Below are 65,996 nucleotides of genomic sequence, written 5' to 3'. Positions count from 1 at the left end.
TCTAAATTGTAGAGACCCGGATTCAATGGATGGACCACTCGGCGGATAAGGAATTGGCTGGGTGGTCGCACTCAAAGAGTTGTGGTCAACGGCGCAATGTCCAAGTGGAGATCAGTGATGAGTGGCATTCCTCAGGCTCTGGAGCTGTTGCAGCGAGTCCAGAGGAGGGCCACGAAGTTGATCAGAGGGATGGAGCACCTCTCCTATGAGGACACGCTGAGAGAGTTAGGATTGTTCAGCCTGTAGAAGAGAAGGCTCCAGGGAGATCTAATTGCAGCTTTCCAGTACCTGAAGGGGCCTGCAGGAAAGATGGTGAGGGACAGTTTATCAGGGAGTGTAGTGACAGGACAAGGGGTAATGGGTTTAAGCTAAAAGAAGGTAGATTTAGATTAGATGTTAGGAAGAAATTCTTCATTGTGAGGGTGATGAGGCACTGGAACTGATTGCCCAGAGAGGTTGTGGATGCCCCATCCCTGGAAGTGTTTAAGGCCAGGCTGGATGCGGCTTTGGGCAACGTGGTCTAGTGGAGGGTGTCCCTGCCCATGGCAGGGGGGTTGGAACTAGATGATCTTTGAGGTCCCTTCCAACCCAAACCATTCTATGATTCTACAATTCTATAATCAGAATGTTAGTAGCTGCTGGCTGACCAAAACTTTTGCAGAAATGGCTCATGGTATGTTGTTCAAGGATTCGTTGTCTTAGGACACTTGTGTTTTATATATAAAAGTTAAGTTCAGCCTATGGAAGCCACTGTCCTCCTATTAATTAACACAAGATTTCTGCAATATGTCCCTCCTCTGAGATCACTTGACATAAGATGAAACAACCACTAAAGAAATTTTTCTTTCTCCATTAACTGAGAGAGGAGACTTTGATAATAAATTTATACTGCTAAATAAATAAATAGCACCTGGGTGTAGTTCAAGCACTGACCTCTCTGTAATCGACACTGCTTAATTGTAAACTTACTCTCCAACTGTATTTGGACTGCTCCAAAGAGCTGTTTCCAGGAGGTCCCTAGAGAGTGGGCTAGTCCCAAGCACCAGTTGGCCTTGAGGTCACAGATTGGACCCAAGCCCACTTATTTAGCAGCACAAAGTCAAATATTAGCCTTCTGTGCTTTAAATTGAGGCCTTTGTGAATATCATCCCTTCCACTTCTGTTTTCTTGCCAAGTTAAGGTTCCTGAGCTTTCCTGAAGATAGTGTAAAGAAAAGATGCTTGGAGCTGGACAAAACACTTCAAATTCTTTCATTTTCCTACATATTCATAGTTCAGAGTAGGTTGAAGAATAACAGTAAAGTGCTGCAAGAAAAGCTGAAAAAATTGTCCTGGCACAGAGGGTCCTGTCACACCTCTTTACATATCAGTTTAATTCTCCAGGACTGCAATCCCAACATTTTTCACAGCTACCAACTGAGAAGTAACATGCATACTCCTTTTTTTAAAAAATAACTTCCATAAAGCATTCATTTTTGAAAGTCTGGCTCCCTTGTTGGTATGTTTACTAGTATAAATATTCAGGCAGCCTGGTGGCCCAGGGATATCTTTTTCAGCTGGTATGAAAAGACATCCAATGGAAAAAAACAAAACAAAATCCAAACAAAAGAAATCACAGAAAGTCACTGCTGTGTTTTTTTGATTGAAACTCCCCACCAGACACTCTGGTCCTGGGCGATCCCCTAACTGCTGCTGTTCCCCACCCTGTTGCAGTCTTCCTTTTGAAAGGGAAAACGCAGCATAGTTCCAACTCGCACAAGCATATTTTCCAGCGAAAATGACTCTTGTCAGCAGCCAACATTTCTCTTGCTGTTCTGTCCTTAACCCTGCAGCATTGTGTCCTGCTCCTGCCTATGGAGACTGCCACAACCATCTTTCTGTCACAGAACAGCCCCTCGCACCTCTCCACAACCTTCAGAGATGTTCCCCTACAGAAGCCAGACATAATCCATTTTGTAGATGAGTCCTGTCCCCACGGCTCCACAAGACATCCAGCTGCAGGGTGTGCTGTCTGTGCTTCCACCAATGGGTTAGAAGCTTATTCATTGCCAACCATCTCTTCGGCACAAATTGCAGAACTTGTTGTCCTGACTCGTGCCTCTGTACTTGCATAAGGGCAATCAGCCACCGTTTAAATCAATTCTTGATACACCTTTGGGCTTGTGCACAACTGTGTGCAACTTGAAAAACAACTCAGATGAAGGGTCAAAACCAAAACTGTGGCACACCCAAACCCATGGGTTTCCATTGTAAATTTGTAAGTGGATGTTAAACAGATGCCCAAGTGCTGTAACTGCAAATACATCTTTTTAATCATAAACATGTCCTCAGGGTGGGTATAGGCCTGCCCATGTAGAAATGCAAATGCTACTACTGTCACCAAGAAACTTTTGAGAGAATGCTTCATTTTGGAATACCCCTTGTATTACACAGCAACCAGGGGACTAATTTCACAGGACAAGTTGTTCAGCTGGTCTGTAAGCCCTAGGAATGCAACAGCATTTACACTGTGGAGCTGTCAAAAGGAGGAATTCTGTTTAAGAAATATACTGGCCAAAATTTGTGAAGAAACTGGCCTTAAATGGCCAAATGCTTTACCATTGGCCCTAATATACATCAAGAGCACCACGAATAAAAAACACGCACTGTCCCCATATGAAGCTGTAACCCATAAGGTTATTGCATATCCCACCTAAGCCATCACATAGATCCAAGCTACAGATGACTAATGATGTTATGTTGAATTACTGCAAGGCTCTAATGAAATATGTGAGGACTATTCACTCACAGGTAAAAGAAGTCCTTCCAGAACCTGCCTCTGAACGTGACACTCTTCGTAACCTGTAGGCTTGGGTCTACACCACAACAGATGACTCAACATCAACAGAATGGAAACCACAAAGACACTCTGTCCTCCAAGAGCTGAAAGTCTGTATCTTCACATAAACTATTAAAATACCTTTCTTCAGTTGGCCTACCATTATGCTAAAGACTTAGATGTTTCAAAACGTTGGGTGTGTTCCCATATCCCTCGTCACTCTAGTGAAGGTGTCACCATGCTTCCTATAGCATGTAATTCATCAGTAAAAAGACCAGTCTGGAATCCCCAGAAGGCAGAAATTCCTTGTCGAAGATCATCCCCAGTGACAGTAAGTGGGAAGTGATCCAAGTTGATCCAATACAGGTGTGCATGAAGCTCCAACTCCTACCCACCACCTAGGATTAGTTGCCTCAGGGAACACTTGTTACTTGAAAGCAAATGCAACATACTACATGGGACAGAATAATTGTACTAAAATGATTAATTGTCAGAATGATACTAACATTTGATAACTCTCAAAACTGTGAGTTGGCATCATCTTCTATATATACTTCCTTGGGAGCCTATTTCATTCATGGTACATTAGCATACCTGTGGCTCCGACTGGACCGGTTTGGATCATGTTATATCAGGTATATAACCCCAGCTGTTCAATATTTGTTGTCTCTCCCTTCTGAATATTCCCAGAAAAAGCAAGCTATCCCAGAGCCTGAAAAATTTGGGACTATTATGCTTCCCATGTATGATGGCAAGAAGCATATACATGGGAAGCATGTGGCAAGAAACATTAAAGAATTGTTTATTAGCTATTATTTAAAGCAAATTGGTAATAACACTGTGGATTTTTCTTACCAAAAACAACTGAAATGACCACTATCTGGACAGTCACCCTTCAAAACAGGCTAACACTTGACTTTATGCTGGCTCATAAGGGTAAAATATCCACCTTAATTGGAAAATAATGTTCTATCTCTATCCCTGACAATTCTGAAACCATTCATGATTTGAGTGAACACATTAAAAAAGAGGCAGCCAAACAAAACAACCGAATAACTGGAACCCTTTCTTAAATATGCTGTCACAGAGGTGCTACCAACATTGCTCAGTTTTGGTCCGTCTTGGAGCTGGCTGGAACTGGCTCTGTTTGACACAGGGATGGCTTCTGGTATCTTCTCACAGAAGCCACCCCAGCAGCCTCCTGCCCACTACTAAAACCTTGCCACGTAACCCAGTACAACACACCACCAGTGAAACTGGTTTACTTGAAAAGCATGTTGTCAAAATACACAAGAAGTGGGGTGTGTTGGTTTTGCGTAGCAAGGTTTTGGTAGCGGGGGGGCTACAAGGGTGGCTTTTGTGAGAAGCTGCTAGAAGCTTCCCCTGTGTCTGATAGAGCCAATGCCAGCCGGCTCCAAGACAGACCCGCCGCTGGCCAAGGCCAAGCCAATCAGCACCTCTGTGATAACATATTTAAGAAAAACAGTTAGAGAGAGCTTTTGCAGCCGGAGAGAGGAGTGAGAAGATGTAAGAACATCTGCAGACACCAAGGTCAGTGAAGAAGGAAGGGGAGGAGGTGCTCCAGGCACCGGAGCAAGATTCCCCTGCAGCCCGTGGTGAAGACCATGGTGAAGCAGGCTGTCCCCCTGCAGCCCATGGAGGGAGGATGAGGGGGTGTAGAGATTCCACCTGCAGCCCGTGGAGGACCCCATGCTGGAGCAGGTGGAGACACCCGAAGGAGGCTGTGACCCCATGGGAAGCCCGCGCTGGAGCAAGCTCCTGGCAGGACCTGTGGCCCCGTGGAGAGAGGAGCCCACGCCAGAGCAGGTTTGCTGACAGGACTTGTGACCCCGTGGCGGACCCACGCTGGAGCAGTTTGCTCCTGAAGGTCTGCACCCTGTGGAGGAGACTCACGTTGGAGAAGGCCGTGAAGGACTGTCTCCCGTGAGAGGGACCCCACGCTGGAGCGGGGGAACGATGAGTCCTCCCCCTGAGGATGAAGAAGCGGCAGAAACACCGCGTGATGAACTGACCGTAACCCCCACTCCCCGTCCCCCTGTGCCGCTGGGGGGGCGGAGGTTGAAGCCGGGAGTGAAGTTGAGCCCGGGAAGATGGGAGGGGTGGGGGGAGGTGTTTTTAAGATTTGGTTTTATTTCTCATTCCTCTACTCTGTTTTGCTTAGTAATAAATAAGATGAATTCCCTCTCTAAGTTCGGTCTGTTTTGCTCGTGATGATAATTAGAGAATGATCTCTCCCTGTCCTTATCTCGACCCATAAGTTTTCTTTCATTGTACCTTTTCTCCCCTGTCTAATGAAAGAGGGGAGTGATAGAGTGGCTCTGGTGGGCACCTGGCCCTCAGCCAGGGTCAACCCATCACATGGGGTAATACATTCTGCAGTGTTTGCACCTGCGGAATTACTATTTAAGTAATATCTAGAATTCATGTAAAGTGAAATGAAAAGTCATTTATTTCCTAGCTAAAAAAAAAAAAAAATGCAGTCTCAGTCATCCAGAAATACTCACAATTCTGAAGGACAGGTTAAGATGAAGAAAATTTTCTTTCTTGGTCAAAAAGGAGGAGTTACTACTCTTATCCTGTGTGTCTCCAACAGCTACAAATCTTCACTTGTGACAAATACAAATAAATAAGTATCGTCTTGTTACCTTTCATTCCATACATCCAAAAAAATGTTTAATAAAGGCTGCTTTTATTGTTGCAACAACTAACTTGTGTCCAAGACCAATTTCGTTATCCTCTGCTTTGAGTATATGCTGTAGGAAATACTACTTTAAAAGTGTTTATATTCAGGAATTTTAAAAACTGAGGAAAACTGCAGGGCATAGTGGGTATTGCTTCTATATGTTTCTAAAGTGCTTTTAACAAAAAGAAAGATATTGTACCTTGATATACATGAAAATGCTATAGTAGAGTTTCACCCACCTCATCAGGAGAAAAAAAAGGTCTGGTGAAGTTAATGTGAGCTTTATTTTTTTCACTTCTTTTTCCTTCCAACATTCTGTGTGCAACCCAACCCATGGCAGTATTTACCTGTCAAACAGAAAAGGTACAATTGCTTATATTATTTTAAATCATGCTAATTTGAGCCCTTAGTTTCAGATTTTTGGTTTCAAGGAATATTTGAAGTATTTAAAAAGCATGTAGGAAAACCATGAAAATACCAAAATAATGGAAATTGTTCCACTTAATAATCTACTTATATACTTGCATACCTATTAAAGTGTAAAAAGTGACCACAGACATTTAATCTGTTAAATATCTCTAACATTAAATTGACTGTAGCATCCACATACTATAAATAACGACTGTTTTAATCCTTGTGGTTTAACCCGGACGGCAGCTAAAACAACCACACAACAATTCAGTCACTCCTCCTCCCTGCCCTGCTGCAGTAAGATGGAGGACAGAATTGGGAAAAAAAAAGTAAAACTTGTGGGTTGAGATAAAGACAGTTTAATAAGACAGAAAAGGAAGATTAATATTAATATTAATAATAATCATCATCAACAACAACAGCAGCACACTTGCTCACCACCTGCAGATCACCGATGCCAAGCTAGTTCCTGAGCCACAGTCTAAACCCCTGGCCAGTTTCCCCCAAGTCATATACGGAGCATGATGTCTTATGGTATGGAATATCCCTTTGGTCAGTTGGGTTCAGCTGTCCTGGCTGTGTCTCCTCCCAGCTTCTTGTGCACCCCCAGCCTCCTCGCTGGTAGGCCAGTATGAGAAGGTGAAAAGTGCTTGACTTGGTGTAAACATTGCCTAGCAACAACCAAAACATCAGTGTGTTATCAACATTATCCTCATCCTAAATCCAAAACACAGCACTATACCAGCTGGTAGGAAAAAAAAGGACTCTATCCCACCTGAAACCAGGACAGGGAGGGTAAGAATATTGGTACATGTCTTGTTTCAGACCACATGGGAAACTGAAGAGGAATTAAACTCCAATATAATTTTGCTTAGTAAAAATACATACATCTGGTAGAAAGGGAAATGAAAGGAGAAGACTACAAGAGCTTCTAGTTCTTTATTTTGATCAACTATGTAAACAATTTGAAGAATTAAGGAACACCAATCATCACATCAAAGGGCAAAAAAAAGCATTATACACTTGCCACAGCCTTTGGGGTTAACCTTGAGCTAGATGCACAAGTACAAGCCAAGTACAATACAAACTCAACAGAAAAAGCCTGCAGTTTTCTTTGCCTTAAAGAGGGCATGAGTTCCATGGTTCAGTTTCTGACCTTGCTTGCTTACTTCTCAACATGCCATTCATTTCTATGGGTCCTTACAGAGAGGCTTGTGTGGAGTCTCACGTACCAATACAGGACCCTCAGCTGTAAATCTCAGGGGATAAAGGAAAGGGCGCTGAGGTTCCCTAGAAGATACTGCAATTCTTTTTTAGGAACATCTAACAGAAGGAAGTTAACTGCTACTTGAGTAAGTGTCTTCCATCTGAAGTTATCTGCAGCGATTATTTTATGTTCCTAAAAATAGAGTGTCTTCCAAAAGAAAAAAGCTTCTTGTATCCACTTTGGGAAAGACAGAACTCACAGAACCAGCTCTTCCATCAGATGCTATTATTACCTGAGGTGAAAATCTAAAATCACATTTTAACATCTTCCAGATTTTAAAAATTTCTTGTCACTAGTAACTGACAGGTATTGAATAATTAAACGGTCATAAAAAGGAGATTTTTCTCATCACTGTGATGAGATTTTTCTCATCACTGTGATTTTCTCATCAATGTGACTGATTCATGTATTAGCATTAACTCAGCATAAATACCAAAGTAAAGATTACAGAGACTTTTTGATTTGAAACGCTCTTCTAAATTGTTTTCTGCAAAATATCTCCTTTTAATCTCATACAAATATCTCGTATTTTTATCTTGTATTTTTAACACATCCAAGGGAAGATTCCTTAAGGCATTTAATATAATTTGCTCAGATCTCTCTCGGTGAAATATTATTTGATTTTAAGCCTCTGAGGAGGCAAGTATTTTGATCTATCAAATACTGCAGCTCTGCCTTCTGTCTGAATGTGATTCTTCATTCTTTTTCTCAATCTTACTGTCTCCTCTACTTTTTACTTTGTCTTCTGAAGGCACTACTATGTTCAGTAAGAATTTGTTTGCACTTATTATTTTGAAGTTGGGTGTTCCTTCCTGGATAGAAACCTCTTTCTTCCTAGGAAGATTTCACACACATTTCTGTTAAAAAAAAAAAAAAAAGACAAAAAACCACAGAAGAAATTAGTTAGGAAACAGAAAAGCAAATTATGTGAAATAATGTAACTTGCATGCTGTCAAATTATGTATTAATTGAACATAATTCTCAGAAATTCAAATACAATCTATACACTGCTTGTGTGAGCCAGCACAGGCAGGACGCAGGAACAACCACAAACCCACAGATGAAATGCAAAGAGTAAATTTATTTTCATTACCTCGCCAGCCGGGGGATCCCTGGAGCAGCACCTGGGCAGAGGTACGCCAGCAGGGACGCAGGCACCGTGGAGCTTGGTCCTTGCTGGAGGATCACTGAACCTGCTGGTTTTGCCTGTACCCCAAGGATCCGCGCAGGCATAGGTCACCGCTGTGCTTTGCTCTTTCCCACAGCAGGGCAGGAATCTCAAGCATGTTCAATAGCGTGCCTCTCAGTCTGTCACAGGCCTGTGTTATCTAAACACAGATGTTCTACTCCTCCAACACACAAGGCTAAACAACAATTAGTATGATAGATGTGTCTTGCTACACCCCAGCTGCAAGTCACTTGAGCATGTTGAGATTCCTCCTCACCAATCTTCTGTTATTTTCCCACAGTGTTCAACTATTTCTGTAGAATGCCTTCATCATAAAATTTGACACCCCCGCCGAACCTATGAAGCAACATTTCACAGTCCCATGCTTTGTCCTCATCATTTCTCCAAATTCAACTTTTAACCTCTTCATGTTTTCTTAAATAGAAAAAAAAATCCGCATTATTTAGAGTCCCTTGTATTTAAAATTATAGTTGTTTGAATACCAAGAAGAAAACAAATAAACAAACAGCATTGAAGTTTCTTAGTTCCAGAAACGTTTATTGTAGAATCATGTAAAAGTTATTACAGTTCAACCTCTCAGAAGTTTGGGTGGGAAAAACCAGTGAGTATGAATAAGCACTAACTAGCAGCACATAGTTGATGTATTCAGCTGTGCTGTGCTGACCCTTGCCAGCAGCTAAGTACCCACACAGCTGCTCACTTCCCCCCACCAGCAGGATGGGGGAGCTCATAGGAAGAACAAAAGCAAGAGAATTCATGGTTTGAGATAAAAACCAGTTTAAAAGGTGAGGTAAAGAGAAAAAAATAACAAGCACCAGAAAAGGAATCACTTGCCACCTCCCACAAGGAGACTGATGCCCAGCCAGTCTTTGAGCAGCCATCAGCTTGGAAGACAAGTCCCCCACCACCCTTCTTCTTCCTTGACTGGTTTTTATTGCTGAGCACAAGGTTAGATGGTGTGAAATATCCCTTTGGCTAGTTTGGGTCAGCTGTCCTGGTTGTGTCCCCTTCCCATCTCCTGCCCACCCTAGCCTGCTGGTGGGGGCACGGGCGGAGTGGAAAGAAGAGCCTTGAAGCTGTGTAGGCAGGGTCCAGCACAGCCCCAACACCCAGGTGTGAGCTATGCTGTTTTAGCCACAGACCCAGAACACAGCACCATACAGGCTGCAATGAAGAAACTCCATCCCAGCCAGACCAAATACACCAATGTAAGTTTCAATTGATTACTTCTTATGTTGGTATCAGACAATTGTAATTGATGCTTACAAAGCAGGAATGGAACAAAAATAATAATGTAATTAGCCTCAGCCAAGCATTATAGTACCAAAAGATACCGAACGTCTTCTGTATTCTGAAATTGTGGCCTGGTCCTTAAAGCTCAGATTGTGCTTCTGAAAAACAAGATTCCACTTCACTTGTAATCATTTCATTTATGTGGTAAACATGTTACTAATTTGCTGACTCACACTTTGAAAATTTTACTTTTTTAATGTTTTGTGGACCAGAAATGAGGGCACTTAAAGCAAAAACATTACTGAGACCACTAACTCCAGTATTGGTTTTCAGCCCTGGATAGAGAGCTTGAGACACATATCTTGAGAAAATGAGAACATGGTAATTTTTTATACCAGCGATATTTAAAACTTCAACAGAAATAATACTGCTAGGATTAGGATAGCTGCACTAATGGTCATAGTTCACATTTGTAAAATACGCAAATGAATCTTAGTTGCAGTAAACCTGTGTAACCATCCTGTGACCTTTGCTATTTACCTTTAAATACAGAACTTGTTACCAACTGCATGAGCGGAGTCACAGGAAGAGATCTTGAAGATATCTTTTAATTCAGCGAGTCTTAGCTGTTTATGTACACAAATTTCAGTAATTCAAGTACATCTTCACAAACAGGCTATTTCTCCAGTGCTTTTTTGCCCATGTCTAGAGATGTAGATAATATTCAGGGAATATGATAAAGAATAAATCAATTTATGTGCGCCAGTATTAAGATATATGCTTTCCTATATTTTAAATTATTCAATTTGTATTTTACTGAAAACATAATCAGTATTTAACACAAAAATTTGTGCTCCAGCAGCAATATCAGATTTCTTTCAAAGAGCAATGAAGTCAAATGCAGCTAACATAACATCTCTGTACTTAGGATTTTGTCTTAAATTTACAAATTGAAATGAAACCTCATAAAAAAAAAAATCATCTATTATTCATGCCACAAACAAGGAAGTTTTGTAACGTGTTCTCTCTGAATGGCAGCTTCCTCACAGTTTTCAAATGTTTATGGCCTCTTGTTCAAATGTGTAGATACCAAAACCACCAGACCAGATCAAAATATTCTTTTTACACATGCCATTTTCTTCCCTTTACAGACTAGAATTTAACACTATCAATTTGCCTGTTTATTAAGTGATGAATACAGTTGATGAATTCACTTCCTCCTGAAAATTTAGACATGAAATTACTTGCCTGATAACCCTAGACAAGAGAAAAAAGCAGGCAGTATCAGATGACTGAAATAAAAGAAGGGACAAATGATACGCAAAACCACTGGAAGCTTCTCAGGATCTTCTATTTCAGGTGGTTAAGTATCTCAGCTAGAAATTTATAATACAGATCATATAGCATTGTTGAATAAATTCAGCACACTTGTTGGATGAACTGCCGGCAAACATACAGTAACAATTAACAGAGTGGGAATAGCCACATCAGGTTAATTTCCCATAGAACTGGTGCTTCTTCGCCAATACCTTACAGTTCTATGAACATTTTACTTCCCACTCTAAAAGATGCTAATTTGCTACTGGTGTGGGAAAACACTTAGAAATAAAGATAATTGTACAAAGGAAACTGGAATCAAATATATGCAAAGCTCTGAGATACCTGAGTAAGCAAACGACTGCTGGGAGGGCAATTTCTGCAGCTGACATGTAGTGCTATTGAAACTTCTTTGTAACTACAGCAGATCAGATTTCAGACACGGACATAGGCACCTAGCACCATTTAAGAAACCTGCCTGACCTCCAGCTGCTACTTCAGAAAGTCTTCAGTAGGTCCTGTGTCTTATCTGCAGGTCCTTTGTGGATGTTTTTAGTACTGTGGGATATGTAAAGTGGTATAAGCCATCGATAAAGCATGATTTCTAGAGGCAACATCTATTTGAATAGAAGAATTGAAACAATGCATTACTGTAGTATGCTGGATATCTGTTAAAAAAAACTTGCCTCATTCTTCCTTGTAAATATCTTCATAGAATCCACACTGGTTTAAATAGAAGAAATTAGAGAAATTTAGGACATGATATACACATTCCATTACTCTACCCTGATTTTCAATGAAGTCAAGCCATCGGAATGGTATCTATTCTAAGTCATGTTGTTTGTCCAGTTACGTCTAAACAAGAAGATGCAAAGTATTTTGAGCAAAGAAAAGTAATTTGGTTGGCACAACATTTTTGACTTTACAAAGCATATCCATTATCCACTCTCCTATCCTTGTTGGATCTAAAGAAAACCTGGAAAGGCGAAGAAGAAAAATAAATAGTAACATGATTGTATTGGGTTTATGTGGCAAGGTTTTAGTGGTGGTGGGGCTACAGAGGTGGCTTCTGTGAGAAGGTGCTAGGAGCTTCCCCCCATGTCCAATAGAGCCAATGCCAGCTGGCTCCAAGATGGACCCACTCATGGCCAAGGCTGAGCCCATCAGTGACATGGGTAGTGCCTTGGGGATAAGAAGGGGAAAAATTAATTAAATTGATTTCCCCGCGCTGCATTTGTTTTGCCCATGACAGTAATTGGTGAATGATCTCTCCCTGTCCTTATCTTGCCCCGTGAGCCTTTAATTGTATTTTCTCTCCCCTGTCCAGCTGAGGAGGGGAGTGATAGAGCGGCTTTGGGGAGCACCTGGCCTCCAGCCAGGGTCAACCCACTAGACACAATACTGAGTTTTATTTTTGGTACTTAGAATCACAGAGTGGTTTGGGTTGGAAGGGACCTTAAAGACCATCTGGTTCCAACCCCCCTGCCATGGGCAGGGACATCCTCCACTAGACCAGGTTGCTCAAAGCCCCACCCAACCTGGCCACAAACGTGTGCTTTCATAGCGTATTTTTAACTGATTAAAAACCCCTTCATAATTCACTGTCAGGAAAAACACAAAAAGGCAGCAGTTTTTCTTCAGGTTTTAGAACCACGGCAAGTCTGCAATGACATTAAAGATGCATGATCACTGTGAATAAATTCTCAGGGACTTTAAGTTTTAAAAGTCAAGTTTTCTGAGTTTTCCAGGAGACACCAATTTGACTTAGAAAGGTTGAAACACTTTAATTAAAATACGGTTCCTTCTTCTACCTAAGAAAGCCATCACCGCTCGCCTGACACCGCTTCAGTAGGAAGCCAAGTCCCTGAAACAGACAAGGTGGCACCAGAATACTCAAAGAAATGAAACCAAATTATTTAAGGAGTTTATGTAATTGCTTTACCCTCTCCAATGCTTTTCACTCCGGTCACAGAAGTCATTAGGGCCAATCTGAACTCCAAAGCAATTACTGGTTGGGAGAGCTTCCCAGAAACCTCCCTCTTAATAATTTTAACAGCAACTTAGCTACTGGGAGGAAGCTGGTGGGGTAATGTCTACCATGGCGCTGGGCGCTGCCAGGACACCCGCTTCTTTTCCTTCTTTAGAAGCCTGTGCAGCATTTGGGCAGGACACGGGCCCCACCAAAGGAAACAAGTCTGTGTCTCAGAAGAACAAGCCCCCAATATCAGCGCCCCAGAGGGGCCCAGAAGGGCCGTGGTTGGCGCTGCCCCGGGCGGTGCGAAGGGCAGTTGCCATCGATACTTTTGTAGTGGAAAGCAGGGCGGCCCGCCGCCATGCAGCGGCTCAGCATCACTTCACCACACTCCTTCCCTTCAACAAGATGGCGGCCTTCCCACTGACCTCCTCTACCAACATGGCGGGTCGAACCCTCATTGGTGCCCGCCCCCCTCCACCGCCCCTCTATAGGCTGAGCCATCGGCTTTCCCCGCCCACTGCCTTGCGCGGCCTCGCCCCGAGCTGGGAACTACATTACCCAGGATACCCCGCGCTCGGGGAGGCCCCCTTCCCACCTCTTTTCTCTTTTTTCTTATGTAACGCCCCTCCCGAGCGCGGAGGGAGTGGGGTGTGGTCTCGCGAGAGCCTGCGCGGGGCCGGGCAGAGCCGGGCGGGCGGCGGGGAGGGGGCGAGGCGGGGCGGGGCCGCCCTGCGCAGGAAACGAAACAGCTCGAGCGGCCGGGGCGGGCCGCGCTGTGCCTCACCGAGACCGTTGGCTTGGGCCCCATGGCGGCCGCGGAGGCGGTGGCCGCGGCCGCGCCTGTGGAGGCGGCGTTGGATCCTAGCGGGCTCTCTCCGAAGGAAGAAGGGGAGCTGGAAGACAGCGAAATCAGCGACGATGACAACAACGGCTTCGGGCCCTGTGGCGGCGGCGGCGGCTCCGAGCCCGGCGGCGGCCTCGTCAGCAGCAGGCCCTACTCGAGGCGCAGGTCGCCTCCCGGCCTCCGCGGGGGTACCTCCCTCTCCTCCTCCGGTCGGCGCTTCCCCCGCTCGCGGCACCAGCCCCCGCCGGAGATGGGGCACCTGCACGGCCACGGCGGGTATCGGCCCAAGGACTCGTTCCGCTCCCATCCGCCGCCCATGCCGGCGCCGCGGATGCCGTCGGGGTCGCATTCCGAGACGGGCCCCCGGCTCTCCTTCTGGGAGCGCAGCCACAATGCCCTGGACCGATTCCGCTTCCGCGGTTGGCCCTATAGGGGCGGAGGGCGCTGGGGTAGGAGCCGCGGCGGCGGTGATCGGGGAGGCAGCCCTCCGGGGCGGCCGCCCGGAGGGGGAGGCGGTGCCGGATTCAGTAGCAGCCAGGGCTGGAGGGAGCCATCGCCTCGGAAATGTATCCTTGAGACGTGAGAGCGGAGGCGGGGAGGCCGTACTGCCGGGGTGGGCCTGAGTGTGTCAGAGCTGCGTTACGTGGCCGAAAGCCGTGGGAACAGGCGCTTTGCCTTCCCGCCCGGGCACTAGGGCTCCCGTAGGGCTAACGGAGAGGGAGGTTCCCCTGCCAGTTCCAGGGCTTGGCTGGGGCAGCGGGTCCTGCTTCTCAAGGAGAGGCTACTGGGAAGGCGGATTACTGCCATGACCTGGTTTGCAACCTTGCCGATCAGTCCCGTGTAGGGTAAAAGTGTAGCCTGAAACAAAGCCTTAGTTTGTTGGATCCTAGGTGGCTGCTTTTCTAGCCTGAAGTGTGAATATTGTGAAGTGGGGTCAGTCTTTGGTGCGGCAGTTTTAATGTATATAATTAAAAGTGTCACAGTTGTAAAACTAAAACCCTAAGCTTGTTAATTTCCCTTATTGGGCAATGAAGGATCCACTGTTTTTTTCATTTTTGCTTCCAGCCCTTCAGAGGCTGTTGCACACAGCTAATGCAGATGTTAAAGCTAAACCTAAGTTGAACTGGGACTGTACGCAGAGGGTGGTTTATATGGGAGTTTGGGTAACATAGGAAAGCTCTACTTCTCTATAAAGTCATACCCAGCATTCCTGGTAGGATGTTCTCTGCTGCTCTTAGAGTTAAGTGACTTTTAGTAGAGTTCTAATATTTCCTCCTTCTCGGAGTAGGAGCTGTGAAAGTGATGGAAAAAGCTCCTTATATTTTCTAGGTTTGCTATAGAAAAAAACATGAAAGAACTGATGCCGAGTATAAGCCTGGTACTGAAAATTGATGTAACTGAGACAAGTGTGGAAAAACCCTAAAACACTGAGCAAGAGAACTAGTGGTTAAAACCTATTCTCCAGAATCTTTTTTTATTTGTTTTATTGTCCTCCGTACCAATAGTCAAAGGATGTGCATTTGTTTCACTGTGTTGGTTGATCCTAGGAACAGGAAGTTTTCCTGCTTGTGCCAAAATGTAAAACTTTGAAAGCTGCTCATTGGATCCTTGTGTTATTTAACTGCAAGATTATTTATCCATGTAATTTTTTTTTTTTTTAATGTGTAATGGAATATGTAAGCTACTGATAAAGAGATGCTTTTATTTTAGTCTTTTCTGGTAACATCACAGCATTACCGAAGTCTTCATAAGAACTCTTGATTCAAGGATTTTATCTTGAGAGGCAGCGAGTGAAGATGTGATTTGCCCAAGGTTGCACAGTAAGATGGTTCTGTAGTGCTGAAAACGGATTTTAAATCTCTTAATTTGCAGTGTTAGTCTGAGTACCAGAAAATGGTTACTTTATGTGTAATGAGGAATTTGCAGGGCAAACATCGATCATCCTAAACAGACCTTGCCGTGCTTCTTAATATTGAGAGAGTCTCCTTCTTGCTTTTAATTAAAAGAGCATTCAGAAACTGATAATTCTATTTTCAGACCAAAAGCAGAACATGAGGAATTCTTTATTTCCCTAATACTTAAGATGCACTCTTCTGTTTAAACATGGTAGGAAAGGTTTGAATACTATTGCTCTTTATTAAGTGCCATTCAATTGTTTATGGATCATATAGTTAAGAAAGGCCCACAATTTTCTCTCAATGTAAGTTCTTTTCTGTATTTTTCATCTCTTTGCCACCTAAAGGAGTCACTATTATAGTATTCCTAGTGTTGCTAATATTAACGGAGTTGGGGCGTAGTTCGTGGGCATGTGACTTCAGAAGAGACCTTCACATTAGCTCGTACAAGGAGGCTTGTGGCCTGGAGTGGTATTTGGAATTCCCCCAGGAAAATGAAATGTTTAAGTGTCCGCTAAGAGAACGAGATGGGTTTTTTCTTTATCGTTAGAACTAGTACTTTACACAGTGTTGTGTAGAAGTGTATGTATAAATGGAGTAAATGATGTGGCGGAACAGTTCAAGAATTCTTGTTACTTTGGGTATTAGCTTTCAATAGACTTTTCTCTTTTAATACCTAGCAACTTAACATGAAGCTGTTGGATAGTCATTCTGCAGGAATTCTTGCGTAGAGAATTGTGGAACTTTGAGTCTGAAATATAGGACCAAAATGTGACTTTCTGTTTCCATTGAATTCTAAACTCTTTCCTTGTATGTTTTTCTTCACTTTTAAGCCCTCCCAGTTTCTTCAGTTGGTCTCTTTTTTTTTTTTTGGTTGTAGGTTGAAGTTTCTCTTCAATTGATATAACTTTTAATGTATATGTGCCTGTCTGCCTTTCATAGCACTCCATTAAGTCTTGGATTCTGTGTGTAGAACCACATATAAAACCAATTTCTACATATGTGAAAAACAGAATTTCTAACTAATTCTCATTGTGGTAGCTCTAGCAATTTTATTATCCTGAACACAAAAAACATCTCAAAGCTTTGTCTTGTTACCCAACTCCAGAAGCTATAGAGGTATTTCAATATCAAATAATAGTTGATTATTTTTATAAATGATGTTAAATCACTTAGCTTCAGACTTTTCTGTGACTCACAAAATTGCTAATGCGGTTGTCTTTTTGGAAGTCAAAATGTGTTGGAAGTGAATTTGGCAAATACGCTTATTACGTGATTTGATGGTGTACTGCACACAGCTCTTGGTATTTTCAGCGTATTTATAGATTGTTTGATTACCTTCTGGATTTTATTTAGTTTAATAGTTTCTGCTTTTTGTGCTGAAGCTTAAAGCAAGCATTGTATAGCAAAACATTTCCTCATATTACTGAGGTTGATTTTGTAGGATACTTACCAAGATTCTTCATACTTATGTTGGATGTTTTGCTATAGTAGCTTCTAAGTTGTTGATGCAAGTTGTGAGCAGAAGACAAATAAGTTATCTTCCTCTGGATTCAGTGTGTCTGCATTCAAAGGACACCTATTTTAGCTTTCAGTTTTACTCCATTTGTTGTTTTAAGAGATGATGTTGATGAAAAAGCATTTCACATAATTGGGTGTGAGTCAGCTGTTAGCACAGCGGGATTGATAACTGAAAGTCGAATGAGTCAAACCTGACTTGGTGTCCTAAAAGATTTCCCCTCAAGCATGATTGTTTTACAGGATAGTTTAACTTTTCAAGTGTCACGTTAAGGTAAGAGGAAGTGAATCTGTAATTGTGAGAACTTTTATTCTGGATATAGTTGCCAAAGAATATTTCCATTGCCTGCCTTAGACAACATGTTGTCAAGAAAATCTATCCCTTGGGCGTGCCTAGACAGCATTTTCTGAGTAATTAGTAATTCCCAATCTTCTTTGAGCATTTTTGAATGTTTTGATTACAAGTCTTTAGCCACACTTTTTATTTCCTTCAGTTGTTGATTATTGTGTGCCTTACCTCAATTGTTGAGCTACAGCTACTTCAGTGTGTAATTGTGGTGTGGCTAGACTTAGCATTTTATGAAAGGATAAAATGAGTGAGGATGAATTTAACCTGTTTTTTTTCAGAATGTCAGGCAGAGAGTCAATACTTGAGAATTTTGCAAGTCTGACTTACCCTTTGTGATAGGGAACCTTCTCAGCATTACAGCTGTTGTTTCTGGCAGGATGGTGGGAGCAAGGGACAAGACTTCTCAGTAATTCATGAAATTCTTGTCATAAGTAGGATATTTTAAATTGTTGATTTGATAAAATGTTTATTTAAGCTGTCAGTATATAATAATGGATAAATCTTTTGCATGCTATTCATATTTATAAGGGATATTTTTCAAGCTAGCCTTAAGGTAAAATATATGAGAATGTTTGTTTTTCTTCTGTTTGTCATAATTTAGTTTTCAGTGGTAATATCGCCACTGTTTTAAGGGTGTACATGTTCTTGTCTCAGTTTTCTTGACCAGTAATTCAGCCAAAACTTTTGGAAAATCCCCATCTAGAAAGCAGAACTACTCTTCTAAAAACGAAAACTCTGTGGAAGAAAGTTTTGAGGATCTGCTCTTGAAGTATAAGCAGATACAGTTAGAGCTTGAATACATTAATAAAGATGAAAGACTGGCTTTGAGCAACAGGGAAGAAAATGAACACCAAGATGATAAAACAGTGGACACTGAGGACCAAATAACTGTAGAAAATAACAGTATTACAACGGATGCTATAAAAGAAGTATCTCCTGAGGAGAAAAATCCGGTTATAGCCTTTCAGGCATTTGAACTGAAACCTCTCAGGCAAAAACTACCTACACCAGCTGAGAGGAGCAGATTAAAAAAAGGCAAAGAAGGAGCGAAACCGTCATCACAAAAATCTGAAGTCACAGAATCCTGCCAAGGTAAATAATTGTAAAGTTGTTTTAGCTTGTAAAGTTCTTTTTGCTTGCCATTATCTGTCACATTTATTAGGAGTGGGGAAAACTTTACTTTACTTTGAATTTTAATTAAAATGTTAGACTTTTTAAGTTATAGATTTAATGTACTTAATTCCTGTTTTATGTAATTCCTTGAATTACATAAAAATGCTTCCAAGTATGTTTAGTTTGGGGTTTTTTTAACTAAAGTATTTTCTTAGACTAACTGATAGTTTGGCAGAAAGTGCAAGGGCAAGACTTGAAGGTTTTAATTGCTGTTGACAGCAGAAATTACTGGCTTTCACTTAGTCTTCCTTCTTTTTTTTCTCTTGTTCTTTTTTGCAGAAGTGTAAAATGTGGGGGTGTTTTTTAGCTGAAAAGAGAACGTTTAGTGACATCTCTTTCTACATTTCATCTTTGTTATGTGTTTCTTCAGTGTAACAAGCCTGTATGAGATTTTCACCAGAATTATTTTGGTCATAATTAATATTCATGAATCATGAAGAGATCATGGGCCAGAAATAGAAAGGATTTGTAGAAGAAATGTAGCCGAAGGGTATAATAAGTATCTTGTCCAGGTGGTTCTGGACTGTGGGCCAAAGAGCATAATTGCTCAGATGCATGAACCAGTTAGTGAGAAACAAGTTATTGTGTTCAGTTGACTTGGGGTAAAAGTCCTTGAGCTTACTTTTAAGTGTGCAGCAAAATAAGGCAGCTGGCTTAAACTTCCTATTCTGAGGCTTCATCTAGTTCTAATAAGTGTTTGCTGTGGCTGAGGGTGTGCTCATGGATATCACTTGTCATCTTACGTTAGCTAATTTGTTAATGTGTGTAAACTATCAATTTGAGTGGGAAGAGGCAAAGTAGTAAATGGATGGATTAAGAACACAGGTGGGTAATTAGTAGGAACATGAAGAAAGGTAGGACTAGAACAGTGGAAGTGATAATGACTTATACGTAACTTCAGAATGAGAATTTAGAAGATAAAGCCTGTAAAAAAACAGAGAAAACTGATAATAGTCAAACTACCTCATTCTAAGATTCCCCCCCTTGTGTCTTTCCTATTAATAATAATAATAGTAATTAAAAAAAAGTTGTGGTATTCTTTAAGAGGTAGTGTAGTTTTTAATGGGAGACATGAGGAAAAACAACAGGTCTTGACCATAGAAGAAAAGTAAGTAGTCTGCAGGAAGAGAACATAGGAAGGTTATTTAAAAAGCAAAACAGTCTCAAAAAAAAAAATCTTGCTTCAAAACTTGGAAGAACTGAAGATAAGTTCATATGCTAGTGGAAATAGATGCTGTGGAATGCACATTAAGAACATCCTAATCTTTGTACACCACTCAAATGTATGACATAAAAATGATCTGAAAGCTGACGGATTATGTATGAGAGACTGTTTATGACAGTGTAATACGGGCTTCCAAAGTAGAAAACCCCAGCTGATTTCAGTTACTGCAGATTTATGTGTATCAGGTGAATGTATACTATGTGATAATACATATATTAGGAAACAGGAAAAAATTTGTTTTTCCCATAGTGCTTATTTGTAAGTGGTGTACTGGATGTTTCTTCAGACCTGTTCAAATTGAAGAGCTTGGCTTAAAATTCAGGGAAGTTTGTGTGTCTTTGTAGAATGAATTCCCTATGGTTCAACTACTCTGATAAAGGCTTTACAGTATTCCCTGCTTTCCTTCCTTTGTTGCCCATTAGTCTGTTCTGCCTGTGTTGTCCCCTTCTGGTTTGAAAGAGTGTTTTAGTTTGTGTGGTATATCCCTGCATATGTCTGTCTGCATCACAGAAACTACTGTACCAGCTGTGTCTCCCTACTTCCATCCTATGGACTGTGTGGTTAGGATCTTTGCACAGTGTAATAACTTTTTATTTTTCTTTGAGAATACATATGGGTATTACATGTTATTTTTTTCTTGTGTGTGTGCTTTTAGAAAATGCGTGCATGTGCAAGCAGGAAGAGCTTCAACAGTTGCTATGTACCATTTTTGTTTAGATATAAGATCTTGGGATATTTTAAACAGCACCTTTCTGAATGTGACTTTTCATAAAATGCTAGGAAGAGTAAAAGATGTATGGAGTGCAAACTTATTTTCTACCAATCTGAATTGTGGGAATGAATCTCTCTTTGAAGAAAGGCTGATATAGGAAAAGATCTCTAAGCTTCACTCTAAATGCTTATTTCCTTCCTCTGATGCAGATGAACATATACATGTGTAGTTATATATAAATTATATCATTATAATTTTGCTATCAATAACACTATTAGATATAATTAAATTATGTACTTGTATATACAGCATTATGTATATTATATACACATTAATGCATATTTTATACATTATATAATAATTAGATGTATATATGGCTTTTGGTCAGTCTAACAAATTAATGTGCCAACATCTTACTAAGCAGCAGGAAAGCATTATTATTTACTATTCATAGGATAACTCTCCTCTGGTTTCCTTCGGCATGAAATGGAGCAAGTGTGTTCTTCCTGCAGCTTTGGGCCTTTATATTTAATTCTGCAAAAGACTGACCAGTTACTCAAAATAGCTGCCAGTGGAATCCGAGATGCTCAGGACAGCAGCTGATATTAGATGGTAGCATAAAACAGATGGCAAGAAGTTGTCTTTTCCCCTTGTCTCCAAATCTGTTTTTCTCTGCTTCTTGAGGAAGTACGTCAACCTTAAGACAGAGAATTATTAAAAAATGACAAATCTAGTCTTAGGCTTGTGGCATCATAGTGATGTGGATTTTATCAGACATGCCAAGCTTATATTAATATTTGTTAATGTGATCTTATACATAAAATTGCTATTCTGTTTTACACTATGTACCAAGGATACTGATAAAAAATGTTTGGATTAAAGTCTGCACATCATTTTAACGTAGCTCTGTGTTATGAGAAACAGTTCGCTCAAAGGTATGGTATTTTTCTTTCGGAAGGTACAGAAGACAAAGAACCAACATCAGTGCGAAAGCTTAGCAGTTCAGAAGTTCCATCTGAAAAGGTAAGAAAGTATTCCTTTTATGTAGGTTGAGATAAAGGCAGTTCAATATGACAGAAAAGGAAGAGAATAATAACAGTGATAAAAGAATATATAAAGTGGTGCACAGCACAGTTGCTCACTACCTGGAACCGATGCTCAGCTAGTTCCTGAGCTGCACTGCCTCCCGGCCAACTCCCCAAACTTATATACTGAGCATGACATAATGTGGTATGGAATATCTGTTTGGACAGTGTGGGTCAGCTGTCCTGGCTGCGTCCCCTCCCAGCTTCTTGGGCACCCCTGCCCACCCCCCTTAGCTTCTTGTTGGCAGGGCAGTATAAGAAGCTGAAAAATTCTTGACTGCTTGGTAACAACTAAAATATCAGTGTGTTATCAACATTATTCTCATCCTAAATCTGAAACGTGTCACTGTACCAGCTGCTAGGAAGAAAATTAACTCTATCCCAGCTGAAAACAGGACAATGAGGCATAATTGCATTGCGATACTCTAGCTTTTTCCAAATTGCAGTGCAGAAATGTTTCAGTAATAGAAACAGTTCATTCGTAAGGAATACACTTACCAGTATAGCAGGTTTTTCAAGCTTTTAGGACAGACTTCAAGAGACTTTTTTGAAAAAAATTTAGTTATTAAATGATGTTTCTTGATGACTTTTTGTCCTATCCTTTCTTCTTTTTTCTTCTCAAGAAGCTGCTTGATGATGAGGAGGAGATGTCTGAATTGCAACTTAGGCTTCTTGCACTTCAGTCTGCTAGTAAAAAATGGCAGCAAAAGGAACAACAGGTGATGAAGGAAAGCAAAGAAAAGTTAACAAAAACGAGAAGTGTGACACAGAAGGTCAAAGCCAGTACAAAAGCATATTCAACAAAAAAGCCGAGTGCTACAGGTAATAAGTTTAATGTTACTGAACTAGCTATCAATGGTATAGTCTCTGAAATAAAAAAAAAACCCCATAGTATGTTATGTGAAATGTTGGGCAATGACCCTTACACCTTCTAAAACCCCATACATCTACTCAAAACTCTTGAACAATCTAGAATTAGGGGGAGCTATTTAGGTAAGGTGGAGTTAATCACATATTTTTTTATTTAAAGCCAAGCAAGCTTTGAGGAAACAACCGACAAAGACGTCAAAGAAGATGCAGCAGCAAAAGGAACAAGACAGGCGTCAGAAAGAGGAAGACCAGAGGAAACAAGAAGAGGAAGAGGAGAGAAGAAAGAGAGAAGAAGAAATCAGAAAAATTAGGGACCTCTCAAATCAAGAAGAGCAGTACAATCGATTTATGAAGCTAGTTGGAGGAAAGAGGAGATCGAGAAACAGGGTAACAAATTTGTTATATGTATTCAGGTGTTATATTTGGGGCTTATGAGTGATTTCTGTCTTGTCCTTCCTTTCCCCCCTTCTTCCCCTTAAAAAAAAGAAGCTCAAAGTATTTCAGTGTTTACAGTGTTTTAATCCCATGCTAGGCAAGCATTGCCTTTGGGTTTAGTAAGATCAGATATGTATGAGTTGTACATTTGCAAGTCAATGGTGAAGCATTTTCCTCCTAAAGATATTTTGAATGTGATGATCAAAGAGCAGTCTGTAACTTAACACAAACCAATCAACCAAGCTTTTTTGGGCTTTTTTCTCTTGGATTGCAGTGTTGTCTCTATACTTTCAAATTTTTTGTGTCTATACCACTTCAGTGGCCTGCTTCTTTCAAAGTGTCATCTGAGGTTTGGTTTCTCTGTAGTATTTTTTTCATTTGTCAAGGTACAAAATATGGCCAGACACAAAAGATAATTAATTACTTTATCCTGATTACAGGATGACATAATTGTGTCAAATTTATGAACAAATAGAGTTACTGCAGTGGTTGTCATGTTGCACTTGCAGGCTGTCTTCCTTCTTTCATCTTGAGATTAGCAAAAGGCACTTGAATTGCTGTTGTTCTCTCTAAAACATTGGTACGTTACAGAAAAATGACAGTGTTTCTTCAGCTTTAATACTTTCTTTGTGGAAGGAGTACTGCTGCTGCAGCTAGAAGCTTCAAATGTTTGGAGCTACTGATGCTGTAAGGAGAAATGAAAGTGCAACTAAGGGAACTGGGACTCCCTATTTGAGATCATGGTATAGAAGAGTTCCATTTGTAATAATGAGTGGAAAATTTAGGCTGCAAGTGTTTAATGGTAAGCAATAGAAATTCTAAAAGCTGCCAGAATGTCTACTGTATGCCTCTAAGGAGTCATGCTTAGTTGTTCTGTGTATTTCCAGTGTTCACTGAACATTGATTGGCATCCATACAATATTAGACATTCTTTAAACAATCTGATTTATTAGTTGACAGTCTCTGGACGTGTTTCAGTGTGGTATGTGGTCCCTTCTGGGACAATAAAAGGATTTTCCACCTGAGACATCAGTCTTAGAACAATTCAAAGCATGTTTCACCTAAACACACAAACTTTGTCATAGTGAAGGTGATCCTTGTGCAACTTTGTGTTTTGTAACGAGTAGTTCAAGTGCTCTTGGTAGTTGCCATGACAGATTAAGAAGTAATCAAGCATTTAACTTTCTTTCAGTGTTTCAGAAATATATAACCATGGCAATTTACCAGATACATTATGACCTAATAGGTATTTAAAAATTGCTTCTGTGTATCATGACAGTCCTCCACCCCTCCCTCCTCAAAGAGATCAGTTTTAAAACTGCCTGTTAATTTGTCAAGTCACTACCTGCAGTAGATGTGGTTAAAAGGTAATCTTCAGTTTGCTTTTTTGTACAAGCTAAGTAAATTGTATTTATAAAGCAATTAGAAGATGAAATTATAAGGGCCTGTTTCTAAAATTTACTGTTAATTGGTTTGCTCTAAAAGGATAACATAAGACCAGCTAAATAAAATAGACTTTTTTCCTATGTGTTTAGTCTTCGGATATGGACTTGAGATGGTCTTTGGATAAGCAGTCTACAGATAGTGCAGGAGGCATATATCAGTATGATAATTATGATGAAGTCGCTATGGATACAGATAGTGAAACTAACTCTCCAGGTAAGACTTATTTACAGTTTTCTTGTTTTATGCTGACTCTTGGCTCTCCATCTCTGCTGTAGTGGTATTTTGAAGGTCTTCAATGTTACACCGTTGTCATTGCAGTACTGTAGAGTTTATTCTTTCACATTCCCAAGCAACTGTGTAGAAAGTAAGAGCCCCAGGATGTTGACTGGCCAGACAGCAGCTTTGCAAAAAAGGGCCTGGGGGCCCCAATGGACATCAAGTGAAATGCAAGTCAGCTGTGTGGCTTTGGATGGTAAAGGCAAACTGCAGCCTGGGTTGTAGCACTGTGACTACAATGGGTGGGTGTTTGGAGAGGGCGGTTAGGCACTGATGAGACTTCATCAGTTTTCTGTTTTCATGGTAGGAGAGGGATAGTGACCTGCTAGAAGGAATCTAGCAAAGGACCTTTTTTACTAAGGTCTGTTTTTCATAAAGTTCCTTTTTTAAAGAAACTGAGGCCTGTTTTTCATAAAGTTCATTGGGGACCGGAGTGCTTGATTTATGGAAAGAGGCTGGGAGAGCTGAACTTCTGTTGAGAAGGCTAAGAAAGGCTTTTGCTGCTGTCTTGAACTGCCTAGTGGGCACTTACAGGGAGGACAGACCTAAACTCTTCTGTGGAGTTTGCAACAGAAGGACAAGGGGCAACACTTAATTTGTAATAGAATAAATTGTAGTTAGATATAAGGGAAAACTTTCACAGAACATGGTCAAACACTAGATCAGGTTAACTGGAAATGTTGTGGAATCCCCATCCTCTAATATACTTGGAACTTGCAATTTGAGTTGCACAAGGCCCTTAGCAACCTGACTTTGGAAGCAGCTCTGCTTTGAGTACATGCTGGGGCATGTGCCTTCCAGAGGTCTGTTCCAGCTTAAATAATTTATTGACTCTGAATTTGAGGTGCATTTAAGATATTCAGGTTTTCTCGCTTCATCTCCATTTCTGGAGTGTTGAGAAAGCTTCATTAAGCATCCTACTTTATTGGCCATTTTTATTCTCTTGCTTTTCATCTTCCATCTTTTTCTTTTTTCTTCTTTCTTGTAAGCCTATGTGGTGGGTTGACCCTGGCTGAGGGCCAGGTGCCCACCAGAGCTGCTCTATCACTCCCCTCTTTCATTAGACAGGGGAGAAAAAGTACAATGAAAAAAAAAACTTACGGGTCGAGATAAGGACAGGGAGAGATCATTCTCTAATTATCATCACGAGCAAAACAGACCGAACTTAGAGAGGGAATTCATCTTATTTATTACTAAGCAAAACAGAGTAGAGGAATGAGAAATAAAACCAAATCTTAAAAACACCTCCCCCCACCCCTCCCATCTTCCCGGGCTCAACTTCACTCCCGGCTTCAACCTCCGCCCCCCCCAGCGGCACAGGGGGACGGGGAGTGGGGGTTACGGTCAGTTCCTCACGCGGTGTTTCTGCCGCTTCTTCATCCTCAGGGGGAGGACTCATTGTTCCCCCGCTCCAGCGTGGGGTCCCTCTCACGGGAGACAGTCCTTCACGGCCTTCTCCAACGTGAGTCTCCTCCACGGGGTGCAGACCTTCAGGAGCAAACTGCTCCAGCGTGGGTCCCCCACGGGGTCACAAGTCCTGTCAGCAAACCTGCTCTGGCGTGGCCTCCTCTCTCCACGGATCCACAGGTCCTGCCAGGAGCTTGCTCCAGCATGGGCTTCCCACGGGGTCACAGCCTCCTTCAGGTGCCTCCACCTGCTCTGGTGTGGGGTCCTCCATGGGCTGCAGGTGGAATCTCTACACCCCCTCATCCTCCCTCCATGGGCTGCAGGGGGACAGCCTGCTTCACCATGGTCTTCACCACAGGCTGCAGGGGAATCTTGCTCCGGCACCTGGAGCACCTCCTGCCCCTCCTTCTTCACTGACCTTGGTGTCTGCAGAGTTTCTTACATCTTCTTACTCCTCTCTCTGGCTGCAAAAGCTCTCTCTAACTGTTTTTGTCTTTCTTAAATATGTTATCACAGAGGCGCTGATTGGCTTGGCCTTGGCCAGCAGCGGGTCCGTCTTGGAGCCGGCTGGCATTGGCTCTATCAGACACAGGGGAAGCTTCTAACAGCTTCTCACAGAAGCCACCCCTGTAGCCCCCCCCGCTACCAAAACCTTGCCACGCAAAACCAACACAGCCTACCTTATATATTAGTTTGCTAAAATACTGCACCTGCTGTTTTGGACATGTAAGCTACATGAATTTTCTCTTGATGAAGCACCTCAAGCTCTAGTTTTATGTTTCAGAATTCAGTATCGGCTGTGCATTTGGTCTGCTTCTGTCTTAATTCGTATTGTATTTGTGGTAGCCAGTAATCAGGAGTCTCTGAGATACCTAGTTTAAGAAGGTAGATTCTTGCAAGTTAAATCAAACATGAGGGCAGAATCATTACCTTAGTAGTATTGTTTGACTGTACTTGCATTTTGTATGTAAAATAGAAAAAGGGCAGGTAACTGCTCTCTTTATAAACATATATGTAAGAAATAAATGCACTGTACTATGTTTGGTGTTGCCTTTCAAATTGGTGCATAGTAAAAACATTTGTTATCTCCTGCTGCATGAAATCATTTGAAGTATAAGCATGAGTTTGTGTTTAGTAATTACCTGCCAGATTTCTTACACTCAATTTTTTTAATTGCAGCTTCTTCTCCAGTGCAGCCTCCTTTCTTTGAGTGTCCAATAGGATATTTTCCACCTCCGGTCCCACCAATTTCCTTGCCACTGCCACCTCCAATTCCAGTAAGTAACCTTGGAAGGAGTGAGTTTTTGAAAATGTTGATAATTCTCACTTCGTATCTTACTTCTAATGTTAAAGCTAAAGTTAAATTTAGGTTCTGCTTTTGATACAATTCTCTATTTGGTGATTCCCTGGAACTATCTGATAAACTTGTGGTTGCTTTTTTAAAAGTCTCTATTTCAGCTGGTTTTTGGCTGATCCAATTCATGTTTAATTGAGGTTCTTCCTATCAAACTAAAGTTTTCTCTTTTCAGTTAGAGCCATGCTGTTTCATAACAAAGAAAAATTGCCTGAAGCACATAAGGAAAAGTAATCAATTGGAATTCTTAGCACAAGGCAACTTTACCTCTTATCTCTAGGCCATGTATGTAGATAAGCTTATTCTCTGACTTGCTACCTAGAGGGGAAGAAACAACCAAAAATGTAGCTTGTCACAGTCCTTCTTTCAAACTTTGTGTATTTTGACTATATGCTGTCTATCCTCTCACCTGAGAGTCCATGTGGAAATTGAGTGTGGCTTTTTCCCACCATTTCACTGAATGATTGTTACCCTTCTTAATAAAGCAGTAGAAAGTTGTCATTCCCTGCCATGACAGCTTCTGAATTGTTGGCAAAGGGAAATTGTAGTGTTCTTAGCTAAGATAAACTCATAAAACTGTTCAAGAACAGTTTTTTTGGTGTGGGAGGTATTTGTGGTGGTGTTTCTTTGTTGTTGTGTGGTGGGGTTGATTGTTGGGGTTTTTTTTTCCTCCAAGCAATGTGAACCTGTCTGGTCAGCCATATTTTTGTGGCTACACTATGTCTGGTTCTGAATTGTCATTTACGTTTAGTTTGTATGTCTGCACTACTCTACTATCCAAATGGAACCTTGTTTTCATTATCTTCTGTGATTAATTACTACCCATCTAGCACCAGCTTTTGACAGTGATCTAAATCCACTGCAGTTTGAATTAGTTTTAAGCCATGACATAATTTAGGTCTCAACCTCTGCAAAATAGTCATAAAGTAGTAGTAATTTTCACATTTCAATTCCTTTTTTTTCCTTTTTATCTCAGCCTGTACCATCTTTGAACCATCTTTATGTGGAGGGTATTTCTTGTGTTTCTCTTGAGCCACCTCCACCTCTTCCACCTCTTCCCCCTGAAGAGCCTGAACAGCCACCGAAACCTCCATTTGCCGATGAGGAAGAAGAAGAGGAGATGCTCTTAAGAGAAGAATTACTCAAGTCTCTAGCCAACAAACGAGCTTTCAGATCTGAGGTACTCCATTGGTTTTTTTGAATGTAAACCTCTAGATGGCAATCTTGACCAAAACTTAAATGTGACTTGCTAAGTGAAGATTACAGGCTTTTTTTATGCTGCCTTTCTAATGACTTGAAAAAAGAATATTTAAAAAAAATCTGAATTTCCATTACCCTCTATCCCCCAAAAGAAACTGAAGCAAAAGCCACCCCTTTGAATTATAATTTGCAGCTTGTCTTTTATTTCTGAAGAAATTATGAAACTTCAAGGTACTGAAAACTGAGTATGTTCAGGGCAATGGGGATTTTATTTTCTGGAACAAAAAAAAAAAGCTTGTTATTAGGGGTCAGTTAGAAAACAAGACATTAAACTTTGTTTCAGCCTTCTAGGAAAAGGAGTTAGAGGTTAACTTTTTTTTGGTTTTTTGGTGAGAAATGAAGTTTATGGTTTTAGATTGTCTTTGACCTCATTAAAAGGTCACGAATCTTTAGCAGTTGACCTGTTATATTCTTGTGTGCCTCTTTGATATTATTGCAGAATTGCAAGATCTAATACATTTGGATAGTCTGCCTAAATCACAATTCCATGTGCCAAGACACATATTGAACAATCTGATTTATGCTTACGTCTTTTAAAATAGCCGTATGTAGTGTGTATTTTTATGACCGTATTTTTGTTTTATTTTGTTAGGAAACTTCAAGTAACAGTGGTCCACCTTCTCCTCCTGTTCCAGATAATTTGCAATCTGTGCCAAGAAGCAATCTGTCTGCTGTCAGTATTAATACTGTGTCTCAGCCACGGGTACAAAATACAAAGTTTGTTAGAGTACCGAGGCTTCCACGAGCAGTGATCACAGTAAGGAAATATTGGTGCTTTCTATTAATAAGACTGTGAGTTGAAGTTTTCCTCAGTTCAAGTGAACAGTAGACTTAAGGCTTTCTAGTGATACAGCACAGAACAGTGGAGCTTCAATTAAACATTTGAATTATTAGTAACTTCGATAATCCATATGCTCTTCTAGAAAGAATTTGACACTGAAGTAAGAATTTATGGCTTAAGAGAGGGTTAAAACATGCCAGCACTCATCTGAACTAAAAGAGACTGTAGATAATTGAATTAATTTCTTTTCCAGATTAGCACAGACTAAAGGGTTCTGTTCAGTGGTAGCTGAGCCAATCTCATAATCACTGTGCATTGCAAAAAAAGAGGTGGTCTTGTTCTTTCTCCTGCTCCTGGCCAAATGGTGTCTCCCTTCTTTTAAACTGGGGTCTGGAGCATCAGTCCTGTTGCTTAACTTATTTAACATGTTGAACTGGTTAGAAAACCAGCCTTGGGGGGAGGGAAAGTACTTTTCCTTCTAGGGGGAAGTTAAATTTTTTTCAGTGAACAGCGTGTGAGCATCAGAGCTAGCACAGAAGTGGTGGCAGATGGCATGTCTGTGAGTGCGGGTGGAATACAGAGGAGAGAGTATTCTCTTTAGGCAGCCAACAGGCTTCATTACATTAGCTCAAGCCATATTCAGTAACTTGACCTTCGTTTGAATGGTCGTGGGAGGTACGTGCAGCTAACATTTGATTTGTGAAGTCTGCAGTCTCCTTGGATTGTTGGAAATGTGTTATAAGAACATATTTGCCTGTGTTATACCAGACTGGAAGCCCATGTAATCTACTGTTCATGGCAGTGAACCATACATAGTGGATAGTTTGCAATTATTTTAACAACACACCTTACAAAGCTTGGTTCGTTGTAGCTTTTTACTGAGCGGATTCTCTAACGAACAGTATGATTGAATCATAGAATGGTTTGGGTTGGAAGGGACTTTAAAGATCATCTAGTTCCAACCCCCCCTGCTGCAGGCAGGGACACCCTCTGCTAGACCATGTTGCCCAAAGCCCCATCCAGCCTGGCCTTGAACACTGCCAGGGATGGGGCATTCACAACCTCTCTGGGCAACCTGTTCCACTGACTCACCACTCTAACAGTGAAGAATTTCTTTCTCACATCTAGTCTAAATCAACCTTCCTTCAGCTTAAACCCATTACCCCTTGTCCTGTCACTACACTCCCTGATAAACAGTCCCTCACCATCTTTCCTGTAGGCCCCCTCCAGGTACTGGTAAGCCACAATTAGATCTCCCCAGAGCCGCCTTTTCTCCCAGCTGAACAACCCCAACTCTCTCAGCCTGTCCTCACAGGAAAGGTGCTCCATCCCTCTGATCAGCTTCGTGGCCCTCCTCTGGACTCTCTCCAACAGCTCCATGTCTCTCCTGTATTGGGGCCCCCAGAGCTGGACGCAGTACTCCAGGTGGGGTCTCACATGAGTGGAGTAGAGGGGCAGGATCACCTCCCTTGACCTGCTGGTCACACCTCTTTTGATGCAGCCCAGGACATGGTTGCCTTTCTGGGCTGCAGGTGCACACTGCCGGCTCATGTTGAGCTTCTCATCAATCGATACCCCCAAGTCCTTCTCCTCCGGGCTGCTTTCAATCCATTCCTTTGCCTTTCTGTCAGTGAATGCTGCCTCTACTAAACTTAATTTTTTTACTGTATTTGGAGGAATATACAGTATCTTTGAGACTATTATATCGCTATCAATATAGCTGTAGCTGGCCAACAGCTTTCTTGCTCATAAATATGGACTGTATGATCACTTGGCCACCTGATGCCATAATGAAAAAAAAAAGCTTAAGATGATAGAGACCTGAAAGTTCCTTTTTTGGTCATTCTGAGGCCTGCTTTCCTTTCTGAAGGAAAATTGTGCTGTTGAGTTTGAGGTAGATATGGTTATTTGTCTACATCCATCTTCACAATCTACTTTAAATTCTAGATATAGGTAGAAATACTTGTTCAATTTGGGCATGCTTATGTCCTTTCTATAATTATTTCATGTTTACTTACATTTAAGTGTTCTTATGTTTAAATACTAAACCTATTTGGGGAAAAAAATTACCACATATTCTATTGTTCTGAGACTTCATTCACTGCTGTTGCATAAATGAGGGAGAACACATGTTACTAGGCAGCTGTTGGTTTGTTGTAGTAACATAATGTCTCTTATCAGCTGTGCTGTTGAAAGGCATTATGTAAATATTAAAAAACCTGCAACTCAAATTCAGTGCCTGTTGCTAGTGATGGTTATCTTAGTTAAAGCTGACAGATTAATACCTTGCATTTGAATCAGCTAGCTTGGCTAGTGTCTTTTTTGCAAAAATGATTATAGAAACAAAGCATTTTGCATTTGTTATTTTTTTTAAATAGCTTAGGATATAGAATATTTATGTATAAAATAGATGTGTGTGTGTTTGTCATGGTTTAACCCCAGTGGGTAACTAAGCACCACGCAGCTGCTTGCTCACCTCTCCCTGCCCCCTCGCCAAAGGTGATGGGGAGGAGAATGGAAAAAACCCCAAACTCATAGGTTGAGATAAAGACAGTTTAATAGCATAACAAAGGAAGAGAATAATAATAATGCATATAAAACAAGTGATGCACAAATGCAATTGCTCACCACATGTGATATGAAAACAACCTGATGCCCAGTCTGTTTCTGAGCGGCGATTTCACCTCCCAGCTTGCTTCCCCAGTTACATATGGAGCATGACATTCTATGTCTGGCCAAGTCCGGGTCAGCTGTCCTGGCTGTGCTCTCCCAGTTTCTTGTGCACCTGGCAGGGCCTGGGAAGCTAAAAAGTCCTTGACTTGGTGTAAACGCTGCAACTACCCAGCAACAACTAAAATATCAGTGTGTTATCAACATTATTCTCATGCTAAATCCAAAATCCAATACTATACTGGCTGCTAGAAAGAAAATTAACTCTATCTCAGCTGAAACCAGGACAGTTTTAAAGAACTTATTGCCAAATAATTCTCACAGGAGACCAGTCACAAGGTATTTCTGTCCTCTGTAAAAACAATTTGATGTGAAAACAATATCAATTACTCCTCTTAGTTTAAGCTTTTAGAAATAATTTGTATTGAATGCTTATGTTTTTTTAGCTTTTGTAGTATTTGATATTTCTTACTAGAGCCTAAAAAAGTGAAATCTGGAGAATTTAATTTTGAACTAATAGTTTTTTGTGGATATATCCAGAAATTAAAAAAAAAAATCAAAGATATAGAAAATGCAAATTGTTCATTTTTTAAAAATCTGATTTCATAGTGTTGAGGGTGTTGTAGCTTTTGACTGTTTGAATATGCTGTACCATTCTTCAGAAGAGGTTTTAAATTTAAGAACCTTGGGATTTCTTCTGTGGAGTTGAGGACCTCTGCATAGTGAAATAGCTTACACACGTGGTTTGCCTATTCAATGACATCTTGTAACCCTTTTTCAACGTAGTCATGGACACAGAGGGGTCTGTTCACCACAGATGGAAAATGTGTCTTAGAGCATTGTGGGGAGATCCTGCTGGGTCTGTGATTCCCCTGCAGTAGAATCTAATCTTACTGAAGGCACTGTGATGGTAGTTGCCTGGTGTTACTTTACTGATTGTTAAACGTTTTGCTGAACCACATCAAAAAATAACACCTTGGAAGAAACACCTGGAGAAAAGCTGACTTCTACGCTCCCCACTATCAGCTTTTTCCTAGAAGAAAAATGGGGAAGGCAGTTAGAGACAGTTTACCCTGCTGAACTGTTCCAAAAGCATCTTGGTAACTATTGCCTGTTAATACTGAGAGCCAGTGATAGGGAAGGGATGTATTGGGCATCTGAAGATAAGGAAGAGGGTGGGGTACCTTGCCTGATTAATCTAGGTTTCCATGGAGCTACAGCCAGAGAATATTTTTGAGGAGAGGACCAGTGCCTTATTCTGTTTTCTTGTACCAATGTACATTGGAATTTCACCTAGCTGTGCTGTGGTGGTGCAAAAATGATGCAGCATTCAGAAGTAGTAGAGACAGTCCTTATTTTAAGAACTGTCCAGAAAGAGAATATCAAAAAGAAATTACTTGGAAATTGGGTATTTTTTACTTTAAAAAGTATAGGGGTGTCTGTGGGGTGTGTGTTTTAAGACACTTAAAGCTTTGAAGAGGTCCTGTCCTGAGGTAAAGGTTTAAATATATGACTGTAATTGTCAAGACCTACACTGGGAGATGGGAAGAGCAGTCCTGGAAATGTGAACTAAGTTGCTTTTTTTTTCCAGGCTGTAACTCCGGAACATTCGAGGTTAATCTAAATTGTTTGCTTGTTTCTGCATCTTTTTGTGCTGGAATTGGCAGTCATCTGATCTTCAGTGAGCTGTTTCAGTTAGTGATGTTGGCAAAAAGTGATTAATCTTGTTTCATTTGTTCTTTATGTCCCATTGATGTTCTGCTAGTTGAACTGCCTGAGCAGCTCACTGTAAGGTCAGCTAAGTATAACTGTGGCACAAGAGGCATTGCAACTGTGTGGCAGAAAGGTGAAGGAGTTCTGGTATGTCTGCCATAGCATTTCTAATGCAGACTTGATTGATTGATTGTTACCTCTCAGTTACTTAAAATTGCTTGCAAATGGCAGATGATACTTTTCATTACAATTGAAATAATTCATGAAGTATAGGAGTCAAAGGTTTGAGATTTGTATGTGATGACCATGGAGATGTAAATATGCTGCAGATACTTGGGAATAGGTTGAAAATGTTGGAGTACCTTTCATGTTACTGTATCATAAATGAGTACCGTATTTCTGTCTATAGTGGAGATGCACAAATGCTTAGATTTTTTTTCTTGCAATGTGGAATTGATATGCCATGATAACAAAAGGAGTTAACTTCCTCTTTCTCTTCCAGTAAATATATGCTCAGTTTTATCAGTCTCTCTAACTTTTTCTTCTTGCTATAAAACTTTTTTCATTCTCTCCACAGCTTCCAAAACATAAGTCTGTTGTGGTTACATTAAATGACTCTGATGATAGTGAGTCTGATGGAGAGCCATCTAACTCAACTAACAGTGTATTTGGAGGACTAGAATCTATGATAAAAGAAGCAAGGAGAAATGTTGAGGTAAACATCAGCATTTAATAGGTTTATTTTGTGATGATTTTGCTTTGTATATGGAATTTAGAATTTGGTCAAGAAATACTGTATTACATCAGAAACAGGCAAGAGTGAGTGCATTACTCCTGTCTACCATTACATTGTAATTTGGATTGCACAAGCTAATCAAAATGATTTTTTTGGTTAAGATGGCATCTGGAAGATAGAATTTGTGATGTATTTTGGTTCCATTTTTTCAAGTAAAATTCAATGCATATTTAATTACTAGCCAAAAAATCTGGCTTAAAAGATCTTATTAACCTTGAACAGCTTTAAGTTTGTGCTGAAATGCCTCCTAAAAATAGTATGTATTGGTTGTATTTTAAATTAGTGTGACTAGTATTGACTTGAACCTTGTTATAACAGGCCTCAAAAATCAAAGCCCCTCCAAAATCAGAAAAAGAAAATGATCCAATGAGAACTCCAGAGGCTCTACCAGAAGATAAGAAGATAGAATACAGACTCTTAAAAGAAGAGATTGCCAGGTACAACTAAAGTTAACAATTAAAGTAAAATATATATTCTTTGTAGTCCTTTACTAGTCTATTTTTGTAACTAGAAGGAAAATCCTAGTTTGAAAACATTTGTCATTTAGGTTTCCCCCCCCGCTCAATATTTAGTAAGACACCGTAGCAGTCTAAGAGTCCTTGGATTTGAACTGACAGTAGTTGATTGCAGTTGTGGAAAGTTCTTTTTAATTTGAAATGTTGTCCTGCTACTTCTTGGAAGATTTTAAAACTATTGGGAATACACAACAGAATGAATGTTGTAGTTACTGAACATCTTTGCTTTTAACATCTATGTTTTAGTCGTGAGAAGCAGCGTTTAGTTAAATCTGATCCACTGAGGAACAACTCGTCCCCTGCAAATTCTGATGCTGAAGTTGATGGAATTGGGAGAATAGCAGTAGTGACAAAACAAGTTACAGAAGCAGAAGCAAAGCTTAAGAAAAACAAGTAGGTATTTCACTGTTGTAAGTCCTAGCTTGTTTGCTTAGCAAGATGAAAATATAAATAACTTTTTTGAGCACGTAGCATTTGAAGTACAGCAAACAGTTGGTTTTCCATCTTGAACTATTCAGTCTTGGATTCTGTTGCTGTACAGAAGTTGTGTTGTAGTGCCAATGTGGTGTTTGGTAACTTTTAAGTATGATTTGTCATGCGAGCTATTTTCAGCAGTGTTTATGTTCAGTGACTAGAATATCATCTGTGCCACCTCCTAACTGAAATATGAAAAAATGAGTGTGCTTTTCACTACTCAATAAACTTTGAGGGTAGCATTTTTCAATGGGATATGCCTGGTATATATATGATATGAATGAATGAATGTTTCTGCAGAATAGGTATGCTGTTTGAAGCTTTTCCTGTATGCCTTTTCTCTTTTTAGCATACCACTTCCATGTTTCTCAGTCTTCTTCCAAGTCACTGTGGAAAATAAGTGCTTTGCATCCTTCTTCTCAGCTTCTGTTGCCACTTGATTATTTCTGTGTGGTCTTATGAACAAACTGGTTGGTGATCAGACATCAATTGAAGGACGTTCATCCCCCTCCCTTTATTCACACCTATCTATCTTGCTTCATTTAATGTATAGCTTCTTATATTTAACTACTTTGCTATTGTGCCATAATACTACATCTTGTAGTCTGCTCCTGTATGTATGCACCATAAGGAAGAATTGGGCTGTTACTTAACAAAAAGCAAGAATGTGTGTGGTTTGGATGTCTCAATGTTAAAAGCAGTATTAACTTGCTTACCTTCCCCAGTCCTCATAACTAGAATGTTTTCATCTGGTTTATACTGACATGCTGAACTTGGGATACTGAAATCTGTATGAACTACCAGTATTTACTGTCTCATGGATGTTAAGGCTATCTGAAGAAACGTAGAATGTTGTTTGATGAGTGGAAAAAGAGCTGGGTTCTTAAATAACTAGAGTTTCAGAGGAGCAGTGACAGCTCTGAGAAACTTCCTTTTGGAAAAAAATTCATGTGGCTTTTCTACTTTTAGACTTCTGTTGATGAAGGATGAATCTGTCTTGAAACATTTGTTGCAACAAGAGGCCAAGAAGAGAGAGAATGTTCGAATTGCTGAAAATAAAATTAACAAACTGGCTGAACAGCTACAAGCAACAGAGAAGATCTTGAATGCTAATAAAATATTTCTCAAGAAGCTTCAGGAACAAGTAACTTGAATTTTGAAATGTTTCTGTTTCCTAGAGCTGAAATCTTGAAATGAGAAGCCTGATTGTTGGAGGCAGTAGGCTTTCTTTCAATTAATTAATGATTAATTCCCATGTCTTTTCTGATTATATCTTATTACATGGTCATATCTGAAAATTTGCATCTTAATATCTTTTTTTTCTTTTTCAGATTCATAAAGTTCAACAACGAGTTACAGTAAAAAAAGCTCTGGCATTAAAATATGGGGAAGAACTTGCTCGAGCAAAAGCAGTAGCGAGTAAGGAAATTGGGAAACGAAAACTGGAGCAAGATCATCTTGGAGTAAGTCTGCATGCTTTTAAACCATACTGTACTTGAAAAGCAGTAGCAATTTTGATCAGGAAACTTTAGTTCAAATGAGATTTCAGGAGAATAGGAAAACATTTCAAAAGCACTGCAGGAATCTTCCTATTGGTTTCCTGTATTTCTGAGAAATCAACAGAAAAAACATTAATGATTTAAAAAATTGTTCAAAGCCTTACACATCTGTGCCAGGGGAGTGTCATTAATAGATAAATAATAAGAGGAACTATTATATGCCTGTGAAGGAAATACTTTATAGACATCAGTGATCTTGTTAAAACTGCCTAGCAAAGATGCTGAAGAGGGGATCTGATCTTGTTCACTTTTTTCTATATTTCGTTTTCCAAAACATTTCTGTAAACTCTTCTTGTTGTGTTTCCCCCTGCCCCCCACCCCTGCAACACCGCCTGTTTTATAGCTTACCTTTTAAATGTGGCCAGAACTTCTGTTGAAGCCCCATACATGATGTAGGGTAAACTTAATCAAAAAACCTACAAACCAGCCAGGTGAATTGTGGCAAACTCTTTTGTGGTTTTCCTGCTGTTTACTCAAATTTTCCGGCAAGAGTTTAAAATATGTTTTTATAAACTCTGAATTAAATATCCTGCCCATGTTTCATTTACCTCCTGTAAATAGATCAGTGAATGTGAAAATGAAATAAAGGGAATTTTTTCCTTTTCAGCCAAGCAAAATGTTGAAATTGGAGAACTCCCCTGCATCAAGTCCAAAAAAACATTCAGCAGAATTGATTGCACTAGAGAAAAAACGACTACAGCAGCTAGAGTATGAATATGCTCTAAAGATTCAGAAATTGAAAGAGGCCCGTGCACTTCAAACCAAGGAACAATCAAACGTTGCACCTCATGCAGAAGAGGAATCTGAATTTGCATTACCTCAGCCATCGCTTCATGATCTTACGCAGGATAAATTGTCTTTGGACAGTGGAGAAAACTACTTTGATGATGAAGTTCTGTCTAATTCAAACCGAGAACGAAGGAGATCTTTCAGAGAATCTAATTCTTTCACTAAACCAAATCTTAAACACATGGACACACCAAAACAAGAAACTATAAACAAACTTTCTAAAAAGGCATCAGAGGAGCCTGAGCTGTTCCTTGGGTTGAATATTGATGAACTGAAAAAACTTTATGCTAAAGCTGACAGCTTGAAAGAGCTGCTAGTGAAAAGCACTGCCTTTATAGTACCGAAGGAAGATCTGCTGTGTGGTCAGGTAAATGCTTTAAATACGAAGGTTGTCTTTATTAGGTGGTACTGCAATTGCTGTATATCTGTTTATCTGTTTCCTAGGAAATTTCAGTGGATGCAGATCTTGTTACATCGCAAAGTAAACAAACTGAAACAAAACCATTTCCATTTGGACCATATCATAGTCCTCTTCTACTATTCAAATCCTACAGGTATGAAGGCTGTAGCAGTTCTCTGACTTCTGTGTGTATGTGTTCTTGTTCAAGTATTCTTCACTGCTTTTCCTTGATACCCAGATGTGTACAGGAAGACAAGCTGCAGTGAGAAACTTGACTATCCTGAAACAATTTTGTCTAGTTTTGGGAGCCTAATGATTTTAGTTACTTTTTCGGGTATGCAGGAGTCCCTTGCTTTTGTGCAGTATGCTGCTTTTACGTTGTATTGCATCCTGTTCCCTGCAACTGGATTGTTGTTTGGTATAATCAAATTAAAAAAAAATAGTAGTTAAGCATTTGAAAACAGGATTTTACATCCAATATGAAGCAAGCTAAAATCCAGGAAAAATTAACAGAAGTGTGTTTCAATAATGCAGTCTTTAAACTTGGCTAGGATTTGCATTGAGTCAAGATTGAGCCAATCACCTATTTTTGGATTCCTGCTCAGTGGAAAGAGGCATGACTGCAGTGATTCATCTTGATTTAAAGGCACCTGCAAGTGTAATCAATTTGACGCATCTGGCTTTTTGACTAAAGAGAACTTTGTTCCTACACATTAAATTTTAGAAAACAAAAGTCTGGAATTTAAACGAACAGTTGAATCCTACCATGTGCTTCAGGTTTTTTATTTCTATAATCTTAAGTAGCAAAAGATGGAGGAAGTTACGTTTACAGGAGTATTCATTTTAACTTCTTGTAAGTTATGGCTTCAATTCCTTGAGGAGCTAGAAATCCCAAAATTGATATAGTCAAATTTTAGCTAAAAATATTTAAAACAAGAATTAATCTGCTCAGCTCCGACCAGTTTTTGCTTGTTTATATAATCTAAAATCTGATGTGGATTTTCTCACTTTTTTCAGGTTAATCTTTAATGGTTCTCTTTATATTTCTATTTGACACTAAATTTCAGTTTAGTTCTAGAAAAACTGCACTCATGTTGTAGTCAGCATTAGATCCATTTCAGTAGTTTGCTTTCCCTACTGGGTAACTGCTACACTTCCTGCTTTTATATGAATGAATCTCTTCTCTTTTACGTACAGAACATGCTAGAACAGAATCTATTTAGATTGAGAAGTACTGTTTTGTTCCCTCCCTCTCTCCCTGTTTTCACCTTTTTACCTCATAGGTTAGCTAGTGATGCTTGTGGTTAGCAGTAGGGTTTTGGAAATGATATTTAATACAGAAGAAAGTGATTATTTTTTAAAATGTTTTGTTTAGTAAAACAGATATCTTGCCTTGTATGCTTTGTCACAGTAGTTCACTGTTTCATTTTAGGTTTAGTCCGTATTTTCGAACAAAGGAAAAACTGTACCTCAGTTCAGTAACATACAGCAATATGATTGAGCCAAAACAGTGTTTCTGCCGTTTTGATTTAACAGGCACATGTAACGATGATGACTGTCAGTGGTGAGTTAACTTTAACTTTGTTTGAACTAAACCTCTCCTCTAAACCTCCTTTTGGTCTCAAAGACCAAAATAGGCATGTTTTAAAAAAGTTTCATTTCTTTAAAAAGATTTATGATTCTATGCACAGGTTCTAGAAAGCAAAGCTATTTTTAATACCTGATTGCAGATACTCTTGTTGGCAGGAAAAAAACCCACATTTCATCTAAGCCATGAAGAAAGAAGGCTATTTAGATATAAATTTAGAAAAGCAATATAGACTGTTAAAGAATACTTCACTTTTTGTTTGCCTTGTAATTCAGACAGGATTCCTCTTTATAACTTCAGCATAACTTCAGACAATCACGGAATCTCAGGTTGTGGTTGATACTATTAAGCATGCTAGAGATGAATCGTGCTGCTAACCACAATAAAGCATATACCAAATATTATGTGATTATGTAAAAAATAAATAAGCAAAAAACCCCAAAACCAACCAAACAAAAAACAACACCCAAAACCCCACAACTATTGTAGTAGTGGAATTCTAGTTTTCTGGGAAAATACTGGTTAAGTTTGTTTCTTTGAAGCCTGGTGTTAAACTACATTAAAAATAGTTTGTTAAACAATGTTGTACAATATAGTTAAAAAGTTGGTACAAGAGGAAATGGATATGAATTTGTCAGGAATAAACTCAAGTTGGAAATTTTTAATTACTGGAAACATGTAATAGGAGTGGACTTAAGCTCTTTTTTTGCCCTTTTTGGTGGCAGACAGCTTTTTGGATCAGCTTTTAGCTGTTACCATCAAACCATAGTTTGAATCTTTTAAATACAAAGTGATACCTAATTCTTAACTACCTTGTTTGAACTGGAAAGTTCTAAATACTGTGTTTTTGTGTTAGTATGAAGCAAGTGTGTAGAATTTTATTTTAAAGAGTAAGGCTATAGTGAAATAACGAAAACTAGAATTAAGTTACTGATGCAGGATTAAGTTTTGAGAAGACCTAGACACATTTGGCAGAAATTTTGAAGCAGGCTATAGTGTTTTCTGTGTGTATCATTTCCTTATGCCTCACCTTAGTATGTACTAAAACCAACTTTCAAGTTACAAGGCTTATTAAATTGTTGCTGTGATAAATAGATTAATTGCTTGCTTGTTTGTTTTAGGCAGCACATGAAAGACTGCACTCTTAGCCGTAACCAGCTGTTTCAGGATATTCTGTCTTACAATTTAGAACTGATTGGTTGTTCAGAAAAAAGCACTGATGAGGAAATCAACACTGCCACAGGTTTTTAAGAGTCTTTTGTTCGCTTTTGTATGTGAAGATTCATTTCTGAAGGGAATGGCTGTCACTAAAAGCTCTGGGTGCAAGGACTTTTGATGTAAAGCAATGTATAAGATACAGCTATAAGGAAAAAATACATTTCTGTTGTTGTCCAGTTCAGTCTTTTGTAGTGAGTAGTTTACCTTGGTGTCTTTACAGGAAGAAAAAAGTGATTGATCTGTGGAACATTTAAGCAAACCCGAACAAGTAAAAAACTTCTAAAAAAACCCAAATAAAACCAAACTATTGCTGGGATTTAGGGGATTGAGGAGCAATAGGCATGGAATCCTTTCCTCTCCCTTCCTCACTACTTTTTGTAATTACTGGACCAGTCTGTTTCAGTGGAGCTGGAATTTTATAACAATGCTGTTGCCATATAGGCAAATTGCCAAACACAACTTTCTCAGTTTTTCATTTCTTCTAGTATGTTAAATTACCATACCTCTTGGAGCAGTCATGTTTCATGAATTCAGCAGAGGTTGTGCTAAATTGCTGTTAAGTTACCTATCCATTTTTGTTTCTGTGTTTACCTAAGATACAAATATTCTTGTTTCAGAAAAATATGTTGAAAAACTTTTTGGTATAAACAGAGATCGTATGTCAGTGGATCAGATGGCTGTTCTTCTGGCCAGCAATGTCAATGAGAGTAAAAGTCACAGTAAGTAACTTGGTAGATTAAATACAATACAACCTTTTTTAATTATATAAGTACCTGCATGATTTTGTAAACAAAAAATATTTTTTGTTGTTGCTTAGTTTATTTGTTTCAGTATTATAAATTCTACTTAAGGTAAAATAAAGGCAGCAGAGTTTGTTTTAAGGCAACAATATAATAGTTTGAGTCCAATTTGGAAAAGTGACTTATTTTCTAAAAAGAAAAGTAAGTGTTGAAACTTACATACTCACGCAATGTTTTTATATAAATTCTTTTTTAGTAGCGATGTTTTAATCTTGAATACAGAAAAGAATTTCTACTACTTTGCTTGTTTACAGCACCTCCATTTACAACATGGAAAGATAAAAGGAAATGGAGACCAAAGTACTGGAGAAAACCTCTGTTGGATAGTAGCAGCAGTGAAGAGGAACAGTCTGTTGGACCCATTAAATATGGTAATCTGGATGTGTGGCATCCATTAAAAAAGTATGGGGGGGAAATACCTACCAACACCTAATTTTTAAAGTGGTTCTTAAGAAAAACAATGCTTTTGATAGCTCTCTTGACTTGTTATTTCCTGCAAATTTCATTTTGTATAAAGTTTTGGGTAAAATTTGGCCTGAATTTGTTGTATTTAAGGAAAAAAATAATCTAGTATAATGTATGACTTGAAGTTAAGGTGGAATTGCTACTTTCCTGTTCTTAAAAGGAGCATAAGGAACTATTTCTCTAGAATGTTTCAGCTTTGCCCATAGACCATTAGGATTGGTTTTCATTTTTATTTTTCCGTCCCATAACTATAAGTAGTAAAACTTCATGTGTTCAGTTATCTTAAATTTGTACAGAGTTAAAATTTGTTGCTGAGGTCAGGAGTTAAAAAAAGCTGCTGTTAAATGGCATTTGAGACTTGGAATCTTGCTAGAGTGTCACTAACCCAACAGTGTTTCACATGTGACTCGTGCAGGTGGAAGCTTTAGGATTTGTTAGCAAATCCTGTAAAAAGGATTTTTAGAGAGTCCGAATTGAGACAAATATTTTTGTCAGATGTGGCTATTTCCTAATGTTGCCTAATGAACTGCCTTAATTGGTGTCTGATCAAAGCACCCTTTTACTGCTATTTAGTTCTTGCCTTCACATATGAAATATAATCAGTTTTCTTTGTTACTGGCTACCAAAGCCAGGTTGGGTCACTGCTGCACTTGCACTGCTTCCTGTAAGGCTTGTCCTCCATTGGTTCAGATGGTTCCTGCTACAGTAATTCCCATACCATGCAACTGAAATCATGGGTTACAACAATTTAAAGGTATTTCCATTACAGTCTCCACCCCTGGTCCCTTTGGACCAGACCATCAGGTTTAGCATTGCAATGAACTCCTCCCCTTGCCCCTGATCCAGCTGGGGCTTATCCGCAGGCTGCAGTGCCTTAGGGGTGTACCTGCTCCAAGGGGAGCCTCATCTATGAGCCACAGTCTCTCCAGGGGTATACCTGCTGCGGCACAGACTTAACCGCAGGTGCTTTGAGGTGCACCTGTTCTAGCGTGGCCTTCTCCATGGGTGATAATGCCTTCAGAGACATACCTGCTCCGACATGGCGGTACCCATAGCTGCAGTCCCTCCAGGAGTGTACCTGCTCTGTTGTGGGCTCATCCACGGCCACACGCTTTGAGGTGCTCCAGCATGCCCTCACGCGCAGGCACTGATGTTTCAAGGTATACCTGCTGAAGCATGGGCTTGCCCACAGCTGCAGATGCTTTGAGGTGTACCTTCTCCAGTGTGGACTTATCCTTGGGCCACAGTCCCTTCAGAGCTATATCTGCTGTGGCACAGGCATAACCACGGCCACAGATGCTTCGGGGTGTCCTGCTCCCACGTGGACTCATCCACAGGTCACAGTCCCTTTGACTCGAGCTCACACAGGAGTCCCAGCCTGCCCAGTACAGCAGCACAGAAACAGCAGCGATGCCCTGGCCATCTGCCAGCCCAGGCGCATCGCCATCGCTGTTATCAGAATGTTCCCAGGCACAGCATGGTAAGGTGATCAGCAGTACAGCACTACGGCAAGCAACGAAAGCAAAGAGCAGCCCCTAATGAGCTCTAGACTCTACTGTACAGGAAGGCAAACAAGCCCCATGGCAAGCACAGGAGCCTGCCAATTAATAGCCATAACAGCTATAAATTCGGTCTAGCACATTCCAATCAGACCTGTCGTTATCTCAAACTCTTTGAGCCCCACGTTGGGCGCCAAAAAGGACTGTTGTGCTTTAATCCTGGCTGGCAGCTCAGCACCACACAGCTGCCTGCTCAATCCATCCCTGGCAGGATGGGGAAGAGAATCGGAAGAGTGAAAGCGAGGAAACTCGTGGGTTGAGATAACGACAGTTTAATAAGTAAAGGAAAAACCGCTCATGCAAGCAAAGCAAAACAAGGAATTCATTCACCGCTTCCCATCACAGGCAGGTGTTCAGCCATCTCCAGGAAAGCGGGGTTCCATCATGTGTAACAGTTTCTTGGGGAGACAAAGGCTGTCACTCAAAACATGCTCCCTGCCCCCCCCTTCCCTCAGCTGTATATGCTGAGCATGACATCATATGGTATGGAATATCCCCTTGGTCAGTTGGGGTCAACTGTCCCAGCTGTGTCCCCTCCTAACTTCTTGTGCAGTCATAGTCTGCTCACTGGTGGGGTACTTGACTCTGTGTAAGCACTACTCAGCAATAACCAAAATATCTCTCTATTGTCAATGCTGTTTTCAGCATAAATCCAAATCATAGCCCTGTACTACTTACTATGAAGAAAATTAACTCTATCCCAACAAAAACCAGCATGAGACTGCACAGTTTAAAGCATTAGAGGATGTTGAAATAATCATTTTACTCTGGTCAATGGCTATGCTTGAATAAATGCCACCCCTTGTGTGAGTTCTAATCTTACAGGTTGCTTCTGTTTTGAAAAGAAACATATTTTTAATTTTATTATTTGCAGCTCATCCAACAGAGCATAAAAAAAGAGTTCCAGCTCTTGATACCGTAGTGACTCCTGATGATGTCCGTTATTTCACAAGTGAGACTGATGACATTTCCAACTTAGAGGCAAGTGTCCAAGAAAACCCCTGTGATGTACAGCTTTGGATTAAACTTGCATACAAATACTTGAATCAAAATGAAGGGTAAGTCTGCTACATTTTAGGCTTGATTTTGTACTTTACCTGTGCTGCTACGATCAAGTTTCCTTTCTGATGTTAAAGAACTCTCTTTAACAATGCCACAAACTAATAAATTATTTAAAAGTAGGTGTAAAAAATAGATTAGATTTTCTACTATATGCAGCCTAGTATGCAAGTAATAAATTACACTGATGGTTTATCTTTAGGTAGGTTCTGATTCAGAATGGACATTGATGGAAAATAGTGTGGGAGGAATAATTTCTTGTGTTTGAAAAGTGTACAATGTAATGTATTCCCAAGATTACAATGGAATGTTGTACATCCAGTGATAAAGTAGTGCACCAATAAACTCAAATCAGTTTCTCCTCTACAGAGTGAATGGTTAGAAGAATGTGTGAAAAGACTTTAAATCAGAAATCTTTGTTATATAGCATAACTGTTTTTATGGTTTTATCCTTGTAGAAATGGTCCAGTTGAACACTCAGTTTCTTATTTTGTAATTTTTTTAACTTTGAGTTTTATAAGTTTCTCTAGTTTCTGTTTAAATTTATTATGAAGGGAATTCAGTAGCAATTCAGTCATGATGGTTTTATTCTAGAGATTGACTTTTTTAATAGTGAGGTACTGGCTTAAGCAGTGGCAGCAGGGAGGAAGAGGAATGTGGAGAGGAGCAAATCTCTTTTGAAAGCATTGTGTGAACTGGATAGTGGAAAATACAGCAGCAGATCAGTTTAGCTTTATCCATACCTGCCTGAACACTAAAAGGGATAGAACTGGAAGGGCCAACACTCGAAGAAAATACCACCAGTAATTGGCAGGGTGAGAAGAGCACATTTTCTAAAGGAAATCCAAATAAGTGTACTTGGAAAAAGATCAAGAAAAGAAGGGAGAAAACCTAATGAAAGACAGTACATCCTTTTCTTAAAGCAGCTGCCTTCCGCCCTGCCAGAGATACTGAGTGGTTTAGTAGGTGGCTGTGGTGATAGAAGGGGTTGAGAAAGCTTCAGATTTATACATGGCTAACTATGTTAGTTTTATTTTGGGATGTGTGTTCTTCCTCTCATAAATGTCTATGCAAAGTAATCTCTAAAGATGTTTTCAGAATAAATGTGACCTCAGAAGCTTTCTGTGGTTTTATGGAAGTTTGTTTATCAATTAAAGCTCAGCTCTGTGGTTTGCAATATGGTCAGTTATTTGATATAATCTTGTATTACTTTGCTGGTATCATCTCATGATAGTTATATCAAAAAGAAAAATCTTCTTTTTTAATGGTTTAAAGGCAGGGAAAACCTGTATGGCATGCAGAGAAACCTGAACTAAAGGCTTTTATTTGATGACTGTAGAAAGTAAATTAAATATGTAACACAAATATTCTGAGTTACTTTATGAAGCCTTTGAAACTTCTATTTAAGTCTATGATGTAAATGCCTTTATGTGATTACACCTTGACACTTCTGCTTACAGGTGAACCTCACCCTTTCCAATTAAATCAGATTCTTACTTGAATTGGTGCTCTTTTTCTAGATAACATTTTTCCATGCACTATGGTAATTGCACCTAATAATAACCTTTGAAGGATGAAAACTTACTGGAACTTTGAAACTTTCACAGTTCATGTTAAAAAATAAAGATGGCTGACCGTCAGCAGCCACTTTCATATTTGATATTGTGTAAATCATAATACTAACAGTTGATGTGAGTGCTTTTTTCATTTTTACAGCTCATCGTCTGAGTGTTTAGATTCTACTTTAAATGTTTTGGCTCGAGCCCTTGAGAACAACAAAGAAAATCCTGAAATTTGGTGTCATTACCTCAGACTCTTCTCAAAAAGAGGAACCAAGGAGGAGATACAGGAAATGTGTGAAACAGCAGTGGAATATGCTCCTTCTTATCAGATCTGGTGGACAGTAAGTTAAAAGTATATATGAAATTTTCATGTAAGTGTGCATTTTCTACTATAGGAGACCACTATGTATGACAGGGGAAGTGTGAAATGAAAAACACTATAGCTTTTTGAAAACTCAAAAGTTGTTCAGAAAATGAAGTGATTCAAAGTTCTATTAGCAAAATATTTGTAGAAATCATCATTTTTCCTCAGGTAATTCAAAGTTCTATTAGCAAAATATTTGTAGAAATCATCATTTTTCCTCAGGTAATAAGTGTTATTTAAAATCAAGATGTTACTTAAGCTTGCAAAATTATAGTGTAACAAAAAGTAACTTTGACTATTTGATCTGTAATATTTAAACGGGTTTTTTTGAGGTTTAATGTGAAAATTTGGTTTGAGGGAGGGAAATGCAGTTCAAAAGGTGTTGAAAGACATTATCCGAAGTTTGTGTTTCATGTGATTTTAAACTTTAACCTAGAAGCTTTACTAGTATTCTGATTGTTGTTATTATTACTATTAATATGAATTATTTTTCTCTAGTTTTTGAATTTGGAGAATTCCTTTGAGGGAAAAGACTACGTATGTGGGAGGATGCTCCAGTTCCTGATGGAAGCGAGTGGGAGAGAAGGAAATCCAAATCTTGTGTCCTTTCAGCTGCTGGAGACTCTCTTGTACAGGGTTCACTTAAGCCTGTTTACAGGAAGACATCAGAATGCTCTTGTTCTGCTGCAGGTAACTTCAAGGTTACCACCCCAGGAGACTTCTGTTTTGAGATGTGATGCCATTACAAAATTTGGATATACCTGTGGGGTTTTTAGTACCTATTTTGTGTTACTTGTGTAGCTAATAGTCTAGACTACTAAGTCTCAAAATAATTCCCAGGGAATTGCTTTACTTGATTTCTGGTAAGCCGTAGAATGCTTTTCTGCAGTCAAGGGCCTCTGAGTAATGTATTGCCTCAGATACTCAAATGTTTATTGTTACAGAAATTATCAAACCAGTAGTTCTTGGGAAAGAGCATAGTATGATGTTACTTAACAGTACTGCCCTGCTCTGAAATTTGAAAACTGTTAAATCAGGCTTTATTGATTCCGTCGACTCCAAAGTCATGGAGTTCTCAGGCTTTTGTTGTGACTGTAGAAAGAATTTAGGTTACTGTTACAGGTCTGTAGACAATAGAAGTGGTGGATGAGGGTGAGAAATCGAGTGCTGACATCAGCTCCTACTAAAAGTGGGAGCTACTGTAGTTTCAATTGCAAGTTTTTTCATTCCTACCAGCAGGTGGCACCTGTTGCTTGCTACACCCTGAAACATTTTTCTCAGTTGTGTGCTTTAGGGCTGTAATGCTTTTTATTAGCTCCAGTTTAAATAAAAAAGTGTAATGCTCTGTTGACTTCCTCCAAAAGCTATTCTTAACACAGCAGTACTGATAAATGGAACTCTGAATGCTTGACTGAACAAACAAAAAGAACAGAGGGAGAAAAAACTCAGTTTGTGTCAAATTGATGTGGAAATCCAGTATATATGGGAGAATAACATTGGCTGGTTTCCCTTACCTTTCTCCAGAGCATCATCACAAAATCAGACTTTTCTGGGTTTTTTATATTTGTCTGAAATGTGTAGTTGAAAAGAATGTCTTGGGGAGAGATTTAACCATATTTAAGAGAAGATAATTTCTAAGTAAATGCTACTTCAGAGTAAGTAGCAATGTGTCTCTCTGAAAACTTGAAAGCAAATTTTCTGAAGTAAATATTTTGAAGGGTGAATAAATGTTTTTGAAACTTCAGTTTGCACCTACTACAGGACAAATGTCCTGCTGAATTTTGGCCTAAATTTGCAAGTACTTTTGTTCCCTTGAAAGTACATTCTTTGATAGTGCTGCATTTATCCAGAAAAATGCTGGCACATCACTAGCCATGAAATTCTGTTCTGGTTTATGAGCAGTTGTGTTTAGACTTTGTCTAATTGTATGCTATAATGATTTTTATTTGGTATCTGCCAATTTAAGTGGGCTGTTCTAGTTTTGCGTATGACTGGTAGGAAAATTTGAAGCAATATCTTTATTCTCAGTAACATTTCCAACACTTTTTTAAACAATATGTCTAGAGATGGTGGTGCTCTCAGTAAACTTGAATAGCTGTAACTTGGTAGCTGGATAACTAGAACTCAATAAAAAACAAAACCCAACAACAAAAAAACCCCCAACCCATAAAACCCAGTAGGATGTAGCAAACTGAATCCAACTTGTAGATGAGTTGTCTCTAAAGCCTAATGTAGTATTTTTGTGCAACTAGAAGTAATTGTCCAAGAATTAAGTAGAAAAGTGGAACACATGTTGGGGGACACTATCAAAGTCTATCTCCATTCACCTTTCAAAATAACAATCTTCTACAGTTTTTCTAAACCTGTTACTAGAAATTATGCATGGAATTTGAATACTGTCACACTTTTACGTAAGCCAAATATAATCATGATTGATGTAAAAATTAGTTCCTGTCTTTTCTATGGAAAAGACTTGAGAATATTAAAACTTATTCTTCCTATTTCCTTTTCTCATTCTTAAGTCTGAAAGATTTTAATGGTTGAAACATTATATTTCTTCTAACCTTTACAGAATGCTTTAAAAACTGCAAATGAAAAGGTAATATCAGAACACCTTACTGTAAGTGACCGTTGCTTGGCTTGGCTGGCTTACATACATCTAACTGAATTCGGCATTCTCCCAGTCAAGTTCTATGATCCAGCTAATGTCAGTCCTTCAAGGATCATGAACAAAGAGCCATTTTTGATACCATGGCAAACGGTTCAAGATGTGAAGACTGATCCTGATATGCTATTAGCTATGTTTGAAGGTAAGATTAAAGAGGTAAACTACTTAATACATTACTCAGGTGTTGTAAGTCAAGAAATATTATCCAACTTTTGGATTTTCAAGGCAGTGCAATATTGCTGATGACTATGTTAAGCCATTGGGATTAATCCAGTGAATATTTCATCTGAATTTGAACAGAGCAGTGAGGAAAGTCTGTGTTCTCAGATACTCAACACACACACACTGAGGTTTTTCATCTATGGTTCAAAGCCATAGTTTTTTCTCTGAAATATGATATTCTATCAAGATAAAGACTGGTGGCTTGTGACAGTATGACACTGCTAGTTTTCTTGGGCTTCTGCAGGCGTAAAGCCAAATTTCTGTTGGAGTTCTCTCTTAACCCTCTGTCCCTGCAATGGGATGTGTTTATTGGAAAATTACTTTCCTGGAAGATTAGTGTGTTGCCTTAGAGGCAGAGCAATGCATGTGTTTGTCTTCATTCAAAGTTTAAGTAAACTGATTAATTTTTTTAAAATATGTAAAATGAAGATACTAGAAGAAATTGAATTCTTGTGCTGCCAGAGGTAGACTTTATAATAGCATTGTATAAATGTCAGTACTTTGCATGTTAGCTAGCACTAACGTTGAATTGCCACTGAGAATATATCTGTGCTGCAAGTAGTAATGCAGTATGGAAGTAATCAAAGACAGATTGAGTAGCCCAATTGTGGGAGTGAAGGCAGTCTAGCCATGATAATGGGGTGTTCATTGTTGGGTAACTTTTTATTATGCTAAGAAGAAAAATAATATCTTGTATTAGCTTTTGTCTCAATAGCTTTCAGCTATGCTGGAAATCCTGGAATGTAGTTTTAAATATAATAATAACTGTTATCTGTAGTGTGGCTTGAATGTTTAATGGGTAGGATGTTTCCTGTTTTTTAAACAAATGAGGGATGGAACTTCTGAAAGACTTTTGTCTTTGCGGTGATAAGTGTTAAGAAAGCTTTTCCAAAGATGGTCATCTTCCTTTTTTTAATAATTTGCAAAAGCAGCACACTCAGAAATATCTTTCCACACTTAAGTATTTTTAGTATGTTAAATGAGACTTTTTATTATGTTAAGGCTTCAAATAACTTTGACATTGCTTGAGGTTTAAAGACTTGATTTTATACTTCTGTTTTGAAGATGCAGTCAAAGCATGTACCGATGAAAGCCTTGAGGCTGACAAAAGAATAGCTATCTGCTTTCCTCTCTATAGAAACATGATAGCTTTGCTGAAACTTCTTGAAAGGTAAGTTGTTTCAAGACATTTTTAATTGGAGTACTCAACTCTGTTCTTTTGAAAACTTACCTTTACTTTTCTTAAAGGTGGGAGTCTGCTGCAGAACTCTGTAGATCTTTATTGGAGCTCTGCCCTGACAACTGCCACCTCTTGGAGAGTTTGGCCACCTTGTATTTGCAGATGGATCAGAGTGACAATGCCTACAAAGTGTGGATTGGAGCTTTTGAGAGGAATCCTCAGAATGCAGAAATCTTTTATCAGTTGTGTAAATTCCTTGTTTCACAGGTAATAGTCCACGACTAATTTTGTTGGTCTGCAGGCTTTATAGAGTTTGGGTTTTGTGTGATGTTTCAAACACTTACCACAGTAAGTGATCCTCATGATATTTTTTGTAACATCTAGTACTGCTTTATATAGATGGGAAAAATAAATTGGCAAGATTAGTGATGTGGTCAAAGGTAGTCAAAGAAATTACATAAAATCATAAACGTATAGTTCAGATTGTTCTAATCCAGTGTTAATATCCTTAGGCAAGAAAATAGACATTAACAGTAAACCCTGGAATGTTTTCAGCTTTTTTCTGCTACTTGCTGACTGACCCAGTGAGACGTCCTTCTTGAGAAAATTTAGACAACGGAGCATTGCAGAGATAGACACACCACTTGCTAGTTATTGTGCTTAAATTGTTCTTGTCACTTTCAGATTGATGTCTGATTTTCATATTTTTCTTTTTAAAAAATAAAACACCAAAACAGGAAAGGTCAAGCAGTATTCTTCCACTGTTGCAAGATTTTGTGGCAGCTTTCTTTGAGAATATGTGCCAAGAGCATGGTCCTATGGATCTCTTAAGGTACATTTAGAATATTTTTTCTATTTAAACTTTGGTAATACTGGTATTTTCTTGAAAAAACAAGACAGCCCAGAACTTTTGAACTCATCTATTTTTAGCTTGGAGTGTTTTGCTAAATCTTCAGTGGATTATAATTTGGTGGTTTATAAAGGCTTATACTTGTTGTTTGTGCATGTACACTAAATTGTAAAACCATGAGCACTTAAAAATGAAACAGCCAGCAAGTTTAACATCTGGATTTGGGGAATGAAAATCAAATCACATGTATGCCAAAATTGGTGTGGATTTTGTTGGTTTTCTGGTTTTTTTCAAAGCTAGGAGCCTAAAATTGCATACCTAAAGTACTACATTTAAGCACTTGCAAAAGCCCTAAATCTAGAGGTCCAGCATGCTATTAATCAGCAGATTATTATTGGTGAAAAGGCTCAGGTTTCTATCTAGCCTGCTGATTTTTCCACTTGAATTTTAGCACCTAATTGAGAGACTTACTGAAGTTTTGAAATATATGAGTTCCCTATAGTCTTAGAATCATAGAGTGGTTTGGGTTGGAAGGGACCTCAAAGACCATCTAGTTCCAGCTCCCCTGCCATGGGCAGGGACACCCTCCACTAGACCAGGTTGCCCCCATCCAACCTGGCCTTTGCCCCCCTCCCTGGAAGTGTTCTCCACAGCTCTTCTGGGCAGCCTGTTCCAGTGTCTCACCATCCTCACAGAGAAGAATTTCTTCTTGATATCTAACTTAATAACCCTCCTTCAGTTTAACACTATTACTCCTTGTCCTATCACTATGCCCTTGTAAACAGTCCCTGTCCAGCTTTTGTGTAGGCCCCATTTAGGTACTGGAAGGCTGCTGTAAGGTCTCCCCAGAGCCTTCTCTTCTCCAGGCTGAACAACTTCAACTCTCTGAGCCTGTCTGCATAGGAGAGGTGCTCCAGCCCTCTGATCATCTTCATGGCCCTCCTCTAGGCTCACTCCAACAAAAATAGATGTCTCTGAAGGCCTTCAAAGGAAGACTTTCTGTCCTGATGCTTGTGCAGATGAGACTTTTTGAAATGTTTTTATCTCCAAGTTAGGTGTTATGTTTTATTGCTGTTTACATTAAATGTAGTACTGGCAATGTAGCTTAGCTGACTGTATAGACTGTGCCTTACTCGATGTATTTTATGTGGGGAGGGGGAAGTCTGAGATATAAAGCAACATTTAACTTTGTACATAATGGAGTAAATGGTTTCTATATTAACTGTCTCTATAGTTACATGTAATGGTTTCTGTATAAATTCTATCTGGATAGAGTTAAACTAAGATCTAAGAAAAGTGTGTCTCTAATACATACCACAAACTGAATTTCATAAGTAAATGTTACATCCACATAGCACTCTTCCATGTAGAGGGATCTTCTCATTTATTATACTTTTTTTTTCTTGTAGATATCTCTTGAATTTTCCAATGCCAATTGAATTTACATCACCTCTCTATAAAGAACATCTTACAGATGATACTGTAAACCAGCAAATCCCTTATCTGTGGCAGATCTACTGGTGAGACTTTCTAAAGTGTTTCTGAGAAACAGCTATTGGGTCAGAGTAAATTGCATTTTCAACAGCAGAACATTCATTATTTGCCTAAGGGTATATCACTTTGGGTTCTTTCAATAATAAATCATCTGCTAGTCCTTAGAGAACCTACCTGCCTGCTGCACAACAGAGACAATTTCATGGAACTGTGAATTGCACATCAACTTAAATTCTCCACTTGAGAAATCTTTCAGAAATTCTGTCCTATGGGAACAGTAACAGGTGTGTTCATCTCAGAAAACAATTTTTTTTTTTACTTTTGTTTTAGGTCACTTTCTTTTGGCTTTCAGTTGTCTCCCATTTATTTTACAATAGTTTCCCCCACTGTGTTTAACATTATTTAGCCCTGGTCTCCCCACCTTCCTTGACCCACTGTTTCAGCTGTTTATGGAGCTACTATCAACAGACTATAAAAGTTGAAACTAGCTACAGATGCCCCTCCGTAGCAAAGTAATACAGCAAAGTGACCTTTTGCTCTGCAAGAGATTGCAAAGGTGACAGATCCTTGTCATGTATACACATTTTTTGTTTTGTTTCTTCCACCATTTTTTTGTTTCTTTTGATAGCAGCAGTATCTAGGGTTGGGAAGCACCAAAGTATTAGTCATCTGTAACTTACACTAGTATAAATGTGTTACTGAGATGTTGATTTAAGCTATTTAAGAAGTTTATCACTTTGGTCTGGATTTGTCAGTCTTCACAAGTAGCTATTTGGCCTTTCAGATAAGTAAAGGGGCAAAGATGATAATGCTTCAGATACTGAGTGAGGACTCCTCAGAACTCCTTCAACACTGTTGATTATAGTTTTTAATTGGTGGACAACTTATAAGCAGGTAAAATGTATGGTTTTCAAGAAAATCTTTTATATAAGGTTTAGATAAGTTATCCTAATATTTTCTTTTTATGTTGTCCATTAATACCAATTTAAATTTTTAGAAAATAACTCAAAGTTCAATTTTAAGTTTGGTACTTCCACAGTAGAAACATTGTTAGAAAGGCACTTGAGGTCACACATTAGGGACCTTAACTTAAGCTCAGATGCATCTATTTTAGCACCTGCTTCTAAGAAGAAAATTGGTGCTTTTGAAATAAGGGCCAAAATTACTTTCAGAGCTAATAATCGAGCGTTTCTGTGGTTGAGTTTTGTTACAGTAAGTGCCGAGGTCTTTGGGCCTATGTATCTGTCTTTTTTTTTTTTTTCAGGTACAGAGGACAAAAGACATAAAAGTTCACCTTTACCAAGTAAAAATCGTCAGGTTGAAATCAGCAAAGCCTCAAAGCTCAAGGAACAATGTTTTCTTGGAAATATCATTGTGTGTGTACACGTGTATGTGTGAGCACAAATGTATACACACTTTTTTAGAAAGAATAGTGAATCGGTGATTTAGCTTGTAGTTCTTGGGGAAAGCAGGGGTAAAATCAGGCACACTGATTGTGTGACCCTAGTTCGGAGGATTCTGTAGCAAGGTGGCAACATCAGCCCTGCCTTATTTTGCATTTCTGTAGTCTTCCTCTTTGTGAGGTGGGTTTTTTTTTTCCCCTTCTTATGATTTATTGAAAATTTTGCTGTTTTTTCACTGTTACCTTACACTTTGAAATAAGGATTGTTCACTGAATCTTAGTCAAAAAATGTATCTACTTTTGTCTTCGGCAAGGTCCTATATATATTGGTCTGACCATATGCTTCTTTGAGTACCTGTGGAATAACATTAAGGGTTTTTTTACTATTTTCTTTTTCCTGACATAATCGGCATATTTCTACCCTAGATCCCCAGTAGCTTTTGTTTCAGAACACTAATTTTGTTGCTACAGTCTGATACCATTTCTCAAGTGGTTGTAATCTGACTTTGAAATTTATTGTTCTGGAGCTTTCCAAATGGAAACTCAAGACTTGTCTCCATTCTGTAGCAGTCAGAGCAATCCCTATTAAAAGGATTAGTAAAAGGGTACTTTACAAAAGTATAAGACAATTCATAATATTTCATTTCTATGTAAGAGTTGCATTTTAAACTGCATGGTTTCTGCATTATTCCTTATTACCTGGTAAATTAGTCCATAATGCTGCTAAACTGAAACCACTGTTTTTTCTTGCATCTTAGAATGGGAAATTCTTTGTTGTTTCTTACTCCTAATATGTAAGAACATGCATTGTTTATGACATGCAAAACTTTTTAACTTTTAATATAAACAGCTTGTGCCAGTCTCTTCACGCGAGTTTTGGGGAAGCACTGGATGCTTATGAAGCAGCTCTGGGGGCAGTGATGCAGCAGGAAACTGTTCAGAACATCTGGCTGGAGTAAGTTCTTAAGGGAGGAAAGTAAATTAATCTCAAAACTATTAAGTGAAGGCTACCAGAACCATCTTTTTTCTTTTTTTTTTTTTTCTTCCAGTTACCTTGTTTTTATCAATAGCAAAGTTGTTGGATCCAACAACAAAGTTCAAGAATTCAAGCTTTTTACTGACCTAGTGAACAGATGTCTGGTTACAGTCCCCACACGATACCCAATTCCTTTTAGTACTGCTGATTATTGGACCAATTATGAGTTTCATAATAAGGTAAAAATGTGTCTGTGGATAGTACTAATTAAGCAAAGAGATGGATGACCTTTTAGCAGGTACCTGTAATTTACTTGTTCAAATATGCACCAGTAGTGTAGGAACACTGAGAGCTAGGAGTTAGTAGGAAAAGAAACAAGTATCTGACAACAGTAGTGTTCTGAGCAGAAGACTATCTAGCAGTAACCTTTTGAAGAAAGGGTGTGTAAGGAAAAGAGAAACTTAGTACAATATCCTTAATACTGTAAATACAGCTGTTAATGACAAACTGTTCTGTCCTAGAGAAAATGAGCAAGAGGGGTCTGCAGTGCTGTAACACTGGCAGATGGAAACTGTATTTAAGCTGTCAGTTTTGATCATAGAAATTACAGTGGTTGAGAAACAGAAGAAATAAAGTAGAAGTTGGATTATAAAGTTGAGCACTTATGTAGACAGTGCATTTCTCCTTACTCATTAAATGCAGGCTAGAAAGGACTAAAATATGTGGTGTTAGCAACTTGACACTAACTTTTTATTATACAGATTGATTTCTGTACCCTTGAGGGATAGGGTTTATAGTTGATAAGGTTTGTAGGTGGTAACTCACTTTAGTCATAATGTTCATAGTTTATCATTCCATTATTCTTAGAAAAATTAGACAGCTATAAAGTGGATTAATGTTTATAATTCAAATTCTGCAGGTAATTCTTTTTTATTTGAGCTGCATTCCAAAATCTCAACATTCCAAAACCTTGGAACGGTTTTGTTCTACCATGCCTGCTAATCCTGGACTTGCACTGAGGTATGTAAAAATACTTGTAATCAAGACAAATAGCTGGTTAACAAAGCTATTGGGTTTTGTGCAAGACATGCATGACTTGCTTTCTACTACAAAAGTAAAACTTTTCTTCTATTATTGCATGTTGCTTGAGGCATATTGTGCCTTCTGACATAATCTCAATCTTTCTTGTATTTGACAGGGTTCTGTTCTATCTACAGAAAGGTTATAATTATACAGGAATTAACTCTGCATTGTAAATGATGAGTACAAATGGTCAAAATTTCAAGTGTATAGAGAAATGTCAATAAATATTAAAATCTTGTTACTTAACAGTGTATTAAAAGTATAGTTCCAGCATAGAACAAATAAAAATGGATACACCAGTGTATAACAGTGCTACCTTAAGGCTTAACTTGACATTTATTTAGCAAAGCATTCTTAGTTTTTGAAAAAATCTTACTGGAAACAAAAACGGTTAATGTAAGTATCACAGTGATTCTTACTTGAACAGTATTTCAAAATGTACTCTTTCAGGATTAGAGAGTCCATGTTTTACCGTATTCAGCTGCAGTGAACTCATGAACATTTGATTGAATAATTGTGAAAAGTCCCCAAACACTTACTGTTCATCATCAACAGTGACCCCAAAGAATTCAAAGCAAGATTTGAAATAAGTGTGTGTGGTTGGGGGCATGGGGAGAGTATGACACACCTTCCTTTGGCACAGGAAGTTGAATTGCTGCATTTTAAACCAAGTTGCGATTCTGTCTAGATGGAACTTGCAGCTTCCTTAGACAATGTTGATACTACATGAAATGGGTGAGCAGAACTGACTGAACAGTATCTCCTAACCACATGACTATAATTAGCCTCCTTTCAAATATACTGTTACCTTTTGCATGCTAAAAATGGATGATCTTTTCTCTCTGATTTCATGCTTCTTAGTTGTTCTTCTGGAAGTGTATCTTTGTTTTGTTCTGAGAGCGTGTTCAGTCAATTATTGTATATGGTGGCTTGGGTTTTTTTCCTACTTGCAAGTCTCGGCTCAATTTAGGTAGAATATATTTTGTTTAATGTGTTTGTATCTTTGGATTGCTTTTCTGTTCCCAGTGATTAGAGCAGTGTTTCTCATGAATGCCTTTTACAGACTGCTTCTGCAATACTGGGAGGAGAGCAATGTTCAAATTCTGAAACTGCAAGCCAAGATGTTTACATATAATATCCCAACATGCCTGGCCATCTGGAAAATGTAATGCAACAGTCATACATCTGTTTTCATAGATATTGCTTTTGTTTATAAGGTTTACATCACAAAGGTAAATCTTAAATGTCCTTCCAATTGGGCTTGTACTGGAAGTCTCTCTTTTGTTAGTTTATTATTTAAATGGTAACTGTTCATTACAACAGACAGAGGTACTGTCTCTCTTTAAAATGAGAAATGGAATTTCCCTCTTGGGAAAACTTATGTGGATGGATATTACGCGGATAAATATGAATGATGTATTTACACGTTGTCTTTTTAATTCAATTATTGACTTCTGTCTCCCCCTCTCTACCCTCCCCTTTATATATCACAATAGCAGTAATCTCCATTATCCAGTGATGCTGAACTGATCTTTTTCTTCAGTGTTTGTTCATAATGGGGAACCACTGAAATGTCTTGCTCATGTAAGGTTGTTTTTAAAAAATGGCTTTTTTTATCTTTTCACTGTAGAGTAACATCATTGGAAGCTAGTCAGTTTCTTCTCAAGGAATTTGTAATTCCATTCCACAGTCAGTATTCTGCCATTAATGGCATTTAAAATCATTCAAGAATAAATATTTGTGTATATTTCTTTTCCTCAGAGCCATTGCTGCCGAATGCTTTCTAATGGGACAAAGAGAAGTAAGTCAACACAGCTTACTAAAATGAGTAATTATTCTGTAAAACTTGCATACTTTGGCTTTATCCAAACCAATGGTCATCTCTTAAACCGAAGATTTCTAGAGTTGAAATACTCTATGAATAAACAGCGAAGCATTTGCCTCAAGTGTGAAAAATATCTTTGGTAATCAAGGTAGAATGGATTATATCATGAGTACTTGTGCATACTGGTTGTGTGTATCTTTCCCTTACCAGGGGGACTGTATTCTTCTCCCACTTTTGGTGGGGTACTTTTCTGGTTTGGGTTTTTTGGGGTGGTTTGGGGGTTTGTTTTTTTTAACCTAGAGGAGATTGCTAGCACTTAAAATACAGTAGAGGGAAGGAAGGATTGCTCTGCTGGAAGACGCTAACAACTATCTTTACAAGTAGTTGGAAGGGTGGGTCTGCCAAGTCAATGCATGTAGAGTTTGAGTAGTTCCTCACCCCACCAAAGACATCAGTGTTTTTTTCTCCATAAATAACAAGTTTACTCATTGGTACTTTGGAGAGGGAAATATTTTTATCACTCTCTATACAACTACAAGAGTTTTTCAGCACAGCAACTGAGTCACTTTTCAGTTCAAACAGAATGATCTTCCTGGTACTGTAACTGTCACCTTCAAAATATGTGGAAACATGGTGTGTATTGGGGGGATCATGAGGCCCTGGGTTTGACTCACCACTTGGTTGTGGTGTTTCTGAGCCACTTCTCTGCTGTATCTTGTTTTGTGTCATTCTTGTAGTGGCTGATTCTCAGCATCCTTCTTTTCTGTCAGTGGTCTGTCTTTTGGAATGGTATTAAAGCTTTAACTGATCCATAATGGGTAGCATGGCTATTGTTAGACTCACATATGAAATCTTTTCTTTCCTTTTTTACTGTCTTCTAGAATGTTTAAAGGGAACACACACACCCCCAAACAGACAGTTATTTGGTTTGTAAGATCAAATAGTTCAAAGTCAGGAGATATCAAAGGCATGGTTGCCTGTTCAACCTTAATTCTGTCTCTGTGTTGATGGTTTGGTGTAATCTGTAATTAGTCACAGATCCCTGCTTCAGTCATTGTATTAGATGGACTACATTTTAAGGCACTGCCTATAGTGAGGCTGGTGACTTAAAAGATAGCTGCTTTGTTTGGTTAGAAAGTTAGAAAAATATATTTCAAATGAATCAAAAAGGCTCCTTAAAGAAAATGAACCAATTAAAATGAAGGCATACGTAAAACACAGTAGCTGGATTACACCCAGAAGAAATCTTGTGGTTTTCTTCTGCAACCACCTGACTATATAGTGTGGAGTAAATCACTTGGCTAGGCACACACAGTGTAGTTGGGTTTGTGTGTGTGTGTGAGGGGAGCTTAGTTTGGGATGTAGTGAGCACTTACAACTGTTTATGCAAATCAGTGACTGTTCCAGATAACTGGATTTTCTAGTAGGATATTGTTTTAAAATGGAATTGTGATTCAGATTCTGGATATCCTGTTCCTGGAGAACCTGTCATTTATTCCCTTCAGAGGTCATGTAAAGGTTTGCTAAAGGAATATAAAAATGAGTATGAGTATTTAAAATGCCAACACATACCTCCCCTAATGACTGTCTGATTGAAGTTGGTACTTTAGATACCAGTAGCTGAAGGAGACTTGAGTAAATACTTGGATTAAACATTTTGGTCCTCTATTTCCACCCATAAACCCCCCCATTTTTTCTTTTTAGAGAGTTGCAAGGATGCACACCGATTGTTAAAGCACAGCTAGATGATGAAGAAGAAAAACCTGTGAAAGTTATTTTCATTGCAGGGCTGGGATGGTATGCAATAAGCAAGACCTTGAGACTACATATTCAGTGGTTAAAGAGAAATATTCAGTAAGCTGCTTCATTCCCTGAGAGTTCCATCCTGTGCAATGAATGAGGCAAGAGTCTTGTGAAGCAAAATAGAATGTCCTCATCTAGTTAATCATGTGCATACAAGGGTCAGAATTAAGGTCAGACGTTAACTTGCCTTTGCATTTAGTAGCAACTTAATGCTTAACTTTGAAACTTTAAAAAACATTTTTAAAATTATTGCAAAACTATTTTTGTGCTTCACATCACTCACTTCTGAGTGCATGAAATTGTGGTGACTTCTAATACTTGTTTTTATTTTACAGGTCCATCATTTATATCAGAGAGCCCTTCAGAAGTTACCTCTATGTGCAACACTGTGGAAAGATGTAATGTTTTCTCCTTATGATTCAGTTTGAGGTTTCATATAAATTTTCTGCATATCCCATATCCATAGATGTGGTGATGCTCAAGCTCTGGCTAAATCTTATATCTGCTTCCCCATCTCTTACAGCAACTCTTGTTTGAAGCATCAGGAGGAGGTAAAACTGATAACCTGAGAAAACTAGTTTCCAAGTGCCAAGAGGTTGGAGTCAGCCTAGATGAGCTTTTAAATTTAAACACTTACAGAACAGAAAGCAAGAATCACTGAACGCTGGGTACGGTCAGCCATAAGTCCTATTAAATGCCAAAATCAGTTGAATGATTCTTCAGGCTGATCCATGCCTAAGATCTGTGTAAGGCAGATGAGTATTGCTGAGCGTATTGAGTCTCCAATCTGCTTTCCTTGAACCTGGAAACAATTAACATGACCCTCCTCTGGAAAAATGAACTCCCTGTCTGGCCTTGCTTCTGGGCCCTGCCAGATTCTCATAACGTCATCTACGTAAGTATAGTTAATCAAAATGACAGACATTATTTTTTTATGTTTTTATTTTCTGTTTTCTTTGTTTTGCTGTTCCTGATTCACTTGACACTCTCACTGATGCCTGAGAGATCTGTGTTTGGGATTAATTTACTGGGCTGTGTTTACAGTAAAAAGCAAGTAGTCCATTTTGGGTTTTTCCTTTTTTTTAAACCTTTTTTGAGACTTTTTCATTACAGGATTTAAAACAAAAGCAGCCGCTCTTAAGGAAAATGTAACTGCCGTGGCCACAAGTATGCTTCTTGCACTTGAAGGCTCTAAGAGGGTTGCTTACTGCCCTTTTCTGCATTGGACTCACGGCAGAGACTATTAAACTTGAAGATTAAAGAAACTATTGCAAATGCCAGTGCATCAGAACCTAAGAGTGGTCAATTATGTGCAATTTTTTGTAAAGAAATTTTAATTTATAATAAAGTTTAACAATTTAAAGAAAGTTAATATTGATCTGTTTTGTATTGGTACTACCTTGTAGCATTACAGGTGTTTTTACAGAGATATTTTCAATACAAGCTGACCTTTTTTAAAAAAATGTGTTGTCTTTTTGTTATTTTGATCAAAAGGTAGGCAAATGTGGTTAAGCTACCTGTTGTGGATGTAGAATAACTACATCTCCATGGGTTTTTTCCTCCTCTTACCTCAGGTACACAGATGTCTGTCCCATAACAACTATTCCTGTCAATAATACCACTTCAGTAACGGAAAGTACATTTTCTATGTTGTCCTTTTCACCTTTAATGGGATGAGGTCCGCTTTCCAAAGTCATTACGTGTACATTGCAGAGGGATACTGTTAGCCCACTGAAACAGTGGTGGGGCTGTTCACATCAGGTTGGCTTTCCCCCTGTTTATCCATCTGTGTCAAATCATACCAAAAGATGGCTGTAGAACCTTTTGCAAGTTGACTTACGAAGATGCCATGAAGACAGTGAAGGAGTGCTCTTTGAGACTGTTGTGGTTTTACCCCAGCTGGCAGCTGAGCACCACGCAGCTGCTCGTTCACTCCCCCCCCCCCATCAGGATGGGGGAGAGAATCAGAAGAGTAAAAGTGAGAAAACTCATGGGTTGAGATAAAGACAGTTTAATAGGTAAAGCAAAAGCTGCGCGCACAAGCAAAGCAAGGCAAGGAATTCATTCACCACTTCCCATGGGCAGGCAGGTGTTCAGCCATCTCCAGGAAAGCAGGGCTCTGTCATGCGTAACGGTTACTTGGGAAGACAAACGCAATCACTCCGAACGCTGCTGCCCCCCCCCCCCCCCCCTTTCTTCCTCCAAGCTCCTTATAAACTGAGCATGACGTCATATAGTATGGAATATCCCTTTGGTCAGTTTGGGTCACCTGTCCTGTCTGTGTCTCCTCCCAACTTCTTGTCCACCCCCAGCCATCCCGCTGGCAGGGCAGTGCGAGAAGCAGAAAAGGCCTTGGCCCCGTGTAAACACTGCTCAACAATAAGTCCATAGAACAAAAACATCTCTATATTATCAATGCTGTCTCCAGCACAAATCCGAAACATATCCCCACACTAGCTACTATGAAGAAAAATCAATCCTCTCAGCTGAAACCAGGACAGAGACAAAGTGGTTTGTGACATGTAACTTCCAGGAACTTTCAAAACACTTCATCTGAAGTTATGCATGAAGCAGCCCTCTTGAAGGAAGGTGGGAAATGGTGGGTTTTAGCCAGGGGGATGGAGGGTGATTCTGCACCTTAAATAGACAACTATATTTAAGCATGAATTTTAAGTAAAACTTCAACTACCCATTTTAAAGGCCTGATTTTCCTGCAGACTACACAACCAGTATCAGACAAGCTGACTCAAACCCATTGTTCATGGTAGTAGAATGGTATCCTGATTTCTGCAGACCTGTGGTACAGATCAGAATTAAGAAGTTATAGACCATTTAAGTGCAGTATTTACTACTTTTCTTAAAAACATGTCAAGTGTGGTAAATGCTGGCTCACACATGTTGCTCAAATAATTTTTCAAGATTTGTCTTTGAAACTTTGCGGATAAACAGTTTAACTTTGTGTAGCAACACCTAAATAGCTGCAGTGTTTATTCTAGTGTGACACCATCTTACCTATTCTGCTGTTAAAAATAGAAAAGCTTAACCCTGTCAGGAGTTGCAGCACTTCCAATGCTGTCTTACATGTTCCTTAGCTTAGGCTTGTCTTATGCTTAGGACTGTTACTTTGTTACCTTTCTTGCCTGGCTGTACAGTGACTTGATAACAAAAGGCCTAGTGTCCCTTTCTAAGGAGACCTTAAGCTTCAAATTTTCATCAAGGATTAATCACAGTTAGATACTCTGCCTTAATGGCTTCTCCATACTTGGAGATAAGGGGAGGGGGAACCAAAAACCTACAGTGTTCTGTCTTCCATTGGCCTTAATCCATATTTTTTTAATTAAAATACTTCCAGCTTATATGTGACCTTTTGACCCTATTTTGCTTGGCTTGATGGTATGTGATGGCTAATCATGATGGAAATGATGGAGCTGGAATGAAGTGTGAGGAAGCTGTATAGTCTTTAAGAGCAGCCCAAGCACTTTTTTTTCTTTTCTTTTCTTTTCTTCCCTTCCCCCCCCCCCCCCCCCCCCCCAAGTAAGAACCAAAACGCATTGCTGGGTAATGCAGAACTGCTGGGAAGAATTGAGTGCTTCCACAGATCTGCAGTTGGCATTGAATCCTTTCTGTGCTTTGCTATTCCCCTAGTTAAGGCATTCCGTTTAAGGAACAAACAAGGTGGTTTCTTTGTCATTTGCAAAATTTCATTAATTCATCACCAGGAAGAATGAAATTTAACCAAGGGTATTAAATGAATCTACTTATTAGTCTTTTAAATTAGTGATCTCTCCTGAGTGCTTCTGTTCTATAAGAAATAAATTTCAGATTATAGGCAATAATAATAACTGGGAAGGAAAGGATAACTTGAGTCAATCAAGCAAAGTACTAGCTCCTTAAGAAGAAAAATAGCAGGCAAAGATAGTAATTTTTAACATAAGGTTGTGGTGCTACTTCTATGCTCAGAATGGCTTCTTTATGAATAGTGGTGATTATTTAGTTTAAGTCTTTCTGGAAGCAAAGTTTAGGTATTTAATAGTACTGTACCAAACTATTATTGCTGAAGTATTTTTCATTTACTGGCTATTGCAAAGACAACAATATGAACAAAACATTCCATCAATGAAAGTTATTCATTGTTTGCTTTGTTAGTTCATTCAGTGAAAACCTACATGTCATTTTACTGGTCATCAAGACAATTGTCAATTTGTGAGATGGCATGCTGTTTACTTTTCACTAAAGTTCAATTTTAACCTAGCTTTGTTACACATGTGCTTTCAACAACTGCAAGGTGAAGGTGTGCTGGAAAGTAAGCACAGAGGTGCCATGGTTTGACCCCAGTAGGTACCTGAGCACCACACAGCTGCTCATTCACACCCCCCAGGCAAGGGGGAGGAGAATGGAAAAAAGGTGGTGGGTTGTGATAAAGAGAGTTTAATAGGATAACAAAGAGAATAATAATGTAAAAAACAAGTGATGCACAAATACAATTGCTCACCACATGCAGAAAAAAACAACACCCCATGTCCAGTCCGTTTCCAAGCAGCGATCTCACCTCCTGGCTCACTTCCCCAGTTATAGACAGAGGATGTTGTCACATAGTAGGGAGTATCCCTCTGGCCAGTCCGGGTCAGCTGTCCTGGCTGTGCTTCCTGTGCACCTGGCAGGGCACAGTGAGAAGCTGAAAAGACTTGGTGTAGACACTACAACTACCCCGCAACAGCTAAAAACCTCAGTGTGTTATCAACATTATTCTCATCCTGAATTCAAAACACAGCACTATACCAGCTACTAGAAAGAAAATTAACTCTATCCCAGCCAAAACCCCTTATTCCATATCATCTACATCATGTTCAGGTCCTATATTTCCCAATACATTCCAATTAATCACTATCACTTTTCCTGTCTTGATACGTAACACACAGATACCATTTCCTTAGTCTATGGGCCATCCCTCTAAAACGTCCATTGAGTTCATTTAGTCCATGACTTTGGGCTCCATCTGTCATAACAGTCTGTGAAGGCAGGGGAGACGGTGTGTGCTGTTGGATTGTTGCATGCTACATCCAGAGCTCGTAGCTGACATATCTGGCATGGTCCATGCTCACATCTGTGTCTGGAAGATGTCACTCTCCAGGAAGTTGCTGGACGCTTGTTGCTGAAGCCAGTTCTGGTTTTATCACCTCTGCACCTTGCTCATTTTCATCAAAGTTCATTCTTCTTTAGCCTGGATGACTCTTACTGTAATACCATTGTTATGGCATGTAACAGTCATAGTAGACATGCAGTATTATGTAGCAACTAACATCATACAATTTAAATCATTGATTATTCTCACCCAAAATCAGATCCCCTTAAGGTACACATCAGACTTCCCCATCCTTCCGCATCACCCACCAAGTGCACCCAGGTCTTTGAGCAAAAG

At 39.2% G+C, this 65,996-nt stretch overlaps 1 protein-coding gene and 1 long non-coding RNA gene across 7 annotated transcripts; one reads left to right on the top strand and one right to left on the bottom strand.

Annotated features, from left to right (window-relative positions):
• Window positions 1–6,860: 6,860 nt before the first annotated feature.
• LOC142600049 (uncharacterized) lies at window positions 6,861–8,797 on the bottom strand. Its single transcript, XR_012833512.1, has 2 exons — window positions 8,293–8,797; window positions 6,861–8,056 (listed from the first exon to the last, which is right to left on the bottom strand). It is a non-coding gene; the product is annotated as an uncharacterized LOC142600049 (long non-coding RNA).
• Window positions 8,798–13,597: 4,800 nt separating this feature from the next.
• ZFC3H1 (zinc finger C3H1-type containing) lies at window positions 13,598–61,944 on the top strand. 6 transcript variants are annotated; one of them, XM_075746775.1, is made up of 35 exons: window positions 13,598–14,323; window positions 18,195–18,611; window positions 21,588–21,652; window positions 22,338–22,536; window positions 22,745–22,971; window positions 24,555–24,678; window positions 27,328–27,425; window positions 28,479–28,682; window positions 29,355–29,519; window positions 34,504–34,641; window positions 35,041–35,159; window positions 35,484–35,630; window positions 36,681–36,855; window positions 37,043–37,174; window positions 37,878–38,426; window positions 38,504–38,613; window positions 39,892–40,023; window positions 41,169–41,290; window positions 41,883–41,984; window positions 42,320–42,436; window positions 44,964–45,147; window positions 46,865–47,051; window positions 47,573–47,764; window positions 49,647–49,884; window positions 51,030–51,135; window positions 51,213–51,411; window positions 51,882–51,976; window positions 53,404–53,514; window positions 55,741–55,845; window positions 55,940–56,105; window positions 56,786–56,886; window positions 58,013–58,114; window positions 58,711–58,750; window positions 60,913–60,975; window positions 61,101–61,944. In XM_075746775.1, the coding sequence occupies exons 1-35, from the start codon at window positions 13,720–13,722 to the stop codon at window positions 61,236–61,238; spliced, it is 5,973 nt and encodes a 1,990-aa protein (XP_075602890.1). In that variant the 5' UTR covers window positions 13,598–13,719; the 3' UTR covers window positions 61,239–61,944. The 6 variants fall into 6 exon arrangements, with proteins under 6 accessions (XP_075602890.1, XP_075602911.1, XP_075602931.1 ...); XM_075746785.1 differs by having other exon boundaries at window positions 13,619–14,323; window positions 22,341–22,536; window positions 61,101–61,386; XM_075746796.1 differs by lacking the exon at window positions 55,741–55,845 and having other exon boundaries at window positions 61,101–61,386.
• The last annotated feature ends 4,052 nt before the right edge of the window (window positions 61,945–65,996 follow it).

This window comes from Balearica regulorum, chromosome 1 (assembly GCF_011004875.1).
Source record: "Balearica regulorum gibbericeps isolate bBalReg1 chromosome 1, bBalReg1.pri, whole genome shotgun sequence".
NCBI lineage: Eukaryota > Metazoa > Chordata > Aves > Gruiformes > Gruidae > Balearica > Balearica regulorum.
The sequence above is the reverse complement of the archived record's forward strand: the minus strand, read 5'-3'. Positions and strand labels throughout refer to the sequence as shown.

Coding starts and splice junctions, on each gene's coding strand:
- ZFC3H1 (XM_075746775.1), top strand. CDS start 13,720: ATGGCGGCCGCGGAGGCGGTGGCCGCGGCCGCGCCTGTGGAGGCGGCG. Junction 18,612..21,587: donor AGTCACAGAATCCTGCCAAG/GTAAATAATTGT, acceptor TTCTTTCGGAAG/GTACAGAAGACAAAGAACCA. Junction 58,115..58,710: donor TGCCTGGCCATCTGGAAAAT/GTAATGCAACAG, acceptor TCTTTTCCTCAG/AGCCATTGCTGCCGAATGCT.